At 42.2% G+C, this 72,089-nt stretch overlaps 1 long non-coding RNA gene across 1 annotated transcript; it reads left to right on the forward strand.

Annotated features, from left to right (window-relative positions):
- Window positions 1-796: 796 nt before the first annotated feature.
- LOC137432036 (uncharacterized) lies at window positions 797-18,511 on the forward strand. Its single transcript, XR_010985382.1, has 3 exons — window positions 797-910; window positions 18,203-18,348; window positions 18,443-18,511. It is a non-coding gene; the product is annotated as an uncharacterized LOC137432036 (long non-coding RNA).
- Window positions 18,512-72,089: the final 53,578 nt, after the last annotated feature.

Raw genomic sequence — 72,089 nt, forward strand, 5'->3', positions numbered from 1 at the left:
CAACTAAATATATTCAAACATTTTTTAAATGGTTACAGATGGACACCAAAATGGTGACTAAAAGATGAAAAAAGTTACAGAAGCTATACATTTATAATCAAGTATAATGATATTTTCTTTTAGGTGCCATAAGACATGATGTACAATAATGTGTTTATTTTACAAAAGTGACTCCAGATGCATGTTCCATGTTGAATTCCATACAAAATGCAATATGTTAATGAGGATGGCAGGCTGTGAATAACTGCACTTCAACAATGTGCTTTGCTCCATTGGCTGAAAGTTTGTGGACAATGTTGGATAAAGCTGTTGTTATAAATCTTAAGGGGAATTGCAATAAAAAAGGCTGTTGAATATTGAATGTACACATTTCTAAACCTGAATCATAACCCTCACTGAAGGCTAGACTAACATGAGCTCTTATTTTTCATAATCCCCTACCCTATCCACACTGTTTTTGAACGTGCCATGAAATCACATGAAGCAAGGAATTTGCTGTCAGTACTCGGGAGAAGTCTCCCAATAACAGCAAACACGCTATGTGACATGGAGCTGTTCACCATCAGGTACGTACACAAGGATAACAGGAGCAGCACACTTGGTACAGCACGGGCATCAAAGTGGGAAGCAATGAAGAGGAAGTCAACTCTAAAGATTCCTCCTGATGGCGATTCCCATAATTTGAAGGTCACGAGAGCGAACTATCCGGTTTTCATCCTGTTAAACTACATTAATCCAGATCCTCCACCATCACTGTCTGCAACATGGTTGGAGTATGGCAGAGGGCATATGCTCCCCAACACGTTACACACGGCCAGCTCTACCAACGTGTCGAAGTAATATTGTTGTTCAAGAACCGATCACAACAATAGTAAACGACACAGAATCTGACTCCGACATAGATTCGGATGTAAGTGACTTTGATTCTGACTCCGATGGATATGACAATGAGTAGGACAATGAGCTGTGAATGGAGCAAGATGTAAATGTTTCTTGTATCATAGAGGTAGATAATTGAAAATGAAAATGGATGATATCAGTCGATGTGCTGATGCTACGTGCCCAAAGCATGGAGACAAATGTATTAAAGTGTTTCTTTAAGTCTGTCCCTATTAACCAACAGTATATGTTTGACCAATTAATGACCCAAGGTCCGAAAAATTTGACCACAAAACCAGGTTACCCGATTTTATGTACAAACATTCATTTATGGCGGCCATTTTGAAATTTCAATGTGAAGATGGCTATTTTGAATTTTCAAAGTTGTTCAGTTGAATTTGTCATGTCAGAAAACATATAATTAGACACCAAGATCATTGAAATTTGACAATCTTAACCATATTAGTAAATTTGACCCCCTGACCAAAGTGCGTTGACCTTTTCATGTTTCTGTCCAGAGCGCGGTAACTAAAGTTCGCAGATAGGACAAACTATACCTTTTTGGATTCCTTATGACCAGACGAGTAATTTGGTGTACTTTTCAAAAGGATTAGAATATTTTTCAATTTTGACCCCTTTTTGACCTCATTTGAGCCCGACCGTAAATTGCCAGAACTTTGAAGAGGGCAACTCAAGCCAAATTTGTTCAGTACCCTTCAGGCATTTCAAAAACACTTTCAAACGTTTGTTGCAGAGATTTGGTCACAGGTCATTAGCACTGATCCTCCACTATTTCCCACAACAATTCAACAACAACAACAGGCATTTCAAGGCCATTTTCCCTGCAAGAGCGGGGGTTAACGTTACGGTCCCCATGACAATCTTCTCCATTTTGCCCTATTTTCTACATCTCCCCTTGTTAACTCCCTTGCCCGCATTTCTTCTTCGACCATCTTCAGCCAAGTCTTTCTCGGTCTTCCCCATCCTCTACTTCCTTCTACATTCATTCCCATCACTCTTCTCACCCAGTCACTTTCATCCTTCCTCAACACATGACCAAACCATCTCAACCTGTTTCTCTTCACAGCATCCATCACAGGCTCTATTCCCATCATCTTTCGCAATTAATCATTTGTCTTCCTCTCTCTCAACGATACTCCACACATCCACCGAACCATTCGCATTTCCACCCTTTCCAGCCTTCGTTGCTGCTCTACGTTCATTACCCATGTCTCGCTCCCATAAATCATAACACTTTTCACACATGCAGCATACACCTTTCCCTTCAGCTTCAACGACAATCCCCTCCTCGTCAGCACATCACTCAGTTCCCGAAACTTCTTCCATGCACATCTCACTCTAGCAACCGTTGCCGAGTCTGATCCACCTTCTCCATTCAGCATGTCTCCGAGGTAACAAAATGTTTACACACCTTCCAGCTTCACGCCGTCTCCAAGATCCAACTCAACATTTCCTCCATCTGCAGCTCCCTCTGTGCACACCTTACACTTGAATGTAGGTGCCACACTGGTTAATGACCCTCTCAAACCACTACGTTTTTGATGAACCCACTCAGCGCACATTGTACATTGAATGGAATTCACTCCGACACCCTTCCTGCACACAGCACATGGCCACTTCCCAGTTCTTTCCACCTCACCACATGCTTTACCACTTGCCATCACCTTCGTCTTTCCGATATTCACCTTCAGACCTTTTGTCTCCATACATTCCTTCCACTTGTTCATCTTCTCCTTCAGTCCATCCATACTACAACAACTCCCACAGTAAACCCTCGTTTACGTTCCGAGCCAGCACCTCAATCACAGCTACAAATAGTAGTGGACTTAGTACCGACCCCTGATGCACTCCCACCTTCACCTCAAACTCACCACTCTTCCCGTCCTTCGTCCTTACAGCTGTGCGCGCTCTTTTGTACATTGCCATCACTACTCTGATCAACCATTCCTCCACTCCTAACTTCTTCAATGCCCATGTCACTACTTCACGTGGAACCCTATCGAATGCTTTCTCCAGATCAACAAACCCAAGAAACAACTTCTTCCTCTTCTCCATGTACTTCTCCTGCAACTGCCTCACAATAAAAAGCGCATCTGTCGTTCCTCTTCCTGGCATAAATCCAAACTGCATTTCATCAATCTTCACTTTCTTCCTTATCCTCCTCTCCAACACCCTTTCCAATACCTTCATTCCATGCTCCAATAACTTTATCGCTCGATACGAGCCACACTCCAGAGGGTCACCTTTCCCCTTGTATAGAGGGACGAGGGTACACAGTTCCCAATCCATTGGAATGCGGCCTTCTTTCACCACCAGATTGCAGATCTCTGTCATTCTCTTCACACCCCAATTTCCCCCTGCCTTCAACATATCTCCCACAACTCCCGTCGGCCCTCCCGCTTTTCTACCCTTCATTGCTTTTATCGCTTCCTCAACTTCCTTCTCGGTTATCTTCTCTGCCGGTAATAAAACTGGGTTACTCTCGATGTTGCCATCCCATTCATTCTCTGCATTCAACAGCATTTCCATATATCTTTTCCATCTTCCTTTAATTGCATCTGGGTCCACAACGATTTGTCCCACTTCATCCTTCAAGCAACTCACCCCCATCACATCACACCTCTCTTTCGCTATCTGCTTTGCAATCCTGAATACTGCTCTCTGACCCTCTTCCAAATCCAAGCGTTCTTCGAACATTTTCCTACATGCCTCCTGCGCCTTTGCTACCTCTTTCTTTGCAGCCTTCTTGGCTGCCTTATAACTTTCATGCTCTGCCTTTTCTGCCCCCATACCCTTCACCTTCTGCCACTCCTTGAACTTCTTCCTCTTCTCGTCAATCTTCTTTCCAACTTCATCATCCCACCACCATGTTTCCGAGTGCCTCGGTGGTCCTTTTGTCCATCCACATACCTCACCAACGGCTCCCAACAGACTATCTTTCATTGACATCCAACCACTTTGAAGCTCAACCACATCATCCTCTACCATACTCAGCCTCTCTTTTAATGCCTCCCTCACTGTCACCTCTTTCAACCTTCACACCTTCATTCTCGGTTGGTACTTCACCCGCCGAGCTCTCGTCGCACCTTTCACCCTTATGTCGCAGACAACCAAGTGGTGCTGTGAAACAGCCTCCTCCCCCGGGATCACCTTTCTGTCCCGGAGGTGCCCCTATCTCGCCTACGCACCATCAGGTAGTCGACGGTTGTCGTCGACTCACCTGACGTGTATGTAACAAGCTTATTATCCTCTTTCTGGAACTGAGTATTACAAATCAACAAATCAGCTCCATCAGCAAACTCCAAAATCCTTTCACCTTCTCCATTTCTCACACCATATCCATAACCCCCATGAACTCCCTCAAAACCGTCCATACTCCTTCCCACATGTCCATTTAGGTCTCCTCCTACCACAACAACTTTCTCATCTTTCACGTTTTCCATCAGCTTCTCTATTGCACACCAGAACTTGTCCTTCTCTTCATCGCTCCGACCGACCTGCAGTATATGCCGAGATGACGTTCACCAAGAGCTTTCCAATCATCATTTTCACCATCATCAACCTTCCACTCCTCTAGTCACACTCACCACACTGTCTACAAACTCCTCAGAAAACAGGACACCAACACCATTCACACCTTCTGGGCACCCTTGCCACACAAACTTGTATTTCTGTCCCTGCATACCCTTCACCTTTCTCACACCACTTCCCTTCCATCTCGTCTCCTGCACACAACATATGTCCACTCTTCTTCTGACCAATACTTTCACCACTTCTCCTGATCTCCCTGTCATTGTCCCTCCATTCCATGTCCCAAACCTCAGAAACCGATCTCCACGTCGGGCATCAGATGTTTCGTCGTCATAAATGGAGTGATTTCCACCCTTGCTTCGATCGGGTTCACCACCTTGAGTTTTGACGAGAGGGAGTGGGGTCCCCCACGGGGTACTTCGGGCTGTACCCTGCCCATATGTAGTTGTAATTGTCATGGTTCTCTTTTTGAGGCAATGTTTTTATGGACGGATGCCCTTCCTGACGCCAACCCTTTTAATCGCCTCTTACGACACGCAGGGATACGGTGTACCTATTCTAACCCGGGTTACACACCGGGTACATTTCCCACAATAATAAAAGTAATAAAGTAAAACAGCAAACCCTTGTAATACCATTACATGTCTGCACTGTCATTAGATCATTACAACACTACACCAGTAACCCAGAGCAGTTAACATGAGATAACCAAAGTGTATAAAGGCAAGCATCAGAGAAGCAAAGTGTTTCATAGATCAAGACGGCATGGCGCTTTCACAGCTCGGCCAGACCTCGTATGGACAGTTGTCAGATTCTGTGACGGAGGCAACATATGACTAAAACTGGCAGAACGATGGGGAGATTGATGAACCATCTCTGCTCTGGTCGCACAAGTGACGTCACAGTCATGATTCACAGGTTCATCACCAGACCTTGCAGATGGTTCGCTGTTCCCACTCACTGTGGCTTCAGATTTTGTGTGTCCGAGCATGCCTATCATGGCCTTTAAACGGGCAGGATGGTCGTCAGTAATGGCACCGGCGACCATGGCCAGTACTGCTGGGAGCTTGTAATACGCGACTGAACGATCCAGCAAACAACAATACCTCGTCGATAGCGGATTGAGTATATCTGTAGAACCAGTGTTACGTGTTCCTCCCCGACCTTCTGGTCTCGGTATACCACCGAACCCCGAGAGGAGTCACGGCAGAAAGAATAGTTATTCAGTTTCAAAATCAATCACGAATGAAACCATCCATGAAACCATCAAATCAATAAGGAAACCACACCAATGGTTGTCAACGAACAAATAATATATTAAAAGCACACAAGAAGAACCATACAACAATGGTGGCAATCAACCATACAATCAAGATCTTAAGATGGTAACCTAGCTCAAACTCATGGCACCCCCAGGGACTGAAACAGAGCCCTTCTCAATGTCTCTAGAACACAATGGTGCTCCCGGCGAAGAGGCGGGTAAGGAGATGTAGGCAAGGCGGGGACCGGCACGTGGTCCCAGCCAACCCCAATTGGCGGTGGAAAGAGGAATCCCAAAGATGCGATTCAAACGTGCACATACACCGTGCAGTCGCGAACCACACCGTATTCTTCAAAGGCTGCTGTCGCGCACGCACATCCTCGGCAAACCACCGGAGGGCGGGACCAGCGGACGCGGCTAAACAAGGTTCCGCAAACGACGCGCGAGGTCCCCGAAATGGCGGACGGCTCTTCCTCGAGCCGCAGCCTCTAGGCGAAGATTCTCCGGAATCTCACACCTGTACCTGGCTTCGCAGGCTTTTCCACAACTCCAGCGATAACACCAATCGCACGAGATTCCTTTCAAGGACTCAAAGTTCACTCGCCATGTACGCTTGACCACGCTAGGTACGGAGCTTTTACAAAACGCGTCGTTTCACCTCTGCCTCACGCCCTCTTCTTCCTCCTCTCCTCCTCTTCCGGGTCACGATCCGATTTCCTGTCTCATTTTTACCATGAGCGCTTTTAACCTTTTAACCACAATAACCCTTCCCTGAAACAACCATAATCGCCGTTTCCTTCCAACCCCGATAAGAATAATAATACATAACCAGCAATGTTACAAGGGGATGAAAACCACAACCACGGAAGGGCCGAATCCGTAGCACCAGCTACACCCGGTGACCGACGTTACGTTCTCCCAGGACCACCAATTAACGGCAGCCTGGTCGCCACATATGGGAGATGACAACTTACCCGCAGTATTGGGTTACATAGGTTGTTTACCTTTATGTTCGTCATTGTACATGTACAACACCGAATCATTGGTGCTCATTTCCTCCAATGGTTTGCACTCCTCGTCAAACTAAAGAACAATCACCTCCTCGACTCGACCACGTTGGCTACCGTCAAACCGGGGTCATGTCGCAAGGAGCTCTACAGCTATTTTTCATCGACAACAGCCGATAATTTGCAGACTTATGGTCTGTGTAGGCCCTCACAGCACCCCAGGTCAGGCAGGCATGCCGTTCACACCATGTACATAATATAGAGACCAGTGGACCATCTGTGTTTGCCAAAGCTTGTCGTTTGTGCCCGGCACACCTCATGGCTGCCAAAGCCGAATTAAATACCCTTCTCCAACTTGGGATTGTTTGGTGTTCAGCCAGCAGTTACGCATCGCCGTTGCACATGGCTCCGAAGAAGAATAGTGAGTGGCATCCATCCATAGTGAGTGGCAGTGATTACCGCACGATCACCAATGCCACCATTCCTGACCGGGACCTATCCCACCGATCCATGATTTCCCTCGATGCTGGCAGGTGCCAAGGTGTTTTGAAAGGTCTATCTGGTGAAGGACTATCACCATATCCCCCATTGCGGTGTCGAATATTCCGAAGATGGTCATCGTCACACCTTTTGGCCATTTTGAATACCCGAGAATGCCATATGGATTGCACTCTGCCGCACAGACCTTTCAGCGCTTCATGAGTGAGGTCTGCCGTGGTCTGGACTTATTCTGCATCTATCTGGATGACCTACTCGTCGCCAGCTTCTGCACTGAAAAACATTCGCGTTATCTCCGTGCACTCTTCCACTGGCTTCTCGATTATGGCCTCGTCGTCAACCCCGATACGTGTGAGCTATGAGTCAGGTTCACTATGTTTTTTCGTTCAAAATTTTTGGAGATGAGTAAAACTATACATTATTGGAATATTCAGAGCATGAGGAATCCAAAAATTAATGTTGGCATTTGCGTCGACACCTGCATGGCCGCCATTTTGGATTTTCAAAACGGCCGCCATAAAATACATAATAATTTGCGCTATCTCGGCTTCTAGTCAACCTAGAATATTATTTAAATATGCTAATCCTATGTTTTCTGGGTCAAGAAAACCATTGGTGGGACAATTAGACTTCTAATCCTAACACTTGCATCACTTTTAGGACTTTCCAGATGACACTCAGGACAGTGATGAAGATCTGTAAAAGCATATTCCTCAACGGTATAGACCTAGTAGATCCTGTGTATAGGACTTATAGTTCAATCTGATACCAACAAGGCTGCTTTCCTGCTTTATGAACCCATACCTACTAGTACCCCACTGCAAAGCCGCAATGAGCCGGCGAAGCCAAAGCCTCTTGCCACTATTTTACCCATCACTATGGCATCAGTAGGTTAGGTAGTTGGTAGTAGGTAGGTGTAGTAGGTACCGTACCTAGTTCAAAATGACACCATTTGCATTCTGGATGAGATTAAGATCGATAAAATTTCCTTCTTCATTAATTTTGTGAATTCCGTCTCAATTTCGGATATTTCCGGCCGTGAAAAACTATCCCCTATGGCCGCGAGATTTCTAAAAAACAATTCTTCGTCAATTTTAGAATATTTGACGCCATTTTCAGCCTCTGAAACGCGGTAATAAGCTTTTTTGAAATATTTTTTCAAATGCTCGAATCTCATTGGTTCCGGTGTTTGGTGACGATTTTCATTGAAGATAACCAGGGCCCATGTGGGCCCGGGGAACGAGGTTGGTCTTAAAGTATTTTAATTACAAATTAGAGGTGCATAAGATTGTGAATCAAAAAAAGAGGGGTGAAACAAACTCCTATTGAACTTTTTCTGAATTTTTTTAATGCATACTAACGCATCCGCAAGATGGCGGCCTCCATTGAGTGATTTGGTGTGTCAAAGCTTCGAAATTCTCAAAGGATCCAGCAAAATCTGGTTTTTCAACATAATACGTACGCGTTCATTCACAACACCGGCTTCGCCGGCTACTAGTACCCGACTGCAAAGCCGCAATGAGCTGGCGAAGCCAAAGCCTCTTGCCACTATTTTACCCATCACCATGGCATCAGTAGGTTAGGTAGTTGGTAGTAGGTAGGTGTAGGTACCGTACCTGGTAAGACTTGGTAAAAGAGAAGAGCAGACAGTCCTCCCCAATACCTACATACAATAAATGTCACAAGAAGCTTAAGGAAGTAACTATACGATGTGCTAGCTTAAGGCCTATTTTAAGAATTTTTAACTGGGCTTAACATACCTTTTCACAGTATGTATGTAGTCTTCTAACTTCAGTCGCTGTCAGGGCTGGTTCTCTCCGGGCACTGCGGCTTCCTCCACCAGAAGAAGTTAGCTTGCAGTAAGATCAGTGCCGACAGATCAGACGATAGCGCCGTTTCAACGTCAATGTGTGACTGTCGTTAATCAAACCGAGCTTTCTTTCTTTATGTAAACCGCTTATACCATATTTCTGGCCGTGAAAAACGATCCCCGACGGCCGTGAGATTTCTAAAAAATAATTCTTCGTCAATTTTAGAATATTTGACGCCGTTTTCACCCTCTGAAACGCGTAATAGGCTTTAAAAAATATTTTTTCAAATGCTCGAATCTCATTGGTTCCGGTGTTTGGTGACGATGTTCGTTGAAGATAACGAGGTTGGTCTTAACGTATTTTAATTACAAATTAGAGGTGCATTAGATTGTGAATCAAAGAAAGACGGGTGAAACAAACTCCTATTGAACTTTTTCGCCATTGTTTTATGCAAACTTCCGCATCCGGTCGATGGCGGCCTCCATTGTGTGATTTGGTTTTAGAAATATTTTTTCAAATGCTCGAATCTCATTGGTTCCGGTGTTTGGTGACGCTTTTCGTTGAAGATAACCAAGCCCGTGCGGGCCGAGGTTGGTCTTAAAGTATTTTAATAATAAATTAGAGGTGCATAAGATGGTGAATCAAACAAAGACGGGTGAAAGAAACTCCTATTGAACGTTTTTCAATTTGTTATGCATACCTCCGCATCCGCAAGATGGCGGCCTCCATTGCGCTTCGGAATTCTCAAGCCAAGGCATAATCTGGTTTTCGACATAATACGTACGCGTTTATTGACAACACCGGCTTCGCCGGCGAGAACTTCAAAGGACTTGCAATATCATGTATTATGTAATAGAGTTATATCACAAATATTAAGACTGTAGCGGTTGCCGCTGAGCATACACAATCGCCTTACACCTACCGAAGACGCAACCAGGGAGCGATCACTGTATCGGGCTCGCCCAGGCCGCCCAGACATTCCCAGACGCGCCTTTCCTGGGCATGCCCGGACTCGCCTTTCCCGGGCTCGCCCAGGCCGCCCGGACACGCCCGGTCTCGCCTTTCCCGGGCATGCCCAGACTCGCCTTTCCCGGGCTCGCCCAGGCCGCCCGGTCTCGCCTTTCCCGGGCATGTCCAGACTCGCCTTTCCCGGGCTCGCCCAGGCCACCCGGGGACGCCCAGTCTCGCCTTTCCCGGGCATGCCCAGACTCGCCTTTCCCGGGCTCGCCCAGGCCGCCCGGGCACGCCCGGTCTCGCCTTTCCCGGGCATGTCCAGACTCGCCTTTCCCGGGCATGTCCAGACTCGCCTTTCCCGGGCTCGCCCAGGCCGCCCGGGCACGCCCAGTCTCGCCTTTCCCGGGCAAACGCTCTGGCATGACGTGTTTGATTGCATATATATATTGCTGCCCGATAAACGGGCTTTTCAGAGTACCCGAGTTTTGGTTTTGCTCAATAAAGAAACTCGGACGAATTCCCGTCTTTTGTCGCGTCAATCCTTTCGACTCGCGTAGGAGCACAGCTCCTTCAAGACAATGGTTCTCAATTACCTTTGTTTGTTGCTTTTTTATAATCCTGAGCACTATTTTGAGGTCTTCATTGGATTCCTTGACCCAGAAAACATAGGATTGGCATATTTAATTAAGTTTCTCGGTTGACTAGAAGCCGAGATAGCGCAAAATATGTATTTTATGGCGGCCATTTTGAAAATCCAAAATGGCGGCCATGCAGGTGTCTGTGCAAATGCCAACATTGATTTTCGGATTCTCCATGCTCTGATTCCAAAAATGTACAGGTTTGCTAATCTCCCAAAATTTTGAACGAAATTCTATTTGTTAACATAGTGAACCTGACTAAATGGCGGACCGCCATCGACTCCCTTGGCCACCCCGTGTCAGCCAATGGCTTGAAGCCTCTCCCAGACAGAGTCCACGCCACAACGTCTTATCTCAACACATTTTGTATGGAGCCATATGCACAACGATTTCCGGATGTAGAAACGTTCCTGTCTTGCTTGACAAACCTCCAAATTGCACCACCATGATGCAGCTCCTTTACATCCCTTTGATGAGCCATCGGATCGTTTTGACTATGTCCACGTCGACATTGTAGGCCCACTGCCACCTTCACGAGGATCTCGACACCTGTTCACATGCGTGGATAGGTCTCTTGTGCCCCATGCATTCCTCTCTGGTTGGGTGTGCCATGTCGGTGGTCCTTATACTATCATCGTGGATCAGGGATGTCAATTTGAGTTCAGCCTCTGGAATTCCTTTAATCATCTTCTTGGCACAGACCGACATGGGACCATGCATGGCTTACCCACCCACAGGCAAACGGCATGGTCGATCGTTTTCGCTACCAACTTAAGGATGCACTCCAGGCACGTCTGGACGGTCCCAGTTGGGCAGAAATTCTCCCCATCGTACTCCTCTGACTTCCTACCACGCTCAAGGAGGATCTCAACTGCAGGGCGGCAGAATTGGTCTATGGCCTGCCGCTACGACTGCCTGGCGAATTGGCAACACCATCAACTAGAGACTGCCTGGTGAGTTGGTAACACCGAAGTTATAGATTAGGTAAATAGTAATAATGGGGTTCTCGTACATAGATGAGCGATGTAAGGTTCGTACATAGATGTTAAATAAATTGATTTAGGTTTTTGGGGCGTAGATACAGTAAATAAGTGATGGGCCAAACGGCCTCCTCCTATGTCGAAGGAGGAGAATTTTATGCTAGTAAAATGTTTTTACCTACTAGTTAAAAAATAATTTACTAGTAATTTTAAATTAAATAAAAATTTTCATTTTATAATTTTAAATTAAATAACTAGTTTTCTAGTAATTTACAAGTTTTAAATTAAACCAATTTAATTTTATTGTAATTAATTTTACTGCTAGTAATTTTATACTAGTTAAAAATCTAGTAAATTTTAGAGAGCTTCGTAAGCGAACCTCTATGGTAATTGCATGTACAGTACTGTATATGTAAATCCATTCAAAATTTCACTGTCATTCCCCATTCCCTTGGGAACAAAATTTCATGTTGTCATTTCAAATGTCCCTTCCATGATCCGCCATCTTGCTCACGTGATCTTGCTTTGCTGGCCGATCTCTCAAGCGTTAAACGAAGGCCACACGAAGAACGTGACGTATTTCCGTTTTATTTTTCTACTTCCGGCTTTCTTCAAATTAAGGCTTACTTTCCGTTACGCAATGACAGGAAACAATCCTGAATACACTTTAACTACCTTTAGAGTCGACACCACCACGTAGCTCACATCTCTCAACTAAACAATATAAAAAAGCGATCCTTATTAGAGCCAACCGCGCTAACGATACCATTGACCATTGTCGACGAAGCTCTCACTCTACGCAATGCGCATTTTAATATTACACCATACTAGTAAAAAGCCTGTAAAAAAAATGATGGGTTGTAACAGTTTTTTCGATGATGCAGCCTCATGAGCATGCCAAAGCCTGAAGCCTCGGCCTCGTGTCAGGTGTGCTTATATCTTTATTTATTAGACATCTTATGGATGTAAATGAACATTCGCTTTACTCCTCAAGTGTTGCACATCACATACAGCGAATTTCACTTCCCTGCGTATTGTATTTATTATTATTTTAAAAATATGTTTCTGTACACCGCCCTTCGGGCTCGGTTTGCTAACCACCGTCTACAGTTTCAACAGAAGAGACATAATTACTCTTTATGGGAAATGTTTTTTTAGTTTGTTTTATCCTCAAAAATAGACCGTGATGAACACACATTCGTGTTAAAAGAGAGGCCTTTAAAACCTACCCTTATCAAGGGGGACACACATCTGTACAAACACACAAACTGACATTGTGTTTTATATGGTAGATATTATACAACTACATCACACTGGAATGGGTTTATTAGTTTACTTCACCTTGGGTTACCATATTTGATTTTCAAAAAAAGAGGACGTACGGAACAATACATAAATAAATAAATAAATAAATAAATAAAGTGTGGTATTTGTATCAGTATCTATCAACTCATTATTGATGTGATATATATACACATATATACACACACACACACACACACACACACACACACACACACACACACACACACACACACCTACAGAAAGTCTACACCCCCTTTCACAATTTTCACCTTTTGTTGTCTTATAGCCTGGAATTAAATCAGACTTTTTCCGCCTTTATTTACACATCGTAACCCACAAGTTCGAATTGAACAAATTCACAAATTCACAAAATTCACAAAAACAAATTCTACAAATTTCATGAAATTAATTAAAAATACAAAACTAGATTATCTTGGTTGGATAAGTGTCCATCACCCTGAGTTAATACTAAGTGGAAGCACCTTTGACAGCAATTACAGTTGTGAGTCTGTTGAGACAGGTCTCTACCAACCTTTCACTCCTTGATTGGGAAATATTTGTCCATTCTTCTGAACAAAACTGTTTAAGCTCATTGAAGTTGCGATGGGAGCTTTGATGGACAGCAATCTTCAAATCATGCCACAGATTTTCGATTGGATTTCGGTTGGGGCTCTGACTGGGCCACTCAAGGACATTTATCTTTTTGTTCCTCAGCCACTCCAGTGTAGATTTTGCTGTGTGCTTCAGGTCGTTGTCATGCTGAAAGGTAAACATCCATCCCAATTTCAGCTTTCTTGCAGAGGGCAGCAGGTTTTCCTCTACAATTTTTCTGTATTTTTCTCCATCCATTTTCCCTTCTATCCTGATAAGTGCCCCAGTCCCTGCTGATGAGAAACATCCCCATAACATGATGCTGCCACCAATTCCAGGCTATAAGGCAACAAAAGGTGAAATTTTTGAAAGGGGGTGTAGACTTTCTATAGGCACTGTATACATAAACGTATAAACAAATAATTTAAAATGAAAAGCTGAAATGTCTTGAGTCAATAAGTATTCAACCCCTTTGCTATGACACTCAAATTGAGGTGCATCCAATTTCCTATTATCATCCTTGAGATGTCTGTAAAACTTGATTGGAGTCCACCTGTGCCCAAATCAATTGATTGGACATTATTTAGAAAGAAACACACCTTTCTATATAAGGTCCCACAGTTGACAGTGAATGTCAGAGCAGAAACTCCACCATGAAGTTCACGGAACACTAGAATATCTGCGGAACAGTAGAACTGCCCATAGAACATTGAACAGATGGAATTGTGAGGAGGGATAGATTTGGGGAATGGTATAAAACAATTTCTAGTGTTGTGGTGAAAGTTTTGAAAGTGTTGAAAGTTTCCAAGAGCACAGTGAGCTCCATCATAAGGAAATGGAAAGAATCTGGAACTACCCAGACTCTTCATTGAGCTGGCTATCTGACCAAACTGAGAAATTGGGCAAGAAGGACCTTGGGCAGTGAGGTGACCAGAACCAAATGACTACTCTGACAGAACTACAGACTTCGTTGGTTGAGATGGGAGAACCTGCCAGAAGGACAACAGTCTCTGCAGCACTTCACAATTCTAGGCTTTATGCGAGAGTGGCCAGACAGAAACCATTCCTGAGAAAAAGGCACATGACAGCACGCCTGGAGTTTGCAAAAAGGCATGTGAAAGACTCTGAGAGCATGAGGCAAAATATTCTGTGATCTGAAGAGACGAAAAATGAACACCTTGGCCTGAATGCAAAGCGCTACGTCTGGTAGAAATCGTGCACAGCTCATCACCCATCTATCACCATCTCAACTGTGAAGCATGGTAGTGGCAGCATTATACTATGGGGATGATTTTCAGTGGCAGGGACTGGGAGACTTGAAAGGACAGAGGGAATAATGAATGGAGCCAAATACAGGCAAATCCTTTGAGGATAACCTGTTTCAGAGTGCAAAAGACCTTGGACTGCAGTGAAGATTTACATTCCAACAGGACAATGACCCCAAGCAAACAACCAAAGCAACACTGGAATGGCTTCAGAACAAGAACGTGAAAGTCCTTGAGTTGCCCAGCCAAAGCCCACACTTGAATCCCATTGAGAATCTGTGGAAAGACTTGAAGGTTTCTGTTCACCGACGCTACCCATCTATCTTGACAGAGCTTGAGCAAATCTGCAAGGAAAAATGGGAGAAACTCCCCAAATCCAGATGTGCAAAGCTGATCCAGACATACCCAAGAAGACTCTAATCTGTAATCACTGCCAAAGGCGCTTCGACAAAGTATTTATTCAGGGGGGTGAATACTGTCAAGTCTGTAGCCGATGAAGACCAGCCTTGGACATATCGCCGAACGTTGCTTTAACTCCGTGGCGTATTTTGAAACTTGGCGGGATTATCTTTTCATAAGCGTGGGAAAGGCCCGAACCCTATCTAATCGGACAGCCGCCACGGGGTTTAATGACTCGAATGCACAAACAAGTAAACGGACACGACAAGTAAGTAAAATGCAACAAATAATGAATTTAATGAAAAGAATGCAAGGATAACAAAACGAAAGGTAAAGTAAAACTAATTCTTATATTGAGGCGCCTCCATCAGACTCATATACAAACAGGGGGAAAACGAAAGTCAAAACAAGCGTTATGCCTCGGTCCCCTGTCGGTGAAGTGATGTGAGTTGACAAAGTGGAAGATGCAAGGCGGCCATCTTGGATTTTGACGTGGCGACCCAATTTTCAATAGCGTTCTCCCTTATGCATAGATACACCCACACACCAGATTAGAAGTTAGTAGTTCGTTTATTTTTCAAGATATTTCGCTCACAAGGTTCAGACATATATATGGTGGCGGCCATCTTGGATTTTGACGTGGTGACACAATTTTCAATAGCGTTCTTCCTTATGTCTAGGTACACCCACACACCAGATTAGAAGTTGGTACTTCGCTTATTTTTAAAGATATTCCACTCACAAGGTTCAGACATACATGGCGGTGGCCATCTTGGATTTTGACGTGGCGACCCAATTTTCAATAGCATGCTTCCTTATGCCTAGATACACCCACACACCAGATTAGAAGTTGGTACTGTTACGAGTGTTACGTATTCCTCTACGATCTCCTGGTCTCGGTACACCTCCGAACCCTGAGAGGAGCCATGGCAGAAAAATATGTTACTCTGTGCTAAAAATCAAGAGTGAAACCACACCAATGATTATAAATGAACAAATAATATTTTGAAAATCACACAGGAATAACGGTACAACAAATGGCAATTAAGAGTGCACTCTATATACCATCAATAAAGTCAAATAACTCACCGCTCCCAGTGAGTGAAAAGGACACTCCTCAATGCCTCTATAACCTTTTCCAAGGCGAATGTGATTCGCCTCAGCAGTCGCTGGAACGATCTCCAGTCGAAGCCCGAATCTCGCTCTCCAGTCGATATTCGAATCGCGTACAGTTGACAATGGGGATCGCCCCGCCGAAACTGTACAACGGCCCTTCAGAGGGGCACCTTCACCACTCACTCAGCGAACTGCAACGTGATTGGAGACGAAGCGGTCGCACACACACATCCCTGGCAAACGGTAGGAGGTTGGGGTGCAGATGACGCGAGGCAAAACCTTTGTAGGTGTCTGAAGCGCGGGGTTCAAAATGGCCGACGACTCTTACTTGAGCCGATGCGACTAGGCGAGGATTCGTCAAAATCTCAGCGCCCCAAATCTGACTACGCAGATTTTCCACTCCAGCGATAATTCCTATCGCCGGATGTCCCTTCAAGGAACTCAAAACTCCCTCGCGACTGTCGGTAGACCAGCCTCGCTATGGAGCCTTGACGTCACGCGTCTTCTCCAACTTTGCTCGCGCCGCCTCTTCCTCTTCACCTCCTTTTTCTTCCGGTTCGGTTTCCTGTATCATTTTACGTTAACCTTTTTAACTTTAGATAGCTGTTCCTGAATAATAAACCTTTTGAGAATAATAATAATACATAATATCAGAAACATGTCAAGTGGGTGAAAACCACAACAGCGGAAGTGACGAATCCGTAACAGTACTTCGCTTATTTTTCAAGATATTCCGCTCACAAGGTTTAGACATACATGGTGGCGGCCATCTTGGATTTTGACGTGGGTTGCACCCACACATCAAATTAGAATTCGGTCCTTCGCTTACGCACGCACGCACATACGGACGCACACACGGACGGAGGGGAAAACCATAGTCCCCCTTTCGCTCCGCGGTGCGACGGGGGACAATAATTTTTCTGCCAGCCGGCACTTAACTCTGGTCTCGACGAGCACTTGGTGGGGTTGCCTCGAACCACCGCATGGGAAATGCACAAGATGGCAAGGAGATGCTCCCCACGGCACCACTAACGGGAGGCAACTCGTGCAGGCGGTCCTCTTTCGCTCTTCTCTCCGTCAAAAGCACTACAAGCTCCCTGAACTGTCACCTTATTGCTCCTCCTTACGATGGGAGTTGTCCTCAAAAACTCCCCTGCAGCTATGATGTTTCTCTCGGGTGCACACGGCACAAAGTGCAGCCATCACAAAGCCAGTTCAAGAGAGCCAAAATGCGCCCGCTCACCACGCAGCCCAGGACAGAGAGAGAGAGAGGGGAGGGGGGGGGGGGCACGCAGCCCATTGACTTACATGTTAATTTTCCTCTTAACCTCATTGCCCATTAACACCTCTATTTCTCCCACCCTCATCTTTATGAACCTTTTGTCTATAGTACCTATCCTTAATGTTGTTCATTAGACCATTCAAACACTACAAATATTTGTTTTCCCTTATAGACCTATAATCCTTCTTCTACATATCATCTGGCAGATTATCTTTGACCCACTCAAACATCGACCCATTCACTTACATGTTAATTTTCCTCTCACCTCTTTACGAACCTTTTAGCCTTTTGACACCTATCCTTAATGTTGTGCATTAGACCACTCAAACAATGATTCCCCCTTGGTCTTATGGTACTCTTACTATCAATGATCTTGAGTAGACCACTCAAACATTGATCCTACAAATATTTGTTTATGTGTGGGAAATAATTTAATTTTTTTATTAACTTTTTGAACTTTTTACTTTTCAATAAGTCTTATTTGATATTTTTCACATTCGTTATGTTTTTCATTTTTAAACGAAGGCTACCAAACTTGGATCTTTTGTAATTAATAGCTCACTTTTGAGAAATGACTTGTGATAAAACTTGAATCACTTCCCAGAAATCTCCATTGTTTCGTTCCTGTTTTCACACACCCTGAATTTCCTCGAAATGTCGACAGGCACTTCTCTTCCCGAAATAAATTTTACATTATAAAAGCCATGTTGAATACAGTTTTGAACATTGGGAATCGACGGATCTGAATGACAACATGTCTTACTCCAGCCTTTACTCTGATGAAGAGTATATCAACTCACCAGGACTTTGGTAAGTTTCATTCAGAGTTAAAGTGTTCAATGAGAGTTTTGTATGTGATTAATTATACAACTCATGACTTAATTCCCCTTTATCATTATTACAGCAATGCGAATATTGTGAATAACCTGGCAGAATATCAAGTTTTTCCTCAAGAGATTCACAACGAACTGAACTTGAACAACCTGCCTGTTTCACCGTTCTTAGAGGATTCATGTGAAAGGTATGATACTTAATAAAATACGTTGGTGTTAAATGACGCTGCCTTAGTGTGTGTGTGTATGTGTGTATGTGTATGTGTGTATGTATCTGTGTGTGTGTTCGTGTGTGTATGTGTGTGTGTGTGTGTTCGTGTGTGTATGTGTGTGTGTGTGTGTATGTGTGTATGTGTATGTGTGTATCTGTGAATGTGTATGTGTGTGTATGTGTATGTGTGTGTGTGTGTGTTCGTGTGTGTATGTGTGTGTGTGTTTGTGTGTGTATGTGTGTGTGTGTGTGTATGTGTGTATGTGTATGTGTGTATCTGTGAATGTGTATGTGTGTGTATGTGTATGTGTGTGTGTGTGTGTTCGTGTGTGTATGTGTGTGTGTGTGTTTGTGTGTGTATGTGTGTGTGTGTATGTATCTGTGAATGTGTATGTGTGTGTATGTGTATGTGTATGTGTATGTGTGTGTGTGTGTGTGTGTGTGTGTGTGTGTGTGCGTGTGTGTGATGTTTTGTTGGGCTTACTTCAGCACAGTAATTTCTCCTTATTTTGTTTGCAGTATTAACCTCGAAGACCAAAATTTTGAGTGGGATGATTTTGATCTCCCAAGGAATGGTTATTTCCTACCAACCTGTGATACTCTACATTTTCAACTCAACGATCTTGATGCTAAGCTTGATTTTTTTGAGGTAAGCATGTGTGTGTATGTATTGTATGTGTGTATGTGTGTGTGTCAATGTGTGTGTACACCGTTTCGAATAGGTACACCATATCCCTGCGCATCGTAAGAGGTGATTCAGGGTTGGTGTCAGGAAGGGCATCCGACCATAAATATATCATTCATATATTTCTCTCCTTGCTTTACCCTATATTAATAATAATAATAATAATAATACATTTATTTTGTATAGCGCTTTTCAAGAAACTCAAAGACGCTTTGACATGGAACGTAAATATGAAATAAATATCTCTCCCCTCTTGTCTTTAACAGAAAGAGACTCAAAACCTGAAGACATCTGCTGTTGTTGAAACTACCTTCGACTTATGTTGGGAAGAGATTGATGACTTGTGCTGGGGAGAAGTTGAATGTATACCTCAAGAACAATGTTTTGTTAATATAAAGCTTTTGTTTTCAATATTATATGAATATATTTGCTTTGTATACAACTATTTAATAATTAATTACAAAAAGAGAATAAAGGAAAAAGGACGGGAAGGTGCGTCCCCCTCCCTTGACCCCCCCTCATCCCACCCCTCCCCTCCCCTTGTGTGTGTGGGGAAGGTGGGGGTGGGATGAGGGGGGATCAAGGGTGGGGGACGCACTGGGGGTGGGGGATGATGGGTGTGGTCTGTGTGGGTGGGGTCTGTGTGGGCGGGGTCTGTGTGGGCGTGGTCTGTGTGGGTGTGGCTTATGATTTTTATTTATTTAATTTTTTTATTATTACCACTAATTAAATTAGCTAATCTGGGTGGGGTGAATAGAAATGTTGTTTAATGAATTATTAGCTTTGTTTTTTGTAATTCTTGTGAATAAAATGCCCCTAATATTTCTTCCCCATTCATATCATATAATTTGTAAGTCCAAGGGACTGTATCCATTATATCAACAATTTTAAATAATTCACGAGTCCATTTTTGTGTATAACCTTTCTCAAAATGGCTTTTCCATTTGTATATTCTTACAATATCACCAACTTTGAACTTGGGCTTTCTCAAATTAATCTGCTTTTCATATTCTAATTTTGTAAATGTTTCTGATGGTTTTGATTTTGTTGATGAATGAACTGTATTATTGTAATTATCGACAATATTCTGGATTAAATACACCCATTGTTGAGAACTGAGTTGTGTGAATTTTTGATATAATTTCTCTTTTAAAGTGCGATTAAAACGCTCAATAACAACTGCTTTTCCTTCATTAAAGGTGCTGTATAATTTAATACCCTCCCCCTTTAGAAATTTCATAAATATTTTGTTATAGAACTCTGTTCCCTCGTCAGTCCATAACTTCTTTGGTTTTCTATGACTTTTATTAAATATTTGTTGGAAGGCTAACATTAAAGTATCACCTCTCTTGTTTTTCAAAGGAACAACCCAGGCAAATCTACTCCTCAAATCAATAACGGTTAAAGCATACCTGTATCCCTTATCATTATTTAGTTCGATTAAATCAGCAGACCATATGTGGTCAGTGTCTTTGGAATAAACCTTCCTTCTTTTAAACTTGGTGATTATAGGTTTATGTAATTCATTAGCCAAAAGCTCCTCAGTCTTGATAACATCATTGGAGTTTAATAGTTTTTTGGGAAATAACCAAGACCAAGTTTCAATTTAGCACTTATCATTTTTTTCACAATAAACCTATCAACTTTCTCTCTCAATGTAGGATTTCGTATCAAGGACAAATTATACAACATTTCTCTGTCTGCTTCATGTTTTTCATCCAATGTAGTGGTATTCCCATAAGCAATATCATGCTTCCTACACACTTCATCAACCCTATTTATCGGCTTGGACCAAGGTTTAGGATTGTCAGCCTCATCTAATCTTTTATCCAGGTTTGTTCCAGGACCACAGAAAGAATATCCAGGTCGATGTAGTTCCCCAGGAATTCCAGTTGTTGTAAATTTACTTCATGACAGAAACTTTTGTATGTCTCCTCCACTTTTAGGAGAGATGAATTGGCACTTTTTAGAGCCACACACTTCACATATTCCTTTTTGATAAACTCTATTATTTTTAGCTTTAACATGAGCTATTTTTAGATTTGGTTTTCTTTTTACATTTGAGACAATAACTCATATTTATTTATCAGAAAAATTCCGACAGAGTATCAAAACCTTTTTGGTTTTCAACATATACATTTCTATCTTAATTTTTAAAACATAAAGAATCCTAAGGAATGCCTTCACTCTCTCCTCCATTTATTTACAAATAAAACTAACTAAAGTCAATAGCATCATCAACTATATGACCTTTGTCTTCATGTAAATCTCCTCGCTGAACTCATCTCAACCATTTTTAAAATCATTATCTTAGTAAGAGTTGTTAATTCTTTATTTTCCTCTTCGGTACGTTGAGATTGATTTATTTGCTGTAATACACTCAATCTTTTACGAATCTCACTGATTTCCATCTTTTTATATTTTTCCTCCCTCTCCTCCTTCTCCTTTTTCTCCCTCTCCTCCTTCTCCTTTTTCTCCCTCTCCTCCTTCTCCTTTTTCTCCCTCTCCTCCTTCTCCTTTTTCTCCCTTTCCTCCTTCTCCTTTTTCTCCCTTTCCTCCTTCTCCTTTTTCTCCCTTTCCTCCTTCTCTCTTTCCTCCTTCTCTTCTTCAACTCCTTCCTCATCCCTTGCCACCCTTGAGTTTGAGCCCCAAAGAATATTATACATATACAGTGGAACCTTGACTTACGAGTTTAATTCGTTCTGTGACCGAGCTCGTAACTCAAATTGCTCGTTTCTCAAATCAAATTTCCCCATTAAAATGCATTGAAATGCTATTAATCCGTTCCAGCCCCCAAAAAACCACACCAATTTTTTTTGTTACGTGTTTTTAAATAAGAAAAATGTACTTTATAAATAACAAATAATGTATAAACAAGCACGACCTCGTATATACTGTACATAATAAAAGACAATGTAAAGAAATAAACTGGTTTTATTAAGTGTATTTACCTTGAAGATCAGACGAAGATGCTGGCGGAGGTGGAGGGGATAACTTTTGCCTTTTTCGCCACACTTTCCTCGCTTTCACTTGCAGGGCGTTTCAAGAAAAACCTGTCCAACGAGGTTTGTTTCTTCCTCCCTTTCAAAATGTTTCGAAAATGAGTGAGGCAAGTGTCGTTACACAGCGCCAACGCACGACCTGTTGTAACTTTTTCAGGGTGTTTCTTTTCAATAAACTCTGAAATTTTCTCCCACATTCCCAACATTTCCTTAATCTCACTTGTAGCGATAACCACCTCCGCCTCTGGCTCTGTACTTGCACGGCAAGATAACCACGTGACCGGAACCCACCTGGTGGCGGCTGGCGTAAACTCAAAATAACCAACATGCGAAAACAAAAATGCAGCGATATACGGCAGAGATACTGTACTTGCACGGCAAGATAACCACGTGACCGGAACCCACCTGGTGGCGGCTGGCGTAAACTCAAAATAACCAACATGCGAAAACAAAAATGCAGCGATATACGGCAGAGATACTGTACTTGCACGGCAAGATAACCACGTGACCGGAACCCACCTGGTGGCGGCTGGCGTAAACTCAAAATAACCAACATGCGAAAACAAAAATGCAGCGATATACGGCAGAGATACTGTACTTGCACGGCAAGATAACCACGTGACCGGAACCCACCTGGTGGCGGCTGGCGTAAACTCAAAATAACCAACATGCGAAAACAAAAATGCAGCGATATACGGCAGAGATACTGTACTTGCACGGCAAGATAACCACGTGACCGGAACCCACCTGGTGGCGGCTGGCGTAAACTCAAAATAACCAACATGCGAAAACAAAAATGCAGCGATATACGGCAGAGATACTGTACTTGCACGGCAAGATAACCACGTGACCGGAACCCACCTGGTGGCGGCTGGCGTAAACTCAAAATAACCAACATGCGAAAACAAAAATGCAGCGATATACGGCAGAGATACTTGCACGGCAAGATAACCACGTGACCGGAACCCACCTGGTGGCGGGTGGCGAAAGCTCGTAACTCAGATCTCGGCTCGCATCTCAAAGCAATAAACCGCCCGAGCGACGGCTCGTATCTCGAAAAACTCGTAAGTTGGTGCACTCGTAAGTCAAGGTTCCACTGTACTCATCTGGATTTTGAGATATTCTTGTATCTATAATTATTTTTCTCATAATAGGATACCAATAAGATTTGTTGATGATTTCTAAAAGAGTTTTATATTTCATAACTTTGAGAAGTTCATTTTTATTTAATATTTTAAACAAGTTTCTATTTGTGGGTTTAGCAATATCAGTATCAGGCCAGTTTTTAATGACAAAATTTCCATGTATATGCTCCAAATCATAAGGTATGTAATACCGAGCGCCCTTTTCTTGTAGGTATCCCTGAATACAAAAATTATAATTCTCTTGTAGTCTTCTTCCTGCCATTTATGTATCAGAAATATATGTGAGATTAATATTATGACAGGTAATACCACCCCATCTTCCCACTACCAAATCGGTTTGTATTCCTCGGCTTTCTATCCTTATCTCATTACCTTCCTTCTTTGTCATGCTAACCATCGCTATACTATCATATATTTTTCTTTTCTTAAAACCATGTATTTGTTGTTTATTAATTGTACTTCCACATAAATCCTTATCCTCACCAAGCGGATAATATTCTTCTTTACGAGACTGATTAAAATCATGTAGGTCTTCTATGTTTATTGAAAAAGACCAATTATACCCTAAATCAGGCATATCATACCCCCATTTATTAATTCGCATATTAACTATATGTCCTTCTTTATAAAATTCAATTGTAAGCAGGTAGTTAAATTCAATGAGGAAAGGTGTATGGTCAGTATAACCAGGTGTTGTGGTTGTAAATTTTACTTGTTTAACAAAACGTGCTGTTTTCTTTAAATATATATATTGTGATAAATCACTGTATCTAATTAAGTCATTCGCATCTGTAGGGTTTGGATAATTGATTAATTTATAAGTATTCTTCATATTAATATTTTTACTTATACTATATTTTTGTCGTTCAGCCTGTGCCTTTGTATAATAATTTGATAAATCAATATCCTGAGAGGATTCTCCAAAGATAGAACCATCTTTTCCAACATAAGTCATTTATATTAGATTTAAAATGATATCATAAAAATTTTCATTATTGTTGAGTTGAAATAATACATATAAACATAATTGACCACAACATTTAGAATTAATTTCTTGAACTTGAAATGTTTGACAAACACCATTCTGTAAGAATTGTATTACTTCAACAGGCGGTGGCATACCATAACTATCAAAATAATATTTATCCTGACTATTATGAATACAAACCCAATGAGAACCATTCTGTGTGTCTAAATTAATAATAATATTTTTTGTATTCTTGGACAACTTTGTTAATTCATCTCTCATACAGATTACCACGTTATCAATTTTTAGTTTTTTACAATACTTAGCTAGTTCTATATTTGACGTTGTATTCTTTCCAAATTGTTTAAACCATTTATTCATTTATTTATGAGAAAGATACAATCCATTACCCCGTTTAGTTAGTTTAACACCCGCTTGAGCGATAGAGGAAAGCATATCTCCAACCAACAATCTAGCTTTATCAGGTAGACTTTCAGGTTTTTGAGCAAAATCTACAATTACACCACTTCCACTAATTTGTTTCTCCAACTCCTTGTTATGTCTTTCCAATTCTTTTTGAGCTTTTAGTTGTGCCTTCCTTTCGTTAGCAGTTTTTACCGCTGCTGAAATACCACCAGTCAATGCTCCTGCCGCACTTAAACCAGCAAATAAAGGAATTAGAAATGGGAGAAATCCTCCTCTTGACTCGTCTATTGAATATTTCTTTAACATAGGTTTTGTCATTTTAATTTTAAGTGAACCAGTATCATTTAGTGTTTTTACTTGTGTGTGTGTGAGTAAAACATCAATTCTTACAGCTCCTTTTCTTTGAATTGTATTAACATTAATAATACAAGGCTTTTGATTTTGAATACAAGATGTTAATTTATTAAGATTGATTTGATTAACATATACCCCTACCATTTATTTATGACAAAAAACCTATGTGATATTAATCATAACACCATTATCTGTATTAATCTGTAATTCTGTTTCCTCCAAAAGCAAACAATAAGCATCAACTTCTTCATTCTCTCCTCTTTCAATGTATAAAGAAGTATCCACTCTATTAGACTTTATGGTTTCCTTTTGAGAACTCAGGTCAATTGCGTAGATTGTATAAAGTTTTTGAAACGCAACCATATCCAAAATAGGATCATTATTACCGTTGCTTTCACACACCCTTTGGTAAGACTTGTAGGCTTCCGCATAATCATTTTTTTCCCAATCAATTTCCAATCTATCTCGCGGATAAAATGCACCATCAAGAGAAACCCGAAGTTGTTTCACCTTAGCATTATCACTCAGCGCATTATTCTTATCAGTACCTTCATCTCCATCTGGTTTCTTAAAAATGAGCCATAGGTATCGTGGCTTTCCTTGAAGAACACCTAAATTCCAAGTGTAGGTAGTGTGTTCCAGTTTAACGTGTTGACATCTTCTTTTAAGGTATGATACATTTAGTGGTTTCTTTGAGTTAAGTCTTCTATTTAACATCTCTTCCGTTTTAAGATTAGGAGTATATTCACTAATATACCAACACAAATCATTAATAACAAATTTATTATTATCACCAAAAGCATTTTGAGCAACAAAAAGCAATCTATTTACATTATCATTCCTTTGTAGTTGAAATCTAATTTTAAGCCAATACAAAACTTTATCATAATCACAAAATCCAAATATACCTTTAAGAGGTACTGCTACGGTAAAACTATTCTCTGCTTTTGTATCATCATTATACATTGACTTCCTTTGACTATAACCGGGGTCAGCATTTGTTCCCGTTGACATATCAGGAATAAAACCTTCAACAGCTCCCTTACCCATTCTATCACTAAACGAATATAGTGTAAATTTCATCATTTCAGATGTAGCAGAGACATAATCAACCGCTTCAACCTCTTGTGTTCCAATATACAGGCGGACACTATGAAACATTTTCCAGAAGAAATCATTTACGAGTGTAGCATTAGTATTATTCGCAGCCTTAGTGAATTTAAATTTACACAGCAAGAAACTATCAGCTATATTCAAGTAAGTTTGTTGATTATTTATTTCAAAACTTTTTGTTCCATTTGAATTCCAGTCTGTTCCTGTTATAGCATTTACCTTGAAATAGTCTTCCTTTTTAGTGGAGTTTGAAATGATAATCGTATCATCCAAATAATAGATACTATCAATCGCTTCCATACTTGTATTTATATAGCATTAAAATTGTTGAAACCCTGACCCAAGTATTTTAATGATTTTTTGTCGTTCTTGTGAAGATAGTTGAGTTTTACCTTTTTTTATTTCTTTGATTGCTTGTAATTTATGAGACTCCTTTTGAGCATCTTTTATACTCTTTATAGCACCCGCAACTGAGCCCACGGCAGAAGCAGTTGAACCAATTAGGTCTTTATGTTTAAGAATGGTCGAACCAATACCCATTAGAGTATCAATTATCCCATCTCCTTTATTTCTAAATTGATGTCCCACACCCCGTTGTCTCTTTGGTTTATAGTATCCTCTACCAAGAAACATACCTTCACCCTTATAGTATGGTGAAAGGAACATCCCATCCCCTGTAATTACTTTATATTTTCCCAACTCGTGTTTTCTCACAATAACCATTATTTATTTATTGAAAAACTTCACGTAGGTGAATTCGGATGGATATAATTTCTTCATTAAAGGAGATCATACGATTATCTTGATCGGTTATCCTAAAATTTACTCTGTATATGGTTTTTCCTGACACAGGTAAATAGACAAGATTTTTTGGTTCCATATTAAATTTATAACCAATCGGGGTTGAGTATGCGCTGAATGAAAATATTGTATTTGTTCTTATTCCATCGTTATAAGCACCATCAATCAAATCACAATGAATTAATACTGAATTTATACCGGAGGATATTTGAATGACATTATCACTGTAAAACGTTCCGTTAGTTTCAATCTTTTTTGAAGAGAAACCCAATAGCTCTCTAAACGATTTTTTAATCGTGAAATCAACTTTATAATTATTTTTAAGTTTAATAGTTGATTTTGAAGTGTGTTTTTGAATATCTATTACAATATTTTTTGGTTCATCACCTTTTTCTTTCATAAGGCGAGAGACTTCAGAAGATATTTGAGAAATCTCATAAGCTCTGGGTGAAACTGTTATAGTTTTGTACCCACTTCCTGGATTATAACTAAACTTGTTGTTTTTCTCTGTGATATTAAAAAGTGTATTGTAAGTCTCCATTGACAACAAAGAAGCCTCATATTCTTTTGTGGGGTCACGTTGTAGTGGGTAAAGGAATGAAGCTGTGTAATCACTCGTTGTGAAATTAAAACTAAGAATTGTGCTTCTCATCTTATTTAATATCTCATAAAATATCTTTGTATTGACATTTATTAATTATTTTCATATTCATCAACTGATCTAAAATGGCGGATGCTTCATTAAAACAATTGTTGTTTCCAGCCTTCTTACTACCTAACAACAATAATAACCTATTAACTAATTGTGATGGGTCATTTGGAAGAAAGCTAACACCCGAACCAAGCTTACTTAAAGCATCAATAATATGTTTCTCCTTCTCATTCTTCTTACTTTTACCGGCAACAGAAACTCCATAATCAAGTGAGTTTAGTAAATCAATATATACCCTATCTTCCGCATTTTCCATATCAAGTGGTTCATCAAAATATTTTGAACCGCTGAATCCGGAGTTTGTTAGAAGAAACATTAATCTTGGAGTTAATTCAACATTTGGTTGAGCAGAACTTAAGAACACCAATTTATCATTAAATATCAATAACTTTTCTTTCACAAGATGGAACTGTGCTGGTTCTTCTGTTGGAATGAGACCTGCTCTGGTTTTTGAACCCGCCGAATATTCATTGTTTTGAAGAGCTTCCACAACATAATTCGGTGGTTGATTTACCTCCTCAAGTTTCCGAAATAATCCTTCATCATCATATTCTAATTCTCCAAGTTCTTTCTCTGTCATTTGACTAAAATCTTTGAGCATTTGAAGTTTTTTCGGAGTAAATTCTACCGTGGGAACTGAAGGTGAAATCGTTTGTTGAGTTTTTAAAAGTGGTTTAAAAAATTTCTCTTGTTTTCTTTCAAAGGCTTCTTCACCAGTTAGTTTCTGTCTCCGTTTCTTCTTTATCTCTTCCTGTTGCTTTACAACTTTTGAAAGCAACTCTTGATGTTCTTTAAACTTTCTTGCTCTTTCTTCGGTATTCATCTTCTGTATTTATTTATTGAAAAATATCATTTAATGAATTGTAAAGGTCAATGGGAAAATTTTCCTTTTCTTCATCATTATAGTAAATGTGTTGAAATAAAAGCTTTTCTTTAAATATTTCATCAAATTCTTTATTGGTATTAATACGAGTTGTTATTTCTTCTTCACTAATACTTGTATCTCTGCTTTTCATACGTTTGCGTTGAGTCTCATCGATATCAAAACGGAATGATAAAATCTTAACTCCATCACCACACAAATGTTTAATAATTTGTCTCATTCCTTCAGGATTAGTTTCTAAAATCCCAAGACCATTAGATTTTACTTTATTTAACTCACTCTTACAATGTGAATATTTTGTAGAACCAAGAGAGACCTCCTCAAATATTTGACCTTTGTTCCTCAATCGCATATGTTCCTCCATTGAAATGTAGTAATAATCTTTCCCTTCTATTTCTCCTGGTCGCATTGCTCTGGTTGTAGTACCTACAAAACGAATCATAGGGTGTTTTAAAAAAAAACTTACAATCTTTTCATTTTTACTATTCAAGAGTTTAGATTTATGAAAGTTCTTTCCTGAAGCAGATTTACCCACAAGATTAATAATAGTTGTCATTTATGTGTGTAAAATATCAGTTAGTATCTCATCTTGTTTCACAACAATATATTTATATTTTCCAATCGTGTTTCATATAATTTTCAAATTCTTTTTTACTACATAACGTAGAGCAATTATCTCTCCAAAAATTATTTACATCTATTGAATTTAACTTAAATAAAATAAAAGTATTAGCATTGTTTCTTATTGAGCGACGAGGGAGTTGAAAATATAACTGACTAAGATAAATACAATTACAAGAAGAATGTCTCCCTCTTGTATAGTAGCTATCCATTACTGTTTGGTTTCTCTCATTAACACAATCATCAAAGATAACGAGGTTCTTTTTTGATTTATCTAAATCTTGAGGTGAAGGTATATCATCCGTATTATCACTGAGAATACAAGTTATGGGTTTTGATTTTGATTTCTGTGTATCACAAAATAATTGTATTATATACTTTATATAAAAATAATAGTTATGGGTTTTGGTTTTGATTTTGATTTCTGTGTATCACAAAATAGTTGTATTATATCCTCAATGTTGTAATCATTTAGTTTGTTTTGAAGTTTAAATAAACCGATAATGTCTTCCTTTTTAAGACCCGCATTAAAACCTTGTGATAGTAGTTGATACTCGGGTTGAAAACTTGACTTCGTAAAAATTATTAAATTATCATAATCTAAAACGTTGGGGGTAAGGAGCATCTTTAAAAGCAAACAGGTTTTTCCACATCCGCTTGATCCGACTATGAGACATCTTAATGAATTTGGAAGATTTTTATGGTTGTTAAATTTTATCTTGTTTTCCCAAACGGGTAAAAAATCATTCATTTATATATTTGGAAAACAAGTCATCTAACTTTTTTTGAGCTATTTTAGAAACTCTATATTTTATGCTGAATTGTTACGGACCGCGGACAAGATGTTGTTTTGCCGAGCGGATGGCGCCGCGGCCGAACAGTCACCCCGACTAACCCGATTCCTGAACGTTGGCTGGATCGCGCCACAGGTATTCAATAGGGAAAAGACAAAGGCGACACGGATGTGAAGAAGAAGAAGAAGACAAAAAGGTTGGAAATACTACTAAATTTATTCCTACTATTTACACGCTCAAAGTAACCAAGGAGAAGGAAAGATAATAAAATAATATACAGAAGAATCAGAGACACAGTGCAATTATTAGCTTACCTACAGTCTTAATTATTACCCAGGGACAGAACAAACAAAGACAGACTCACGCGGGGAATGATGATAGGAATGGCAGGAGGTGGATGGCTGGAGGGGGAGGAAGGTTCAGCTGGACCCGCAGCACGGTCGGGTCGGGGATTAGCAGCCGCCGCCCTTTCTCGATCGGCGCGTTTAACAGCCGCCGTTCCTCTTCCGATCGGCGCGTTTAGCAGCCGCCGTTCCTTCGCGGCCCTGCTCAAAACTGCTGTCAAGGCCCCCAAGCTGCTGTGGCTGAAGCTGCTGTGGCTGCTGCTGCTGTGGCTGAACTTGCTGTGACTGAACTTGCGGTGGCTGGGGCTGCTCTTTTAGGGATCCCTTACTCAACTCTTCTCGTACTCAACTCAACTCTTCTCGTACTCAGTCCAACCACCCCCTTCTTTCTCTCTTGCTTGTCCAACCTCTTGCACGTCTCCCTGTCCAACAACACACTCGGTTCTTGCGCGCGCGCTTTTATAGCGCCTCAGGCGATCAAGCCGCCGGCCTTCAGGACACGCCCCTCGGTGAGCTCGCTTCGGCCCTGATTGGTGGGCACAGGCCCTCTGACTCCACCCTTGATGACGATGGGCGGGCACGCCCTTCTTCCCCGAGCTGAGCACATGCTTAATGGTGGTTTTGGGGCGAAACCAACAACCCACAGCTGTAGCAAACCTGACAAACTGCCCAGTGCAGTTGGTAATTGAGGCTTGGAGGGGATGTAATTGGCAATTGAGGCTTGGCAATGACGCAGTTGGAAATGGAGGTTTTGGGAATAGGAATGAAAGGGGATCTATCTTGTTTCACTTGGTGCAATGGAGTGTCATCTTAATGGAAGACAAGACCTTACCCTAATACACATAATAAGGAAATAAACTACTGAACAGGGATATTATGGTGTCCTTCATGTATGCTTTATGGAAGTAACTACGGGAACGCCCTTTGACCTTTATACAACACTGGAGCAAGGAGGGCGATATTCTAACAATTTACTATACAATAAAAACACAAAAAAAACCACAATCCTCTTATCCACAACACTGCACCCTCCTCCTCTTAGGCACGTCTCGGGCCTCTTACCTTAACTTTTAGTGTGGCACGTAGGTGTAGTTCCCTCTACTTTTAACCTGACCCTGAGTGCGACAGTTTTAAAACATAAATAAATATGTCCCGCTGCTCCATTGCACCCTGCCTAACAGATTCACGCCCACAGTTAACCGAATTGCGGAATGGTCTTCAAACTATACATTGACGGTGGGGAGCATTATTTACAATGACGTTACTTTATTTACAAAACTAACCCAGGACCTGTGATTGTTCTTTTGGGGGGAGAGACAGTCTGCTCTGCATCAATGCACCATGAAAGCACCCATAAACGCACCAAAACACCCTCAAGCACCAATCGGTGCACAGTCATCTCAGTTCATAAAAATAAAACCAACAAACCCTTGGTGGTGTCTTGCTCTTCGGCTCCCTCTGCTGGCTATTGCTATCTTCCTGGTGTTGTCATCTTCCTTTGCTGGCGGCCTATTTGCAATAAAACTTGCACAAAACGTGTCCATTTTTATTTTATTTATGGCCCACAGGGCCGACTAGTGTGGTTCACCTGTGGGGCATCGGTGCCCTGTGATCAAGGTCCGCCAGCAAGATTTCGGGCCTTCATGGCCGGTTCCAGCAGAGGGGCCATGCCCCAACCCATGGGGTCCATAAGTGGTGCTCAGCCACAGATGTGTGGTCCATAATGTGGTGCATCGATGCAGACAGCTGGTTCTGGGAGTTCCGGGTGCACAATGGCGGACTCACGCACGCTCCCCTCGGCGCCCAGTGGGGCACAGGTCCTCATGTGGGAGACAAAAGGGGGAAAAGACAGATGAGCGAGGGGCAAGGTCACAAGGGTACACATCAATAAGGCAATGCAAGGCGAAGTGCGTACGGAGAGCGAAGTGAGAAAGCTCGTCCCTACCGTACGTCACCCCCCCTGTCACCTACTCTACCCTTGCCCTTACCCCATATTTACAAAATCTACACATTTACAAATTCGTCACTACTGTCACATCTTCCCCATATTTCTTCTATTCCAAATTTGTCTCCACAATCCCTCTATCCAAAATTTGCCATCACCCAATTCATCATCAATCCTCATAAGGAGGGAGAGATGGAACAACAAGCACAATGTCACACCCACGTCATGATGCGTCTCACAATCCAAACATTTGCATCAATAAAAAATAATAAAACATGGCATGGTGCGGAGTTACGTCACCTCAGGTGAGTGGATGTAGAGGATGTGGATTAAAAGAGATGGCCGAAGGGATCTTCATCAAATTTTCAGAGATTTATCAGTGAGCACTGGGAAGGGTTTGAAGTAAAAATAAAAAATAAAACAAATTGATAAAAAGTTGGATTTGTTTGGATTCTGATTTTAAATTGAAGTCGTCGTGCGAAGTCCTTCCTTGCCACATCTGAGCTCCTCACAACATACAAGGCTTCCATCCGCAGCTCAATGGAATACTGTTCCCCCCTCTGGGCCGGTGCTCCTGCCTCACACCGAGCTCGGCTTCACGCTGTTGAAACCAAAGCTTTCAGAATCATTGGAATCTCCTGCGATGAAGCTAACTCCAAGGGCCTTTCACTCACTCACCGCAGGCAGGTTGGTGGTCTTTCTGTCTTCTACAGACTCCTTTCCGGCCTTTCTCCCTCAGCTCTCTCTGTGCTCTGTCCCCCCAATATTCCTTCAGGTCGCACAAGATCGCCAGCAACCCTCTTATGGTTAAACTGCCAAAATCTAGGCTCTCTGCTAACCTTCACTCTTTCATTCCTCTTTTCTCCCGCCTCTGGAACAAACTCCCCCACTCCCTTCAATCCCACTCCTCCCTCCAGGTCTTTAAAACAGCTGTTCACCACCATCTCTTATCTTCCCCCATCCAAACCCTTGATCTTTTCTACCCCCGCTAATTCAGCCCAGATACACTTTTTTTTTTTTTTTGAAATTCCAACTTCTTTCCTGGAAGTCCTTGCAGTGTTCATATGTTTTATACCTCTCCCACCTCCCCCCAAGCCCTCCCCCTCCCACATTTCTCCCGATGTCCCTGCTCTCAAATGTTGTGTTTGTGTCCTTCCCCCCCTCTCTCCCCATCTTGTCTACCGCTCCCCTTATTTTTTGTGTTTTATGTGTCGGTTTGACTTTTTGTTTGACTAATGTTTGCTCTTTCACGAGCCTCGAACTTGTATACAAAAAAAAAACAACAAAAAAAAAACATTCAGATTTAATTTCAAAATAATTCATTATTTTATTTATATAGTATCTTGTATTAACATTTCCATTAAAATTATTTTGAATAATAAATATCATTAAACCCTTATACATTTCGTCAATACAAAGAGTCTCTTCCCTTGAAAGAAATGGTGTATTATCATCATAATACTTAACATTCATCTCTCTTATTAATCTTGTAAAGTAATTCATTTTTGGTTCTAATTTAAAAGAGTTATATATATTTTTATATTTTTTATTATCATTAATTAGAAGATAATCACAGAAAATACATTGTTTATATGAACCCTCATTATTAAGCCCTATTCTATCACAAGCCGGACAATTCTCTAATTTATCATATGGAGAGTCTGGAAATTCTAAATATCCTTCTATCATATTTATATAGTAAATTTTTACTTAAACTAAACGCAAGTTTATTAGCTAATAAATACAATGTTTCAAAGCACAAAAGACAAATTTCAATCAATCTCTACTTCGGTGGAAGATATAGAAAAATATGTCAAAGATGTTAAATTGAACAAAGATAAATATGGAAATTTTTGGGTAAAACCAGTTATGGAAAATAACATGAGCCCCTCTATTTCATTTAAAGGAAGAGCTCTAACTATACCTGGAAAGACATCCATTAAAGTAAATCTAACAAAAGTTTCTCCTCTACTCCTGGCAATTTATTCAAAGCTTGAAAAAGTGAACGATCGTGATACTTTGAAAAAGAATGATAAGACCATTAATAATTCTAGATGAGACATTTGTATTTTCTTTAATAATCCAAAGGGTGTAGATCTAAGTAAAATTAATGATGTTAATATTTCTGGTGAAATGTCATTTCGTTCTATGATAGTTAGAGATTATTTAAAGATAACTTTTGATATTAAAAATGTAGAGATTGAATCTGTTAATGAAAGAAAGTATATAGATATTGATGGGAATATTTTTCCTGCTAATTAAATATGAGTCAATACAGCAGTGAAGATTTTACTATTTTATTGAACTCGGACGATAGTGATGATAGTATTTCATTGAACTCGGACGATGGTGATGATAGTATTTCATTGAACTCAGATGATAGTTATGATGCTAATAGTTTGTGCTCAAATGATAGTTATGAGAGTAGCTTTATTGATGACTGAGTATGATTCTGAGTATTCATGTGATAGTTATGACTCAGATGATTCTGAATGAAAAAGTGTTTTAGTTTAAGTATAGTTTCATCTATCTATAATTCCAGTAATCTCTGTGTGTGTGTGTGTGTGTGTGTGTGTGTCTGTGTGTGTGTTTGTTTGTTTGTCTGTGACCGCTGTTTCTCGACAACCACGGGTCCGATATACTTGAAACTTGCCAGGTATATTGCTGGGGACCCGAGGATGTGCCTTTTCAAGGTTTGAAATTAATCGGACAAGTAGTTACCGAGCTATGTCCAAAAAACGATTCAACCAATCAGAGAGCAGCGAGCTATCACATGTGCCGAACGTGGCGAACAGACTCTGCCTCGGACGGCACATTTGAGAGCGTATTCATTTATTTCACGTTGGAAAACTATGTTGCCGTTAAACTATGTTTTAAAACTAAATAAAACTAATTTGCGATTCATCGTAACTGCGATTTGCGACCTTCCGGACAGTGAAGACTTCACTTCCGGCAGCCAATCACAGAACGCGTTGTTGCGAGCCGAGCCGAGCGCGTGCGCCATTACGGTTCGTAATTCGATTTCTTCCGGAGAAAATAATAATTTCTCGATTTCTTATGCGCATTATTTCTCCCAGAGCGAAGGGCGGAAGCGAAGAGCGTTGTTTTTTTTGTTTACGGGCGTACGGGCGTACGGGCGGGGTAGAGCGTACGGGTAGCGTTTTTTTTTTTTTTTGGCAAGGAACGGGCACCCACGTACGGGCATGCCCTAGTATATAAAAAGCCTGTAAAAAGGCACTTTCTTCTATAAGTGTTTTACTTTAAGCACAGTTTCATCTTTAAAAAAGCCTCTAAAAAGGTGTTTTACTTTAAGTATAATTTTGCTATATAAATATGATCAAAGCAACGTATTGCGACGTTTGTGAACAAGAATATAAACAATACAAAAGACACCTTAAAACTAAAAAACACATTTAATCTACTTCACCTACTATCTCCTATTCAGAAGGAAACAAAACACTGTTCTGCCTGTAATAAAAATATCCTCAAGAAAGGCTTCGAAATACATCTTAAAACAAATCAACATTTATCAAATTTTATCACAACTAAAAACTCTGATGGCGCATTCAAAGGACATATTAAAATAAGAGTCTTTAACTTCAAACCTCCTGAACCAGAGTCTATAGTTGATGCTGTAGAAATAGTTAAACCTGCTGTTCAAACGTTGATTGAAAAAACACTAAAATAAATGAAACCACTTAAATTTTATATGGGAGTAAAATTAGAAATGACAAAGGACGAAGGAGTTATAGATACACCATACATGAGAACTGAGCCACACTTTATATCTTCATAACAAGATTTTAAAACATCAGGAGTCTATGATGAACTTATTAAACAAGAGCAAGATGTGGATAATTCAATCGTAGGAAGTGGATTCAATATAGGAAAAATTATTTACATAGACATTCATATTCTTAAATCAGATCCTCTAAAAGCTTCTTCTTACATTGATTTACCCAGTGTTATCAAAAATAGAAAAGCAGTTATCAATATCAAAAATAAAGACAATAAATGTTTTCTCTGGTCTATTCTAGCACACTTACATCCTCCACATTTTCATGATGAAAGAGTATCTCATTATAAAAAATATGAGAATACATTAAATACGAAAGATCTAAAGTTTCCGATGACTTTAAATGATATTCCTAAATTTGAAAAGTTGAATAATTTATCAGTTAATGTTTATGGTCTAACAGAAACAAACAACATTCAGGTTTTAAAGCTTTCTGACAATTGTAAACAAACTCATATTAATCTTCTATATTTTAATTCAGACGAAAATTCACATTATACATACATCAAAGATATTACAAAATTAATAAAACCACAAGTATGTAAAAGAACAAATAAAATATATATTTGTATGCGTTGTCTTAACTTCTTCCATACACAAGAAAGATTAGATAAACATTCAAATTATTGTGGTGAACATAAATCAACGGTAATCAACATGTCTAAAAAAGGCTCAAAGATCACATTCAAGGATGAAAAGAAAACAATAAAACATCCATTTGTTATATATGCTGATTTTGAAAGTATTTTAGAAAAAATTGATACTGCTTCTCCAGATCCAAAAGAATCATACACAAATAAATATCAAAAACATACTCCTTGTGGTTTTTGTTATTATATCAAATCATCCGTTGGTGATGAATATAACAAGTTAGAGGTGTATAGAGGCTCAAATACCCCAGAGGAGTTTGTGAAACGACTAGAAAAAGACTGTGTCCGATTAACCAAGATAATGAGAGAAACCAATAAACCAATGTCCTTAACAAGTAAAGAAAAAAGGGAATTTAGACAGCCAAAGGTTGCCTGTCATATTTGTGAGAAGAAAATTGGTAAAGGTCTAAAGGTTAGAGACCATTGTCATCTCACTGGTAAATATAGAGGTCCGGCTCATCAAAGTTGTAATATTAATTATCAACTCCCCTCTTTCATTCCTGTTTTTCTTCATAACAACGCTCATTATGATACACATCTATTTATCAAGGAACTCTCAAAGACTTCTGGAAGTATCTCAGCAATTCCAAACATGGATCAGAAATACATTTCATTCACAAAAACAATTCACACATCTCCTATAACTCATATCAGATTTATTGATACATTTAAATTCATGGCAAGTCCATTGGCTAACTTGGTTCAAAATCTAAAAGAGTTTCCATGTCTTTCAGAGTATTTTTTAGATAAAGATTTTCTAACATGAAAGGGAATTTACCCCTATGACTATATGGACTCATTTGAGAGATTCAATGAAACACAACTTCCTTCAAAAGAAAATTTCTATAACAAATTAAACAACAGTCATATATCTGATAAAGATTATGTACACGCACAAAATGTTTGGGAAAAATATAACATCAAGAATCTTGGTGAGTATCACGATTTGTATCTCAAAACTGATGTGCTTTTATTGCCGTTTGAAGCCTTTAGATCTGTTTGTCGCACTGGATATGGATTGGATCCTGCTCACTACTACACAGCACCTGGATTGGCCTGGAGTGCGATGTTGAAAATGACAAAACAAGCTCTGGATTTGATAACCGATGTTGATATGCTTTTGATGATTGAAAAGGCAAAGAGAGGAGGAATTTCACAAGTCTGTTCAAAGAGATATGCTAAAGCAAATAACAAGTACATTCCAAATTATGATCCATCGGTAGCGAGCTCCTACTTGATGTATTATGATGCGAACAACCTGTATGGCTGGGCAATGTCTCAGGCTCTTCCTTATGGAAAACTTAGATGGGTAAAGGAAAAAGATTACAAAAAGGTTTTACAAGATGTATGTATCTCTACACAAAAAGAATTGGATGATTCAAAAGTTGGTTATTATTTTGAGGTCGATTTGAAATATCCAGAGGAACTTCATAACCCACACAAAGATCTCCCATTTGCTTGTGAAAAGGAAAGTCCAAAGAAGGAGTGGTTAAGTGATTATCAACAATCATTTAATATAGGTGAATCAACAGAAAAATTACTTACTACATTATATAACAAGAAAAATTATGTTCTACACCAAAGAAATTTGCGACAATATTTATCAAAAGGTCTAAGAGTAGAGAAGATCCATAGGGTTCTAAAGTTCAATCAAAGTCATTGGCTAAAGGAGTACATTGATTTTAATACACAAAGAAGAACAGAGTCAAAAACAGATTTTGAGAAAGACTTTTATAAATTGAATGAATAATGCAGTCTTTGGTAAGACCATGGAAAATGTGAGGAAAAGCCAAAATATCAGACTATCAACATCTTGGAAACAAGCATCAAAATTAATTAATAGACCGAGTTTTACTAGAGCTGAGGTCTTTACTGAGAACTTTTGTGCGATCCATTTGATTAAAGAGAGTATTGAAATGGACAAACCTATTTATATTGGAACATCAATTCTTGATTTATCAAAGTCACTAATGTATGATTACTTTTATAATAACTTGAGGAAGAAATATCAAAATGATGTTAATCTACTTTATATGGATACAGATAGTTTTATTTTGCAAATTAATACTGATGATGTTTATTCAGACATGAAAAAGGACATTAATATCTATGATACTAGTAATTATAGTACAGAGAGTGAGTTGTTCTCTTCTAAAAATAAAAAGGTGATTGGAAAGTTCAAGGATGAATTAGGAGGAAATGTCATGAGTGAATTTGTGGGATTGAGGTCTAAGGCTTATGCTTATAAATACATTGTGAATAACGTTGAAAAGACTGATAAGAACTTAAAAGGTGTAAAGAAAAATGTTATTAAAGAAACAATAAACTTTAAGGATTATTATAACTGTTTAACAACAAAGAAAGAAGAGTTTAGAAAGATTAATGGAATAAGAAGTTATAAGCATAAATTATATTCAGAAGAGGTGAATAAGAAAGCATTGGGGGCTTTTGATGATAAGAGGTTTATTTTAGAAAATGGAATTGATAGTCTCCCTTATGGTTATATAAGTATATAAGTGATAAGTTTAAAAAAAGGGGGGGGGGGGGTTAGGGATTTTAACGGGCTACCGCCACCTTTTTACTATTATATAAATGATAGAACCAAGTACCAACCAGACTAAAGAGTGGAGGTGTAATCAACCTTGGTATATAAATGGTAAACATAACGAATGTGAAAAATATCAAATAGGTATAATTGAAAAGACAACTGGTAAAAAAATTTACAAAACAAATAAGAGAATTAATTTAAATACCGGTGAATTGGGTAAAAAAGATGGAAATATTTTTGAGTGGACGGAAAACTTTGATGGTTGTCAGGAAAATATATACTTTAATTTTAAAATGGTATGTGGCACTGGAGGCACTCAAACAAGAACATTGAGGGAGGTTTATCATTTTATCTCAGCTCAGTTAAAATATCTTAATAAAGAACCAAACTCAACATCTTTTTTGTTAATATATTAGATGGTGAAGGGAGTGGCAAGAGAATTAAATTATTTCCCACGCATAAACAAATATTTGTAGGATCGATGTTTGAGTGGTCTACTCGGGATCATTGATAGTAAGAGTACAATAAGACCAAGGGGGAATCATTGTTTGAGTGGTCTAATGCACAACATTAAGGATAGGTGTCAAAAGGCTAAAAGGTTCGTAAAGAGGTGAGAGGAAAATTAACATGTAAGTGAATGGGTCGATGTTTGAGTGGGTCAAAGATAATCTGCCAGATGATATGTAGAAGAAGGATTATAGGTCTATAAGGGAAAACAAATATTTGTAGTGTTTGAGTGGTCTAATGAACAACATTAAGGATAGGTGCTATAGACAAAAGGTTCATAAAGATGAGGGTGGGAGAAATAGAGGTGTTAATGGGCAATGAGGTTAAGAGGAAAATTAACATGTAAGTCAATGGGAAAATGAGTGTCCCAGAAGCAACATATATACACTACTCACACTGGAGATTATTCTTAAGCCCTACCTAATTAGCATATCTCCACACCTCAAATGGAGACACATATACGATCTTATTCTATCCAGATTCCCTACTTATTACATGGAGATTCTTCTTCTTCGTGTCACACAGTCCATGCTAAACTATACATTTCTGACTTCACTAAGGTATTTCATCTCTACCCCAACAAACGCAACAATACTTATGTAAATTAGATATTTCTGTATTTCATTTTTAATTGTTTTGTAAAAATTTCTAAACAAAAAATTCCACTTTGAAATTATGGGGTATTAGGGAGTGTCGATCACTGTCAAAAAATCTCAACGGAAACCATTTAAAATTCAGGCTGTAACACAAAATGTGAAAAAGTCAAGGAGTGTGAATACTTTCTGAAGATACTAACTTCATTCGTGATGTAAGGTCCACGCCCATTTGCACCAAGCTTTTGACAAACTCATTTTCCAGGAACAATATGTGTAATTAAGAGCTCTAAACCCCCAAAAAATACACAAAGCAATTTCAAAAACTTTGTGCATGGTGTGGCTCCATGAAAAATATTCGTCTTTATGCATGAAAAAACATGCATGATATGGCTTCAAACCACAATTCCTCTTGCAATTAAACGGTGTAATCGCACTTGGGCTCCCACAGCTTCCCTCTGGAATATTGCATGACACGATTGACAGCTTTTAGTCACAGAATTATTCTCTCTGGATCAGTAGCTTGACTTGGAAATAAAGAAAATAAAAGCTCTGACTTGTTGTACTCCGCCCCTCCCGATTGCATCTCCAGGCACTGCATGATGTTGTCGCCGGATGCCGAAAAGGGCCCGGCGATGACGCACGCCGAAAGGGAGTCCACATTTTTCACTTCGTTTGTTTTGTTATTTTCTTTCTTGTTTGTTTTCTTTCTTGTTTGGCACAGAGATATTTGGCAAAAAGGTTTTATAATTTTTTTGGATTAATCAATTATTTGATTAATTTTTTTAATTATTATCGATTTATTAAGTACTTATTGATTTTCTTTCTCATCTGGGCAACATCTCAGGCACCTTTTGATCAAGGAAGCTGATATTTGGATCCGCCATTGACCAAGTGATTTGGCTGTAGTATTTTTAACTTCAAAATCGAAGATTTTTCAAGTATATTGATCAGTTGACCTATTCTGTCTGTTTTTGTCACTCGCCCATAGGTCACAATTCTAAACCAATCGTTATGAAACCTTACCAAATTGCAGGGGCGTTGATCAATATTGAAAAGTTTGGGGAACATTTTCTGGAAAAATTTTTTTGAAGTGGCTATGAAGAGGATGATTATGTTTTTTGTCATTTTCATGAATTTGATATAATCGCATAAATAGTCACCAATTTGAAATCTGATATCAAATTTAAAATTGAATTGACAATATATCAGGAAGTTGGAAGACTTCCAATGTAGGAATGACACACAATTCCTCAAAAAATAAAACCTACCAAGATACGAACTTATAGACCAATAAAAGTACCAACCAATCAGTCATGTGTGGAGGATTTCACATCAAATAACACTCATTAACCCTTTGTGTGCTGCATCTTCTTTTTTCTCCAAATTTTCCTTTCAAAAAATTCAATTTTTTTGGTAAAAAAAAATAATTTCATCTTGTGACAAATCTGTGACAGGAGCACACAAAGGGTTAAACGTTTGACAGCATGGCTGAACTACAAAATTGACAGAACAAAAATAAGCCGTTTGTAATTCTTCTTTTCAGACAGTAACCCAACGTTGGGTTAAGCTCAGTACTTTGTTCAAACACGAATCTACTGCATTTTACAGTGGGAAGGTCCATGACACATGCATTTTTGTTTTAAATAACTTGAAAGGAATCAACGAAATGTCGGCATAACTGAATATTTACACATTGGGCAATGAAGTGTTTCAACTCTGTGTTTGCCTCTAAATCTTGTGTCCCAAACCCATCCCTCTCTGTACCCACCGTACCCAGTCGTACCCAGCTGCTCCTGGACTCTGTGTCCTTTCCTCCTGACAAGGTGGAAAAGTTTCTGGCAACCCTCGACTCTGATTCTGCAACTGGTCCTGACGGCATCAGCCCACGGGTCCTAAAATCATGTGCTTCTGCACTTTCACTCCCTCTTTCTGTTCTCTTCACCCTCTCTTTTGCTCAAGGACATCTGCCATCTGCTTGGAAATCAGCCAACATCACCGCTTTGCACAAAAAAGGTGCAAAAACAGATCCCAGCAACTACAGACCAATCAGCCTTCTCCCAATTATCAGCAAAGTCATGGAATCCATCATTGCTTCAGATATTAAATCTTTCCTCTTCTCCAATGGCTTGATCTCTGATCATCAATTTGGTTTCAGACCTGGTCACTCTACTCTGGACATGCTGCTTCTGCTTTCTCAACAATGGATGGAGGTCCTCAACGCCAAACAGGAAATTAGAGCTGTCTCCCTTGACATTTCACGTGCCTTCGATACGGTCTGGCACCCTGCTCTGCTCTCCAAACTCTCCTCCTTTGGTATCCATGGAAATCTCCACGCATGGCTGGCGGACTTCCTCTCTGGTCGTAGTCAACGTGTGGCCCTGAATGGGTTTCTCTCATCTCCTCTTCCTGTTCAGGCTGGAGTTCCCCAAGGTAGTGTTCTGGGCCCTGTGCTTTTTCTGGTCTTCATCAATGATCTCTCTGACTCTCTTGAAAATCCTCTCTATCTCTTTGCTGACGACTCTACTCTCTGTCGCTCCATTCCTCATCCCTCAGATCGGCAGTCTGCAGCCTCCTCACTCTCTGCAGACCTGGACAAAATCACAGACTGGTCAAACAAGTGGAACATGTCTTTCAATGCTGACAAATCTCACACTCTTACAATGTCTCTCCGAAAGGACCGACTGGACAACCCTCCCATCTACTTTCTCAACAATCCTCTCCAAGAAGTTCTGTCGCTCAAGCTTTTGGGTCTCACTATCTGCCATGATCTTTCTTGGGAAAACCACATTTCCAAGCTGGCCTCCAAAGCCAGTCGCCGACTGGGCATCCTCCGTCGTGCGAAGTCCTTCCTTGGCACACCTGAGCTCCTCACCACATACAAGGCTTTCATCCGCAGCTCAATGGAATACTGTTCCCCCCTCTGGGCTGGTGCTCCTGCCTCACACCTTGCTCGGCTTCACGCTGTTGAGGCCAAAGCTTTCAGAATCATTGGAATCTCCTGCGATGTAGTCAACGCCGAGGGCCTTTCACTCACTCACCGCAGGCAGGTTGGTGGTCTTTCTGTCTTCTACCGACTCCTCTCCGGCCTTGCTCCCCCAGCTCTCTCTGTGCTCTGCCCCCCCAATATTCCTTCAGGTCGCACAAGATCTGCCTGCAACCCTCTTCTGGTTAAACTGCCAAAGTCTAGGCTCTCTGCTCACCTTCACTCTTTCATTCCCCTTTTCTCCCGCCTCTGGAACAAACTCCCCCACTCCCTTCAATCCCACTCCTCCCTCCAGGTCTTTAAAACAGCTGTTCACCACCATCTCTTATCTTCCCCCATCGAAAACCTTGATCTTTTCTACCCCCGGTAATTCACCCCAGAGTCCTTGCAGTGTTCATATGTTTTAATCCTCTCCCACCTCCCCCCAAGTCCTCCCGATGTCCCTGCTCTCAAATGTTGTGTTTGTGTCCTTCCCCCTCTCTTTTGTGTCCTTCCCCCTCTCTCCCCATCTTGTCTACTGCTCCCCTTGTTTTTTGTGTTTTGTGTGTCGGTTTGTCTTTTTGTGTGATTAATGTTAGCTCTTTCACGAGCCTCGATCTTGTATACAAAAAAAAAAAAAAAAAAAAAAGTGCCAAGAGGGGTGGGCGGGACTATGACTGTCAATCAGCCTGATGGGGGCGGGGCCACAAAACACATTTGACCGCATGTAGTAATTAGAATGTTAGATCGTTTATTAATTATGTACAGTACTGTACCTTTACAATGCGAGTTCATCTATAAAGTTTGGACGACAACATTTATAAACTAGTACGCATTTATAAATTGGAGAGCATACCTCGTCCAGGGTGAACAGTTTACATTTTGTATCCCTCTGATAGGTCAGATCTGGATCCAGACCTGACCCAAAATCTAATCCGCTTGTTCTTGTTGCCGAACCAACGAAGCCAACAAGTTTTGTCAGAAGTCTTCCACTACTTTTTGAAACATCATCCCATATATAATTTTTGGCCCGATCACTCAATGGTGAGGAATCACTTTGGAAATTAAAAAACTTGTATCCAGATCTGGATTCGAATTTTCACCAATATTGAATCAATTCTGGCTCAGTTAGCACTTTCTCCAATGTAACAACAACTAAAGAAACTTTTCTTACCTAACAATTTCACTATGGGTGAGCAAAAGAGGCTACTTCGGAAGAAAATGTGAAGGAACATAGTCACACTGCACTGCAGCGGGAATGTCTACCTGGACCACACTTTTAGTAATCATGTATCTCCATGATGAAGCTGATTCTGAGGGCCTTTCACTCTCTCACCGCAGGCAGGTAGGTGGTCTTTCTGTCTTCTGCCGACTCCTCTCCGGCCTAGCTCCCCCAAGCTCCATCTGTGCTCTGTCCCCCAAATATTCCTACAGGTCGCACAAGATCTGCCTGCAACCCTCTTATGGTTAAACTGCCAAAATAAAGACTCTCTGCTCACCTTCACTCTTTCATTCCTCTTTACTCCTGCCTCTAGAACAAACTCCCAAACAAACAGAAGGACACCAAGGACTTCCAGGAAAGAAGTTGGTATTTCAAAAAAGTGGATTTGGGGTGAAATTAGCAGGGGTAGAAAAGATCAAGGTTTTGGATGGGGGAAGATAAGAGATGGTGGTGAACAGCTGTTTTAAAGACCTGGAGGGAGGAGTGGGATTGAAGAGAGTGAGGGAGTTTGTTCCAGAGGCGGGAGGAAAGAGGAATGAAGGAGTGAAGGTGAGCAGAGAGTCTTGATTTTGGCAGTTTAACCATAAGAGGGTTGCAGGCAGATCTTGTGCGACCTGTAGGAATATTTGGGGGACAGAGCATTTTTGGTGTCGCCGTTTGAGGTAAAGGAGGGGATGGAGGGGTAACAAACACCAGAAACAGATTTGACCAGATGTCACCAGGATTTGGAAGAGGGAGACAGATAAGAGAGTTCGGTCTTGAGAACGGAGAGATATTGTTTCCTGGCTCTCCTGAGGGTGGACACACACTTGTTTCGGGCTTTGTGAAAGGAAATGAGATTTCCTTCCGTTGGATTTGCTTTCCAGGAGACGAAGGCAAGTTGTTTCTGGGCAACAGCCTCACCACAAGATTCCGTGTACCATGGACGGGAGGAAGGGTATGACAACTGAAGACGAGATGGGATAAATCTGTGCATGAGAGAGAGCAATTTACTTTGGAAGAATTCCCAGGATGAGTTGATGTCAGAGGTGGTAGAGATGGGAGATCAGTCCAGATGATTGATGGCTGCTTGAAGACCGTGCCAGTTGGCCTGAGCGAAATGCCAGACTCGTCGACGCTGAGGAGGCTCCCTGAGAATGGTCAGAGAGATGCCCACTTTAGCAAGCACATGATCAGATGAGCCGATTGGAGCAGAAGAAGAGCAGCAGACATTTTCAGGGAAGTTAATCATAACCAAGTCCAGAAGAGAAGATGCTCCGTTGACTGAGATCTGGGTCGGGAAGTTGACAGATTGTGTCAGTCCCAGTGAGTCACAGAAGTCCTTTGCTGAGGAGCCATGGCTGGTGAGAGAGGTACCCACACCCAGCCAACTGGCATGGTGACAATTGAAATCACCACATATGAGGAAGAGAGAGTTGGGATGAGTAGATAGAAGTTGGTCCATATTATCAGACAGCGAGATGTAGATGGAGTCATCACTGTTTGGTGGATGGTACAACACACATATGAACAAGAGGTGGGAGCGAAGGGGAAGCCGTAGCCAGAGGTATTCCTGGGGGTGAGGTGGAGAGAGGGCAGTGCAGGGCGAGTGAGGAAGAGAGTTTTTGATAAAGATAGCAACCCCACCACCAGGACGAGGCTCAGGTCTATCATACTGGAGGAGGGAGTAACTCGGGAGAGATACTAAGGAATCAGAGACATCATGAAGGAGGAAAGTTTCTGTTAAGCAGATCACGTCTGGTTTGTCAGAAGCAACCTGTATGGAGAGATCAGTTAAGTTGGAACGAAGGCCCTTGATGTTTGAGGTCCACACCGTTAATGAAGAGGAAGGGGAGCATCGGATACAGAACAGGGGGGAGGAGGGGTAGGGTAAGATGTGGAAGAGGAGGAAGAGGTAGGGAGAGCTGTTGAAGGTGTGTCAGAGATTTTAGAATAGCTCGGAGAAAGGGAAGGATGGGGCGGACAAAAGGTTTGATGGTGATTGGGTGAGGCACAATGAGGTGTTATTTGAGGAGGGGGAGGAGCGAGGCAGAAGGTTGGGGGAGATGGAGGTGAGAGTTGGAAGGGGGAAGAAGCGGGGAGGACGCTTTGAGGAGGAGGGGTGAGAGGGGGGAAATGGAGAAGAAATGAGGGTGGGGAGATTTGAAGGGGAGTGGCGAGGGTTGAATTGCACCCTAGGAATTGGGTGTGTGACAAGGAAGAATTGATTAGATTTGGGTGAAGATTCCAATCCAGATACAATTTTTTTTTTTCATTGGTTCTCCACCATCGACAGATGGACCAATCCCATCAGACAGGCCATCGATATATGAACACGAAATGGCCAAATTATTGCTCCTCCCCTCCTCCCACCAAGATGGGGAGAGAGGGGAAGCACACAAGTACAACATTTGAGAGCAGGGACATCGGGAGATCTGTGGGAGGGAGAGAGCTTGGGGGGAGGAGGCATGGGAAGGCGGGGGGGGGGGGGGGATGGGAAAGTATAAAATACATGGACACTGCTGGAACTTCCAGGAAAGAAAAAAGTCGCTATTTCAAAAACAAAAGTGGATTTGGGGTGAATTAACGGGGGTAGAAGATTGATTTCCACCCGATTGACCTGAAATTTAAAGAATTTACATATCGGGTAACTGTGTGGGTTAAATAATCAGAAGGTAGGAGTCGAATGTTTTTTTTTAAGATCAAAAGGTCAAAGGTCAAGGTTGCGTAAAATCACCAATTTCCACCCGATTGACCTGAAATTTAAAGAATTTGTATATTGGGTCACTGACTTGGTTCACTAATCAGAAGGTAGAAGTTGAATGTTTTTTTGTTTTTTTTAAGATCAAAAGGTCAAAGGTCAAGGTTGCGTAAAATCACCAATTTCCACCCGATTGACCTGAAATTTAAAGAATTTGCATATTGGGTCACTGAATTGGATCACTAATCAGAAGGTAGAAGTTGAATGTTTTTTTGTTTTTTAAAGATCAAAAGGTCAAAGGTCAAGGTTGCGTAAAATCACCAATTTCCACCCGATTGACCTGAAATTTAAAGAATTTGCATATTGGGTCACTGACTTGGTTCACTAATCAGAAGGTAGAAGTTGAATGTTTTTTTATTTTAAGATCAAAAGGTCAAAGGTCAAGGTTGCGTAAAATCACCAATTTCCACCCGATTGACGTGAAATTTAAAGAATTTGCATATTGGGTCACTGACTTGGATCACTAATCAGAAGGTAGAAGTTGAATGTTTTTTTGTTTTTTTTAAGATCAAAGGTCAAGGTTGCGTAAAATCACCAATTTCCACCCGATTGACCTGAAATTTAAAGAATTTGCATATTGGGTCACTGACTTGGTTCACTAATCAGAAGGTAGAAGTTGAATGTTTGTTTTTTTTAAGATCAAAAGGTCAAAGGTCAAGGTTGCGTAAAATCACCAATTTCCACCCGATTGACGTGAAATTTAAAGAATTTGCATATTGGGTCACTGACTTGGATCACTAATCAGAAGGTAGAAGTTGAATGTTTTTTGTTTTTTTTAGATCAATAGGTCAAAGGTCAAGGTTGCATAAAATCGATTTTCATTTTGTATATTTTAAAATAATTTTGCGCTACTTTGAGCATAAGGAAGAAGAAGAAGACGTCTGAATACAAACAGGTGCGGGTGGGCTTTGCATTTTCAGATGCTTTCTAGTTAGATTTCGATTCAGGTCTGGATGCAGATCCGGCATATCAGCGCATACAAAACGTAAATTGTTCAGCTTGGCGGAAGTGTAACCTGCACCGAGTGTCGTTGTAGTTACAAATGGATTACTGAAAAAATAATAAGTTGTGGTTAATTCACACCTAAAACCAGCAATTAGGTATCCTCACTAAAGCGGTGCCAGCCGATAAATGATGAACAAACTGTACAGTCATTGTCCCCCTCCCACAGTCAGTACTATCCTCTCCCCCCCCCCCCCCCCCCTTTTCCAACAATGAGTACTTTCCATCCCACAATCATGAACCCCCTCACACCCCTCCACAGCCAGTGACCCTTCTTCCACATTCACGCGGTCCAAGAAGCCATCTTGACGTGGTTCATAATGAGCACCTTTTTCCACGTGGCTTCATCGAAGACATCGACCCATTTGCCCCACATAGCTGCGAGTGCCAACCAGGCCTCCACGTGGCATCCACGTCGGACCCGGGGTGTGTCGCGGTTAGTCACGGGGGCACGTTTACTGTCTGGTGGAACATTTACTTCATATCTCGTGGGTGTGCTCACGGTTCGAAAGTTATTCACTTTGTAAAGCATCCATGGCCCTGTGAGCGTGTTTGTGAGACGGTATAAAACTTGGCTTCACGACACTCAAGAACACCTCGATAACGATGGAAATGCGACAACATAATGCAATCAACATTGCGTCATGTCAGTCTCATGGGCCTTGCACTTGCTTCCGGTTTACTCTCTCAATAACCGAGCTTATCAAGATCACTTTTTGTATACTCCCCCCAAAATCCAATTCCAAACAAGAAAGAGCAATCAGAGATTGCAGACCATCGCCAGGACGTGTTCGTGCGGTGTTTAATAGCTGCTGTGTTTGTGTGGTTTATTGACGACATACATTTATGTTCAATCCAATATGGCTGCCGAACCATGTGACCGATGATGGCATCAATTTAATTCTCCCATACAATTTTTGGGGAGATCATGCTCAATAAATTTCAAACTGATCGGATCAAGCATTCTACTTGTCTAATTATGACATCATAATGAAGGCACCGATGACATAATCATGAATATATTGTTGCGGATATGGGATTTGGCCTCCATCCATATCCGCTTGTAAATATTCCCCTATTTCCCCAATACTCCCCAACTATCCCCAATCCCCCATTCCCTAGTCCCATTGTCTGTAAACAACACTCTGTAGCCCCGACCTTCCCCTTTTTCCCCCATTAAATGTCGTACCCAGGTTCACCGCATCTCACGTAGACAACTATAGGACATCTTGCGAGTTATTCTTAGTCTATGTCAGTTAAGGACTCGTTTCCATTAATTCTGACTCTTCGTTGCACCAGAATGTGATTGTATGGCACCAGTAGTAAGTTTAGGACCACCCAATACCTCCCCGCATCTCTTCCTCATGAAACAACACCAACAACAACAACAGCGGCGCGGGGAGTGCACGTCCTCACTCCGGCTTGGTTAGCCGCCATTGACCATGTGCTCCGACGGGGTTACCACGCAGGGGCTCACTGTCAGCTCCTCGTCAAGGGCGGAGCCCGGTAACCCCCCACACCCAATAAGAAGCGGCGGACCGATTCCATCTGGGGCGGAGCTAACGAGCCGAGGGCGTGTCACTCCCCGCTGGACATGCGCAGGAAGACGGAGGTGACGTCAGATGCGCCTCAGCTACGAAGAAGAAAGGACGCCACCTCCTAGCGCTGAGAGATACCTCCCGCATCTCTGGACCGGACCGAGTCGATTCTGCCCCTGAGCCAAGGTGCACCTTGAGCCATCGACTGCCTGCCCTCCCCTGCCATCAATCCCCGTGTAAGTCAGTCTTGTCCCGTTTGTCTGTGGTCTGTCAGGGCTAAGATAAGACCGTGTATAAGTGCCCATCTTTCTGTGCTGTACCTCTGTGCCGTGTAATCTAAACGTTCTGCATAACCCATATTATATCCTCCTCCGGAGGTCTTGAGAACTGTACCCCTGGTGTCGTGTCATTTAAACCCAGCTGTTGTGTCCTTTCCTTCATTGATTTAGCATAGCGCGATTCGGCCAACGTTCGAGTGTAATCGGGTAACTTGTGCGAACACGGCGGCCATTCCGCTCGGTCAAGCAACATCTAAGTCGTGTCCGTAACAATTGGTGTCGAGGAGTGAGATTGGACCCGAGCGCGTGAAATTATAACGGCGAAATTTGATTGTGTTTTACAAAAATAAAAACCTGAATTTTGAAAGTCGCGCTATGGCGGATCAAGACGGCTGGGTTCCGGTAGAGGAGAGTGAGGCAGGGTCGATCCAGGACCAAATTGAGGGACATGAGGAGAGCAGTGAGGGTGGCAGGGTCGCAAAATCGCGTCCTCGCGCACGAGGTTACGGGCGCGCAAAATGGCGCCTCGCACATGGCCACGGCGACCGCGCCCGCGACCGTAGTAGCGCCGCTGGTAGATTTGGACCTTTTTTAATACAAATGAAGGCCCTTATGGCCCAGAATAGTGAGCAAATGAGGGCTGATAGTGAGCGATTGGGTGAGCGATTGGAGGGCCAAATGGGGGTAATGAGGGACGAAGCGAGGGCTCAGAGTGAGCAATTGGGGGTAATGAGGGACGAAGCGAGGGGTACCGGTGAGGGATTAGACAAGAAATTAGAGGGGTTAGACAATGGGATAGAAGGGGTGAAACATGGGTTAATGGGGGTGGAAAATAGAATGGCTGCCCAGGAGAATCAGATAGAGGGAGTGAAAAATGGGTTAGAGGGGTTAGAAAACAGTATGGAAGGCAAATTGAGGGACATGAGGGACCAAGCGGAAAGGGAAGTTAAACAAATGGGGCAGCAGATAGAGGGGGTTAGAATGGGGGTAGAAACTAAACTGGATGCTCACAGGGAGGAAATGGAGCAGATGAGGGTGGCATCTGGGCAGGAGATGCAAGTGATGGGAGAGGAGATCAGAAGAGGAGTGAGTGAGGAGGTCGGAGGAGTGCGCGAGGAGGTGAGGCACTGTAAGGAGCACATGGAGAAGGAGGTGAGAAAGGGGACTGTAAAGTTGCAAGGGGGCATAGAGGACCTGACGCAGGAGGTGGAACAGCTGACGGAGGGACAAAAAGGACTAACGGAGCAGGTTCAAAGGAACACTGCGGTATTAGGAGGGTTAAAAGCGACACAAAACGACATAAAAAACGACTTGATAGCGACAAAGAGGCAATGTCAGATGGTACGTGAGGGACTGACAACGAGGTTGGACGAGGTGACAGAGGTAATGGAGACGAAGGACCGGCAGGTGAGGACGCACATGGAAACGGTCAAGGTAGCCTTGGAGGACGAGCTGGAGGAGACGCACCGAGAAATAAAAGAGGTTAAACAAAAATTAGAGGAAGTGGAAGAAGGGGTGAGCGAAATTAAGAAGCGACGGAGAGGGGATAAGAAAGAGATAAAAGAGGAAATAAAAGAATTGGTCCAAAGTCTGTGTTTGGATCGTGATGATGTGCTCATTAACCGGATGAGGGATTCGCAGGTGATGGAGGAGAAGCGAAGAGGAAGAGGACCCGGTGTAAGTGGTGACCAATATGGTCGTGCGTATGATGCGCCAGGTGATTTAATGAGCTTGGGGGTCGAGATGGACCCGGGTGTTCGTGAGAGGCCGTTGGTGAAGTGTGCGACAGGTCTGGTGTGCGAAAAAGGAGGTGTGCGAGAAAGTCCGACTCTGGGGTGTGTGAGGAAAAAGTGCGTGCCAAGGAGTGAGGGTGCTGGCGAGAGTGAGTCGGTCGTAGCGCGTGTGCGAGGGAGCACATGGAAGCGCGGTGTGGTAAGTGTTACAGAGGGTGTGACGGGAGAGTGTGCGCAAGAGTGTGCGCGAGAAAGGTGTGTGACGGACAGGTGCATGGGGAAAGAGTGCGCTGTCAAGAGTGGAGGTGAGAGTAGTGAGAGTGACAAGGAGCGTGAGTTGGTTGTGACAGGTGAGCGAGGATGTACACCTGGAATGGAAGGATGCACACCTGGAATGGTAGAGCGTGAGTGGGAATGCACGCTGGAATTGGTAGTGAGGCACGTGGTTGGGTGTGCGAGTGAGAGCACACCTGTGATTGTCACAGAGGAGGTGAACAAGGAGGGGGCGCGAAGAGGTGTGTTGGTGAGGTGTGCGGGCAACGAATGTGTGCCAAGGTGTTCGGTGGTCAGGTGTGTGACCAAGTCGGGGAGTGGAATGAGTGTACCTGGGTGTGTTAGAGAAGGTACGACGAGGAGCATGGAAACGGCTGGAGGGGTGAGCAAGAAAGGGGTAGCGTATGCACGTAAGCATGCAGGGGAAGCATCGACGGTAACCGGGTTAGAGGTTAGAGCGACTTTTAGCCCAATCGGGCCCTCGGTGCGTGCCGGGCCTCGCTTTGAACGGCCGCGTCCGTGCTCCACTAGGCGGAGCGGGCAGCCCGATAGGAAGGGTCGTCATGGCGACCACTTTTTGTTGAGGCATTCCGGCAGGTCGAGATCGGGCCATGGGATGGCTCCGTGCCGAGATGGTGCGAGGGATCTCGGCCCGGGTAAACCTCCTGCCCTGCACCGAATGCGGGACGTGTCCAGCCGCTGGCACCAAACAACCCGCATTCATGGCTTGGCTTTACGAAGCCGGGCTTTGGACAGGAATTGGCGCACCGAGAGGCATTAGTGAGTAGACTGTGTGATGAGGTTAGTGTTTTGGACCCAAAATTAGAAAAAAACAAAATTTGATGATTGGCAAAGGATTGGCAGTAATGATTGGCAGATGATGAGTAGTGATTGGCAAATTTTTGATTTGTTGAAATTTGATGAGCAAAATTGGTAGTGAGCGATGGGCCCGGTGGGTAAGGGTGGCATCCCTGCCACCCTTCCCAGGAGGGGGCAAAGGAGCTATAGTTTATGGGGTTGATGGCAGTGAAAACTAGCCCGGGTGGGTTAGGATATTGTTAGGGATCTAGCGAAGATGACATTAGGTAACGTTAAGGTTAGTTAGTGACAAGGATACCTGTAGTGGGGACGCAGGTAGATTAGTATGGATGATAATGACGTGGGAGCGCAATAGTTTAAAGGGACGACTGGGAAGCGCAAGTTTCAGAGGGGAGTAGTTAGATGAAATGATGCTGTGTGAGAACTGGACAGGTGTGTGGAACAGTGGATGAGTAGTGAGTGTTGTGGATCAGCGCGAATGCGCTTGGGGAGAGAAGGGTGCAGGTGGCACCAGGTGTGAGAGCACAGGTGTGCAAGTACAGGTGTGTGGAATACATGGAGTATAGGAATGAGTGGTGTGGAGAGAGTTGGAGTAAGTGGTACGGAGTGGTGTGCATGGTGCGAAGGTGTGGATGGGGGAAGAGTGGACCCCTTTCACGAGTACCCGGGGCGGGTAGTGTAAGTGTTAGGTAGAGGGTATAGGTAAATTGTGGTTGGATATTGGCATTTGTGGTGCGGTTGCAGAATGGTATTGTGGATGGGTGCATTAGTGTTGTGGAAATGGCTGGGCGTGTAGCCTGTTAGTGTGTGTAGTTGGTTTGGGCACTCCACCACTGTGAGGATGTCGGCCAGGTGAGGCCGCAGGTGGGCTCTGGGAGCCGGTAGAGTTGTGGATGGGGCCCGAGGATCCGGAGGACGGACCCGGGTAGCCCAGTGCCAGAGAGGGCACCGAGTGGGGAGAGCGCCAGAGGGCCTTCCCCAGGTAGATAGGTTAGGGTGAGGAGCAGGTAAGCTCGGAGGCAACTGCAGTGGTGGAGGTGTGCAGGTGGGTAGACCTGCTGGGAGAGCTACACGTCGCAGCCCAGAAATTGTGCGAGGCACCGGGAGATGAATCGGGGGAGTGAGACCCCAAATTGAGAGGCACCACAGTTTGGTCAATGGGAATTGGTTTTTAGAACCCATAGTGTAAGAGGGCCAATGGTTTGGCAGGAGAAAGACCCCGGGTAATGTAAAGTTGTTAAAGTCATTTAGGAAATAGTTAGGATTGATGAACCTGTCGCACCATACGCAGCCACTTACCTGAGGTGATGATGATGACTCCACACCTGTGTTCTTTTGTTCTGTGTTGCAGGAAATGAGAATTGCTGTTGGATTTGTGAGACGCATCACGACGTGGATAAGACATTGGGGTGATTCCATCTCTCCCTCCTTAGGAGGGACTGATGATGAATTGGTGATGGCAAATTTTGATGTTGAGTTGGAGACGGCAAATTGTGATGAGAGTTGGAAATGGCAAATTTGATTGGTTAGGAGGGAGAGAAGACGAATTTGGTTTATGGGAGGAACGGGGAAGACAGTAGGGACGTTTGTTGATTTGTAAAGTAGATGTTTATGGGTAGTGTTGTGTTTTGTGGATACAGTAAGGGGTAAGGGAGGGGCAATGTAGGTTACCTGGTGGGGGGGGGGGGCACTTTTGCTGCATTGCATGCACTTTTGCGCCCTTACCACCTTACTCACTTGTCTTTTCTTTTGTCTCCCACCTCCGAGGATCTGGCTTTGGGGCAGAGAGAGAGGAGAGAGAGGTGCTGGCTCCGCAGTTGTGGGCCTGTACTTTCGCTGCTTGCTGCCTGGATCGATACACCATATGGACCGCAATGTTTGTGGCCGCCCACCATGGACCGCAGTTCTTTTGCGGCCAAGCACCACCCGTTGATGGACCTATGGGTCAACGTGGCACCTATGCCATACAGGTGAACCACTAATAGTTGGCCCCCTGACGGCCACAATTCAGAAATGGACGCGGTTGGCGCCTTTCTTTATTTTTTAAGGAAGCCAGAAGGCCAAGTGCACTTCAGGAAGGCAAGACCAGCGGCAGAACATCGGCCGGCTGCGACACCATCGGTGACGTTGAACACTTTATTGGTGCACCGGATGGTGCTGACTGTACATGATGGGGTGGTGCTTTTGGTGCTTGGATGGGGTGCTCTGCACATTATTAAAGGCCGTAGGGCCACAGAGCACTCGTGGGTTGGTGTATCGATGCTGGCATGCGTGCTCTCTCTATGCATAACATCTGCATGTGTTCCTCCAAAAACAGGTCCTGGATCGTAGTGTAAATATCAGTGTAGTCTTGTGTAAATAATGCTCCCTACCGGCTGTATGTTTAGTTTGAGGATTCTTTCCGCGATTCGGTTATCCTGTGGGTGTGTTTCTGTGAGGAGAAGGGTGCAACGTCGCAGGGGGACATATTTACTCATTTGTGAACATCTGTAAAACTGTCGCACTCAGGGTTGAGTTAATAGTAGAGGGAACTACATCTGAGTGCCACACTAACGTAGGTAAAAATTTATCGGGTCGGGACGCCCCGAGGTAGAGAAGGGTGCAATGTTGCGGATATGGGATTTGGCCTCCATCCATATCCGCTTGTAAATATTCCCCTATTTCCCCAATACTCCCCAACTATCCCCAATCCCCCATTCCCTAGTCCCATTGTCTGTAAACAACACTCTGTAGCCCCGACCTTCCCCTTTTTCCCCCATTAAATGTCGTACCCAGGTTCACCGCATCTCACGTAGACAACTATAGGACATCTTGCTAGTTATTCTTAGTCTATGTCAGTTAAGGACTCGTTTCCATTAATTCTGACTCTTCGTTGCACCAGAATGTGATTGTATGGCACCAGTAGTAAGTTTAGGACCTCCCAATACCTCCCCGCATCTCTTCCTCATGAAACAACAACACCAACAACAACAACAGCGGCGCGGGGAGTGCGCGTCCTCACTCCGGCTTGGTTAGCCGCCATTGACCATGTGCTCCGACGGGGTTACCACGCAGGGGCTCACTGTCAGCTCCTCGTCAAGGGTGGAGCCCGGTAACCCCCCGCACCCAATAAGAAGCGGCGGACCGATTCCATCTGGGGCGGAGCTAACGAGCCGAGGGCGTGTCACTCCCCGCTGGACATGCGCAGGAAGACGGAGGTGACGTCAGATGCGCCTCAGCTACGAAGAAGAAAGGACGCCACCTCCTAGCGCTGAGAGATACCTCCCGCATCTCTGGACCGGACCGAGTCGATTCTGCCCCTGAGCCAAGGTGCACCTTGAGCCATCGTCTGCCTGCCCTCCCCTGCCATCAATCCCCGTGTAAGTCAGTCTTGTCCCGTTTGTCTGTGGTCTGTCAGGGCTAAGATAAGACCGTGTATAAGTGCCCATCTTTCTGTGCTGTACCTCTGTGCCGTGTAATCTAAACGTTCTGCATAACCCATATTATATCCTCCTCCGGAGGTCTTGAGAACTGTACCCCTGGTGTCGTGTCATTTAAACCCAGCCGTTGTGTCCTTTCCTTCATTGATTTAGCATAGCGCGATTCGGCCAACGTTCGAGTGTAATCGGGTAACTTGTGCGAACACGGCGGCCATTCCGCTCGGTCAAGCAACATCTAAGTCGTGTCCGTAACAATATGTTGTACCCCATGGGGAGTACTTTACAATGAGCTGTGTTTAAATTTTTTCCATGAGGCGGCTTATGAGATACAGATGTGCAAAGTTTTTCGGTTTTTCCAAGATGGCGCCTGTACCATGTGACCTATGGCATCATAATCATCAATCAAAAATGTACAGGAGGTGCTCCTATGGTGAATGGTTCGTGTTAATCGGACCAACGGTTGCAGAGAAAAGCATACACACATTCTGTGCGGACAAACAGACAGACAAACAAATGAAAAATCGGTCAGAGACCGAGGACTTGCCGGAATGTACTTTTTTATCGGCCATTTAGGACAAATATGGCGGCCGAAACACGTGATAGATGACGTCATCATTAACTTATTTTATTCCCCATGGAGAGTTGTTTTCAATGAGCCATGTCTCAATTTTTTCTATTCAGCACTTTCAGAGATATGGAGGTGCAATTTTTTTCCAAGATGGCGGCCGAACCACGTGACATATGACGTCATCATTAACATATTTTATTCCCCATGGAGTTCTTTACAATGAGCCATGTCTCAATTTTTTCTGTTCAGCACTTTTGGAGATATCGAGGTGCAAAGTTTTTCCAAGATGGCGGCCGAACAACGTGACCGATGACGTCATCAATTGGGCACAGTCTATTCCAGGGCAAGACCAATATGTGTGCAAAGTTTGGCGATTCTACATGCAACGGTGTAGACGCAGTGCTGCAAACAGACAGACAGACAGACAAACAAACAAACAAACAAATGAAAAATCGGTCAGAGACCGAGGACTTGCCGGAATTTACTTTTTTATCGGCCACTTAGGACAAATATGACGGCCGAACCACGTGACCGATGACGTCATCAACATATTTCATTCCCCATGGAGAGTTCTTTCCAATGAGCCACGTCTCAATTTTTTCTATTTAGCACCTTTGGAGATATGGAGGTGCAAGGTTTTTCAGTTTTTCCAAGATGGCGGCCGAACCACGTGACCGATGACGTCATCATCAACATATTTCATTCCCCATGGAGAGTTCTTTCCAATGAGCCACGTCTCAATTTTTTCTATTTAGCACTTTTGGAGATATAGTGGTGCAAAGTTTTGCCGTTTTTCCAAGATGGCGGCCGACCACGTGACTGATGACGTCATAATTCACATATTTTATTCCCCATGGAGAGTTCTTTCCAATGAGCCATGTCTCAATTTTTTCTATTCAGTACTTTCAGAGATATGGAGGTGCAAAGTTTTGCCGTTTTTCCAAGATGGCGGCCGACCACGTGACTGATGACGTCATCATTAACACATTTTATTCCCCATGGAGAGTTCTGCACAATGAGCCATGTCTCAATTTTTTCTGTTCAGTACTTTCGGAGATATAGCGGTGCAAATTTTTTCGGTTTTTCCAAGATGGCGGCCAAACCACGTGACCGATGACATCATCATTTGGGCACAGTATATTAGAGGGAAAGCCAAATACGTGTGCAAAGTTTGGCGATTCTACGTGCAACGGTGTGGACGTAGTGCTGCAAACAGACAAACAGACAAACAGACAAACAGACAGATGAAAAATCGGTCAGAGACCGAGGACTTGCCGGAATGTACTTTTTTATCGGCCATTTAGGACAAATATGGCGGCTGAACCACATGACCGATGACGTCATCATTAACATATTTTATTCCCCATGGAGAGTTCTTTACAATGAGCCATGTCTCAATTTTTTCTATTCAGCACTTTCGGAGATATGGAGGTGCTAGGTTTTTCCAAGATGGCGGCTAACCCACGTGACCGATGACGTCATTATTAACATATTTTATTCCCCATGGAGAGTTCTTTACAATGAGCCATGTCTCAATTTTTTCTGTTCAGCACTTTTGGAGATTTCGTGGTGCAAAGTTTTGCCGTTTTTCCAAGATGGCGGCCGACCACGTGACTGATGATGTCATCATTAACATATTTTATTCCCCATCGAGAGTTCTTTACAATGAGCCATGTCTCAATTTTTTCTGTTCAGCACTTTTGGAGATTTCGTGGTGCAAAGTTTTGCCGTTTTTCCAAGATGGCGGCCGACCACGTGACTGATGATGTCATCATTAACATATTTTATTCCCCATGGAGAGTTCTTTACAATGAGCCATGTCTCAATTTTTTCTGTTCAGTACTTTCGGAGATATAGAAGTGCAAAGTTTTTCGGTTTTTCCAAGATGGCGGCCGAACCACGTCACCGATGACGTCATCAATTGGGCACAGTCTATTCCAGGGCAAGACCAATATGTGTGCAAAGTTTGGCGATTCTACGTGCAACGGTGTAGACGCAGTGCTGCAAACAGACAGACAGACAGACAGATCAGAGACCGAGGACTTGCCGGAATGTACTTTTTTATTGGCCATTGAGGACAAATATGGCGACCGAACCACGTGACCGATGACGTCATCATTAACATATTTTATTCCCCTGGAGAGTTCTTTACAATGAGCCATGTCTCAATTTTTTCTGTTCAGCACTTTTGGAAATATAGTGGTGCAAAGTTTTGCCGTTTTTCCAAGATGGCGGCCGACCACGTGACTGATGACGTCATCATTAACATATTTTATTCCCCATGGAGAGTTCTTCACAATGAGCCATGTCTCAATTTTTTCTGTTCAGCACTTTTGGAGATATAGTGGCACAACGTTTTGCCGTTTTTCCAAGATGGCGACCGAACCACGTGACTGATGACGTCATCATTTACATATTTTATTCCCCATGGAGAGTTCTTTACAATGAGCCATGTCTCAATTTTTTCTGTTCAGTACTTTCAGAGATATAGAGGTGCAAACTTTTTCGGTTTTTCCAAGATGGCGGCCGAACCACGTCACCGATGACGTCATCAATTGGGCACAGTCTATTCCAGGGCAAGACCAATATGTGTGCAAAGTTTGGCGATTCTACGTGCAACGGTGTAGACGCAGTGCTGCAAACAGACAGACAGACAGACAAACAGACAAACAGACAAACAGACAAACAAACGAACAGATCAACATACTTGCCGGAAATTTTTCCGGCAAGTAATGAAAAATCGGTCAGAGACCGAGGACTTGCCGGAATGTACTTTTTTATTGGCCATTGAGGACAAATATGGTGGTCGAACCACGTGACCGATGACGTCATCATTAACATATTTTATTCCCCATGGAGAGTTCTTTACAACGAGCCATGTGTCAATTTTTTCTATTCAGTACTTTCGGAGATATAGAGGTGCAAAGTTTTTCGGTTTTTCCAAGATGGCGGCCGAACCACGTGACTGATGACGTCATCATTAACATTTTATTCCCCATGGAGAGTTCTTTACAATGAGCCATGTCTCAATTTTTTATATTCAGCACATTCAGAGATATGGAGGTGCAAAATTTTTCGGTTTTTCCAAGATGGCGGCCGAACCACGTGACATATGACGTCATCATTAACAAATTTTATTCCCCATGGAGAGTTCTTTACAATGAGCCATGTCTCAATTTTTTCTGTTCAGCACTTTTGGAGATATAGTGGTGCAAAGTTTTGCCGTTTTTCCAAGATGGTGGCCGACCACGTGACATATGACATCATCATTAACATATTTTATTCCCCATGGAGAGTTCTTTACAATGAGCCATGTCTCAATTTTTTCTGTTCAGCACTTTTGGAGATTTAGTGGTGCAAAGTTTTGCCGTTTTTCCAAGATGGCGGCCGACCACGTGACTGATGACGTCATCACTAACATATTTTATTCCCCATGGAGAGTTCTTTACAATGAGCCATGTCTCAATTATTTCTGTTCACCACTTTTGGAGATATAGTGGTGCAAAGTTTTGCCGTTTTTCCAAGATGGCGGCCGACCACGTGACATATGACATCATCATCAACATATTTTATTCCCCATGGAGAGTTCTTTACAATGAGCCATGTCTCAATTTTATCTGTTCAGCACTTTTGGAGATATAGTGGCGCAATGTTTTGCCGTTTTTCCAAGATGGCGACCGAACCACGTGACTGATGACGTCATCATTTACATATTTTATTCCCCATGGAGAGTTCTTTACAATGAGCCATACCTCAATTTTTTCTATTCAGGACTGTTGGAGATGTGGAGGTGCAGAGTTTTTCGGTTTTTCCAAGATGGCGGCCGAACCACGTGACCGATGACATCATCATTAACATATTTTGTTCCCCATGGAGAGTTCTTTACAATGAGCAATGTCTCAATTTTTTCTATTCAGCACTTTCGGAGATATGGAGGTGCTAAGTTTTTCGGTTTTTCCAAGATGGCGGCCGACCACGTGACTGATGACGTCATCATTAACATATTTTATTCCCCATGGAGAGTTCTTTACAATGAGCCATGTCTCAATTTTTTCTGTTCAGCACTTTTGGAGATATAGTGGTGCAAATTTTTGCCGTTTTTCCAAGATGGCGGCCAACCACGTGACATATGACATCATCATTAACATATTTTATTCCCCATGGAGAGTTCTTTATAATGAGCCATGTCTCAATTTTTTCTGTTCAGCACTTTTGGAGATATAGTGGCGCAACGTTTTGCCGTTTTTCCAAGATGGCGCCCGAACCACGTGACTGATGACGTCATCATTTACATATTTTATTCCCCATGGAGAGTTCTTTACAATGAGCCATGTGTCAATTTTTTCTGTACAGTACTTTCGGAGATATAGAGGTGCAAAGTTTTTCGGTTTTTCCAAGATGGCGGCCGAACCACGTCACCGATGACGTCATCATTTGGACACAGTCTATTCCAGGGCAAGACCAATATGTGTGCAAAGTTTGGCGATTCTCCGTGCAACGGTGTAGATGCAGTGCTGCAAACAGACAGACAGACAAACAGACAGACAAACAGACAAACGAACAGCTCAACATACTTGCCGGAAAAATTTTTCCGGCAAGTAATGAAAAATCGGTCAGAGACCGAGGACTTGCCGGAATGTACTTTTTTATCCGCCATTTAGGACAAATATGGCGGCCGAACCACGTGACCGATGACGTCATCATTAACATATTTTATTCCCCATGGAGAGTTCTTTACAATGAGCCATGTCTCAATTTTTTCTGTTCAGCAGTTTTGGAGATATAGTGGTGCAAAGTTTTGCCGTTTTTCCAAGATGGCGGCCGACCACGTGACATATGACATCATCATTAACATATTTTATTCCCCATGGAGAGTTCTTTACAATGAGCCATGTCTCAATTTTTTCTGTTCAGGACTTTTGGAGATGTGGAGGTGCAGAGTTTTTCGGTTTTTCCAAGATGGCGGCCGACCACGTGACATATGACGTCATCATTAACATATTTTATTCCCCATGGAGAGTTCTTTACAATGAGCCATGTCTCAATTTTTTCTGTTCAGCACTTTTGGAGATTTCGTGGTGCAAAGTTTTGCCGTTTTTCCAAGATAGCGGCCGACCACGTGACTGATGATGTCATCATTAACATATTTTATTCCCCATGGAGAGTTCTTTACAATGAGCCATGTCTCAATTTTTTCTGTTCAGTACTTTCGGAGATATAGAAGTGTAAAGTTTTTCGGTTTTTCCAAGATGCGGCCGAACCACGTCACCGATGACGTCATCAATTGGGCACAGTCTATTCCAGGGCAAGACCAATATGTGTGCAAAGTTTGGCGATTCTCCGTGCAACGGTGTAGACGCAGTGCTGCAAACAGACAAACAGACAGACAGACAAACAGACAGACAAACAAACGAACAGATCAACATACTTGCCGGAATCCTTTCCGGCAAGTAACAAATGAAAAATCGGTCAGAGACCGAGGACTTGCCGGAATGTACTTTTTTATCGGCCATTTAGGACAAATATGGCGGCCGAACCACGTGACCGATGACGTCATCATTAACATATTTTATTCCCCATGGAGAGATATTTACAATGAGCCATGTCTCAATTTTTTCTGTTCAGCACTTTCGGAGAGATGGAGGTGTAAAGTTTTTCGGTTTTTCCAAGATGGCGGCCGAACCACGTGACCGATGACGTCATCATTAACATATTTTATTCCCCATGGAGAGTTCTTTACAATGAGCCATACCTCAATTTTTTCTATTCAGGACTTTTGGAGATGTGGAGGTGCAGAGTTTTTCGGTTTTTCCAAGATGGCGGCCGACCACGTGACTGATGACGTCATCATTAACATATTTTATTCCCCATGGAGAGTTCTTTACAATGAGCCATGTCTCAATTTTTTCTGTTCAGCACTTTTGGAGATAGTGGTGCAAAGTTTTTCGGTTTTTCCAAGATGGCGGCCGACCACGTGACTGATGACGTCATTAACATATTTTATTCCCCATGGAGAGTTCTTTACAATGAGCCATGTCTCAATTTTTTCTGTTCAGCACTTTTGGAGATATAGTGGTGCAAATTTTTGCCGTTTTTCCAAGATGGCGGCCGACCACGTGACATATGACGTCATCATTAACATATTTTATTCCCCATGGAGAGTTCTTTACAATGAGCCATGTCTCAATTTTTTCCATTATGCACTTTTGGAGATATAGTGGTGCAAAGTTTTCCCGTTTTTCCAAGATGGCGGCCGAACCACGTGACCGATGGCATCATCATTAACATATTTTATTCCCCATGGAGAGTTCTTTACAATGAGCCATGTCTCAATTTTTTCTATTCAGCACTTTCAGTGTTATGGAGGCGCAAAATTTTTCGGTTTTTCCAAGATGGCGGCCGAACCACGTGACATATGACGTCATCATTAACATATTTTATTCCCCATGGAGTTCTTTACAATGAGCCATGTCTGATTTTTTCCTGTTCAGCACTTTCGGAGATATGGAGGTGCAAAGTTTTTCGGATTTTCCAAGATGGCGGCCGAATCACGTGACCGATGACATCATCATTAACATATTTTATTCCCCATGGAGAGTTCTTTACAATGAGCCATGTCTCAATTTTTTCTGTTCAGCACTTTTGGAGATATAGTGGTGCAAAGTTTTGCCGTTTTTCCAAGATGGCGGCCGACCACGTGACATATGACGTCATCATTAACATATTTTATTCCCCATGGAGAGTTCTTTACAATGAGCCATGTCTCAATTTTTTCTATTCAGCACTTTCGGAGATATGGAGGTGCTAAGTTTTTCGGTTTTTCCAAGATGGCGGCCGAACCACGTCACCGATGACGTCATCAATTGGGCACAGTCTATTCCAGGGCAAGACCAATAAGTGTGCAAAGTTTGGCGATTCTACGTGCAACGGTGTAGACGCAGTGCTGCAAACAGACAGACAAACAGACAGACAGACAGACAGACAGACAAATGAAAAATCGGTCAGAGACCGAGAACTTGCCGGAATTTACTTTATCGGCCATTTAGGACAAATATGGCGGCCGAACCACGTCACCGATGACGTCATCATTAACATATTTTATTTCCCATAGAGTTCTTTACAATGAGCCATGTCACAATTTTTTCTATTCAGCACTTTCGGAGATATGGAGGTGCTAGGTTTTTCGGTTTTTCCAAGATGGCGGCCGACCACGTGACTGATGACGTCATCATTAACATATTTTATTCCCCATGGAGAGTTCTTTACAATGAGCCATGTCTCAATTTTTTCTGTTCAGCACTTTTGGAAATATAGTGGTGCAAAGTTTTGCCGTTTTTCCAAGATGGCGGCCGACCACGTGACATATGACATCATCATTAACATATTTTATTCCCCATGGAGAGTTCTTTACAATGAGCCACGTCTCAATTTTTTCTGTTCAGCACTTTTGGAGATATAGTGGTGCAAAGTTTTGCTGTTTTTCCAAGATGGCGGCCGACCACGTGACTGATGACGTCATCATTAACATATTTTATTCCCCATGGAGAGTTCTTTACAATGAGCCATGTCTCAATTTTTTCTCTACAGTACTTTCGGAGATATAGAGGTGCAAAGTTTTTCGGTTTTTCCAAGATGGCGGCCGAACCACGTCACCGATGACGTCATCAATTGGGCACAGTCTATTCCAGGGCAAGACCAATATGTGTGCAAAGTTTGGCGATTCTACGTGCAACGGTGTAGACGCAGTGCTGCAAACAGACAGACAGACAGACAAACAGACAAACAGACAAACAGACAAATGAAAAATCGGTCAGAGACCGAGGACTTGCCGGAATGTACTTTTTTATTGGCCATTTAGGACAAATATGGCAGCCGAACCACGTGACCAATGACGTCATGATGAACATATTTGATTCCCCATGGAGAGTTCTTTACAATGAGCCATGTCTCAATTTTTTCTATTCAGCACTTTCGGAGATATGGAGGTGCTAAGTTTTTCGGTTTTTCCAAGATGGCGGCCGAACCACGTGACCGATGACATCATCATTAACATATTTTATTCCCCCATGGAGAGTTCTTTACAATGAGCCATGTCTCAATTTTTTCTATTCAGCACTTTCGGAGATATGGAGGTGCTAAGTTTTTCGGTTTTTCCAAGATGGCGGCCGACCACGTGACTGATGACGTCATCATTAACATATTTTATTCACCATGGAGAGTTCTTTACAATGAGCCATGTCTCAATTTTTTCTGTTCAGCACTTTTGGAGATATAGTGGTGCAAATTTTTACCGTTTTTCAAAGATGGCGGCCGACCACGTGACATATGACGTCATTATTAACATATTTTATTCCCCATGGAGAGTTCCTTACAATGAGCCATGTCTCAATTTTTTCTGTTCAGCACTTTTGGAGATATCGTGGCGCAACGTTTTGACGTTTTTCCAAGATGGCGACCGAACCACGTGTCGGATGACGTCATCATTTACATATTTTATTCCCCATGGAGAGTTCTTTACAATGAGCCATGTCTCAATTTTTTCTATTCAGCACTTTCGGAGATATGGAGGTGCTAAGTTTTTCGGTTTTTCCAAGATGGCGGCCGACCACGTGACTGATGACGTCATCATTAACATATTTTATTCCCCATGGAGAGTGCTTTACAATGAGCCATGTCTCAATTTTTTCTGTTCAGCACTTTTGGCGATATAGTGGTGCAAAGTTTTGCCGTTTTTCCAAGATGGCGGCCGACCACGTGACATATGACGTCATCATTAACATATTTTATTCCCCATGGAGAGTTCCTTACAATGAGCCATGTCTCAATTTTTTCTGTTCAGCACTTTTGGAGATATCGTGGCGCAACGTTTTGACGTTTTTCCAAGATGGCGCCCGAACCACGTGTCGGATGACGTCATCATTTACATATTTTATTCCCCATGGAGAGTTCTTTACAATGAGCCATGTCTCAATTTTTTCTGTTCAGTACTTTCGGAGATATAGAGGTGCAACGTTTTTCGGTTTTTCCAAGATGGCGGCCGAACCACGTCACCGATGACGTCATCAATTGGGCACAGTCTATTCCCGGGCAAGACCAATATGTGTGCAAAGTTTGGCGATTCTACGTGCAACGGTGTAGACGCAGTGCTGCAAACAGACAGACAAACAGACAGACAGACAGACAGACAAACAAACGAACAGATCAACATACTTGCCGGAATCTTTTCCGGCAAGTAACAAACGAACAGATCAACATACTTGCCGGAAATTTTTCCGGCAAGTAACGAACAGATCAACATACTTGCCAGAAAAAAATTTCCGGCAAGTAACGAACAGATCAACATACTTGCCGGAATCTTTTCCGGCAAGTAATAAACAATCACGACACTTGGCAAAAGAGAAAAAAGGCAGAATGGCACTCAGCAGAGCATCCTTTTTACCTCACAAATAATTATTGGTGGTTGAATTCAGTTAGCTGACATTAAAATCCAATTCAAATTTTAAGTCAATCGATAAAAATTGAGGATTTTAGAAATTGTTGTTGACCTTTGGCCTATGTTGACCTTTTGGTCTATGCTGATCTGAAAAATAGTTGGTGGTTGAATTCAGTTAGCCGATATGTTAATCCTCTTCAAATTTCAAGTCAATCGGATGAAAATTGAGGATTTTAGAAATTTGAAATTGTTGTTGATCTTTGGCCTATGCTGACCTTTTTGCCGATGCTGATCTCAAAAATAGTTGGTGGTTGAAAAATAGTTGGTGGTTGAATTCAGTTGGCCGATATGTAAATGCTTTTCAAATTTCAAGTCAATCGGATGAAAATTGAGGATTTTAGTAATTTGAAAAAAGTGGTTGACCTTTTGGCTTATGCTGATCTCAAAAATAGTTGGTGGTTGAATTCAATAAGCTGATATGTAAATCTTATTCAAATTTCAAGTCAATCGGATGAAAATTGAGGATTTTAGTAATTTGAGAAAAGTGGTTGACCTTTGGCCGATGTTGACCTTTGGCCCTTTGGCCTAAACCACATTTCAAATCTGGCCTCCAAAGCCAGTCGCCCACTGGGCATCCTCCGTCGTGCGAAGTCCTTCCTTGGCACACCTGAGCTCCTCACCACATACAAGGCTTTCATCCGCAGCTCAATGGAATACTGCTCTCCCCTCTGGTCTGGTGCTCCTGCCTCACACCTAGCTCGTCTTCACGCTGTTGAAACCAAAGCATTCAGAATCATTGGAATCTCCCGCGATGAAGCTAACTCCAAGGGCCTCTCACTCACTCACTCACCGCAGGCAGGTTGGTGGTCTTTCCGTCTTCTACCGACTCCTCTCTGGCCTTGCCCCCCCAGCTCTCTCTGGGCTCTGTCCCGCAAATATTCCTACAGGTCGCACAAGATCTGCCTGCAACCCTCTTATGGTTAAACTGCCAAAATCAAGACTCTCTGCTCACCTTCACTCCTTCATTCCTCTTTTCTCCTGCCTCTGGAACAAACTCCCTCACTCTCTTCAATCCCACTCCACCCTCCAGGTCTTTAAAACAGCTGTTCACCACCATCTCTTATCTTCCCCCATCCAAAACCTTGATCTTTTCTACCCCCGCTAATTTCACCCCAATTCCACTTTTTTGAAATACCAACTTCTGTCCTGGAAGTCCTTGGTGTCCTTGTGTTTTATACTTCTCCCTCCCTGCCCCCCTTCCCACCCCCCCCCCCCCTTCCCACGTCTCCTCCCCCCAAGCCCTCTCCCTTCCACACATCTCCCTGCTCTCAAATGTTGTGTTTGTGTGCTTCCCCTTCTCTCCCCATCTTGTCTTCCGCTCCCTCTTTTTATATATTTTGTTTGTCTGGTTGATTTGTTTGTGAAGTAAATGTTAGCTCTTTCACGAGCCTCGATTCAGTATACATAAAAAAAATAAAATAAAAATAAAAAATCTCAAAATAGTTGGTGGTTGAATTCAGTTAGCTGATGTGTAAATCCTCTTCAAATTTCAAGTCAATTGGATGAAAATTGAGGATTTTAGAAATTCAAAAAGAGGTGACCTTTTGGCTGATGCTGATCTCAAAAATAGTTGGTGGTTGAATTCAGTTCGCTGGCATGTAAATCCTATTCAAATTTCAAGTCAATCAGATGAAAATTGAGGATTTTATGAATTCAAAAAAAGTGGCTGACCTTTGGCCTATGTTGACCTTTTGGCCTACGCTGATCTCAAAACTAGTTTGTGGTTGAATTCAGTTCGCTGGCATGTAAATCCTATTCAAATTTCAAGTCAATCGGATTAAAATTGAGGATTTTAGAAATTTGAAAAAAAAAGTGGTTGACCTTTGGCCTATGTTGACCTTTTGACCTCAAAAATATAACGGATTTTGTCGGACCACGAACTCTACCATCTGGTGAAGTTTCGTGAAGATCGGTTTAAAATTGTGACCTGTAGGCAGGTATAAGTGAGCGGACAGACAAACACACAAACTAACAAACAAACACAAACAAACACAAACAAACACAAACACAAACCGGAAGGATCAACATACTTGCAAAAAAATTTTTTTTTTTTTTTTTTTGCCAAGTAACAAACCGACACGAATACAATACCCTCTCCTCTGGCGAGGATAATAATGTTATTGGTCCCCAAATCCAGGTACTTATGGAGAACTGAATAGAAGCAACGGATCAGCATGATCATAGTTAAAATGTTGATGAAACGAAAAATGTGTTTGTTTTTAAAATGAAGAGAAATCAGTTATAAACAACGAAGTGTGTGTGTTCTTACATTCTCGATTATTTTGGGATGTCGGGGAAGGTGGGATTAGACGGGATGCAGGGTTCGTTCAAACATTGCAGTTTTCAAATTTACCAAGGATTAAGTCTTGATGGTGCTGCCATGACGTTGTAGATAATGACGTCACCCTCCACCATATTGTTTTCAATACAAAAAGAAAGGAGTTGTTCGGAAGAGAAAGGTTTGTACGATTTTTGCAATTGGGTAAATATTTCTCTTTGAGGAAAAGTTCTGCTATCTTGATGATGGAGTTAGATAAAGGTAGTTTTTGTATTTTATAAGTAGATCTTGTAACTAAAGTACTGTGTTGTGTACTGCATGGAAGATTGTCACATGGCTGTTGGGGGTTAGTTGGAACAGTAAGCATGGGGTTCGTTGAAACATGTTCCATCTAACCCCATATCCTATATTTTGCCCTATCGGAGTTTCTCAGACGCTGCTGCCATAACATGGCAGAGGCTGATCATCCTACATTTTCATTCCCTGAACCTGATGAGGTTGAAGAGTGTCGTCGTGACCACAAAGACATTGTAATGAAACTGCAAGCCCCGTACAAAAGTGGTGGTACAAAGCGTTGCTCGCAAAAACTTGTCTGCCAGGTAGATTTGTCTGCCTACATACAACCCAGGTTAGTTGTGTCAAAAGCAATTGTAATCAACATATTTATCTGAGAATAATTCATCGTTGTATGATCTCAACTTAAACTTCAGCCACACTAACGATTATTACCTCCGCCACCAAAGGTCCTTATTCATGTGACTGAAGTTTAGGTTAAGCCTTAAAACCATGGAATAATGAATGTTCCAACTTACCCCATGATCGGGGTTAGTTGGAACACTTGATACATGGTCACCTGACTTGATATACACATGCAACCATCTAATGTTGGAATATGTCTTTTAATCCTGAAAATCCCACACATACACACGTTTTTTCTCTCTTTCCCTCTCTCTCTCTCAGAACCATAACGCAAACCCTCCCTTCTCAACAACCCTATCAAAGTTCAATCACTCATATTATTGGGTCTCGCTCTCAGCAAAGATCACTCTTGGGCAAGCAACATTTCAAAGTCAGCTTCCAACTGGGCATCCTTGGTCATACAAAATCCTTCCTTGGCACACCTGAACTCATATCCACCTACAAGACTCAATTCATTCATCTGCAGCTTGTTGGAGTGCTTTGATGGCATCACCTCTAACAATGAGCAGCGAGGCCTCATAGGCAGGCAGTGTCATAAGAATAAGGAATACAGTGGAACCTTGACTTACGAGTTTAATTCGTTCCGTGACCGAGCTCGTAACTCAAATTGCTCGTATCTCAAATCAAATTTCCCCATTGAAATGCATTGAAATGCTATTAATCCGTTCCAGCCCCCAAAAAACCACACCAATTTTTTTTGTTACGTGTTTTTAAATAAGAAAAATGTACTTTATAAATAACAAATAATGTATAAACAAGCACGACCTCGTATATACTGTACATAATAAAAGACAATGTAAAGAAATAAACTGGTTTTATTAAGTGTATTTACCTTGAAGATCAGACGAAGATGCTGGCGGAGGTGGAGGGGATAACTTTTGCCTTTTTCGCCACACTTTCCTCGCTTTCACTTGCAGGGCGTTTAAAGAAAAACCTGTCCAACGAGGTTTGTTTCTTCCTCCCTTTCAAAATGTTTCGAAAATGAGTGAGGCAAGTGTCGTTACACAGCGCCAACGCCAAAATAACCGAAATGCGAAAACTAAAATGCAGCGCTATACGATAGAGATACTGTACGTGCACGGCAGGCAAGATAACCACGTGACCAGAACCCACCTGGCGGCAAAACTCAAAATAACCGAAATGCGAAAACTAAAATGCAGCGCTATACGATAGAGATACTGTACGTGCACGGCAGGCAAGATAACCACGTGACCAGAACCCACCTGGCGGCAAAACTCAAAATAACCGAAATGCGAAAACTAAAATGCAGCGCTATACGATAGAGATACTGTACGTGCACGGCAGGCAAGATAACCACGTGACCAGAACCCACCTGGCGGCAAAACTCAAAATAACCGAAATGCGAAAACTAAAATGCAGCGCTATACGATAGAGATACTGTACGTGCACGGCAGGCAAGATAACCACGTGACCAGAACCCACCTGGCGGCAAAACTCAAAATAACCGAAATGCGAAAACTAAAATGCAGTGCTATACGATAGAGATACTGTACGTGCACGGCAGGCAAGATAACCACGTGACCAGAACCCACCTGGCGGCAAAACTCAAAATAACCGAAATGCGAAAACTAAAATGCAGCGCTATACGACAAAGATACTGTACTTGAACGGCAAGATAACCACGTGACCGGGTGGCGAAAGCTCGTAACTCGGATCTCGGCTCGCATCTCAAAGCAATAAACCGCCGGAGCGACGGCTCGTATCTCGAAAAACTCGTAAGTTGGGGCACTCGTAAGTCAAGGTTCCACTGTATAACTATTTCCACCGAGTGCCTTTTCACCTCAACCCAGTCTCGTTCAACGCATATGTATATATTGTTGCGGATCTCGGTCGTCGGCGCTCCCCCCTTGTCTTTTTATCTGGCCGACCTGAGTCCTGGGGGTTATAACGTCCTTCCCGGCGTGGCGTTAGATAGGGTTTGTTAGGCCTAGGGGTTCACTACTACCTAAGTACCAACGCCGGCCGGAAACGAGGGAATAACTCCCGCTCGAACCACGGATACGATGGAAAATGCCGAGCAGATACCAATCCGCGATCCCAGCTATTAACAAAGTGACTAAACCCGATTCTAGCGGTTTCAATCGTGCCACGTTTACCCAATGATAGAAAGGACGGATGTGATCGGATGGAGAGGAAACCAGAGTATAGGAAGAACAAAGATGGGTTTATTCACAAATGTACAGAAAGAAGAGGAAACGAAAGGGATGTACAAGAGAGGAAGAGGAAGAAGTAGAACACAGGGCAGTCTTAAAACAGTGTTATTCTAATACCCCAGACAAACGTACACACTCACACGGGGATTGTAGATGGTTGATGGCCAGGTAGAGGGTCCGGCGATGGGGTCCAGGCTCCAGTCGGCTCCAGTCCAGCGGGCGAAACCCGGCAGGCAGCTCCGCGTGTAGTTGGACGCGAGTGGACAGTTTATATAACGGGGGAGGCTGGGACGCTGTGTACGTAATTCGTGCACACTTGTGCCAAGCGCTCTCTCTCTCTCTCCAGTCCTCCTTTGATAAGGTGCGCTCTCCCAATTAGTTCTGTGATCAATGCCGCACGCACGCAAGTCCCGTGGTGAA

The sequence above is a fragment of the Myxine glutinosa genome, chromosome 8, assembly GCF_964187855.1.
Source record: "Myxine glutinosa chromosome 8, kmMyxGlut1.1, whole genome shotgun sequence".
Taxonomy (NCBI): domain Eukaryota; kingdom Metazoa; phylum Chordata; class Myxini; order Myxiniformes; family Myxinidae; genus Myxine; species Myxine glutinosa.